Raw genomic sequence first — 72,089 nt, 5'->3', positions numbered from 1 at the left:
TTCTAGTTTGTAGTCATGGGAAGTAGTAACATAATATTCAGGCCCATCAGTAAACAGATATTCAAGCACATGGTATATGATGTGATTTCCAGAAACTTGATACCCTGAAGATGGACCAAAACACGTTGGTGGAGAAAGACAGGAACACCGTCTGGATCTAATTCTCCGTCCACCATTCCACCGTGGCACAGGGGTGAGCTGGTCTTTCAAAGTCCAGATTGTAGATCAACTTACCTGCTTGTTATATGCAGATGTGCACCCTGATCAAATGTTTATCTTGTATTTTATGGAAATAAATCTTTTATGGAGAATCATACGGCTTCCCGTATCGGAAAATCTTGGTTTTTCAAGAGACAAAGAAACTTTTTGATGAACGCGAGTCAGAATTACTAGATGAGTCCTATTCTAAGGGGTACAGGATTCGACGGAAAATAAACCTTTATGTGAATGTCTCTGAGAAAAGCTAGGTGAGTTTCTACCACCTATACGGCCGGGCTATATAATGCGGATGGTCTAAAAAGTGGGGACTAATCATCAGATTTTCTTTTCACTTTCCACCATTGGAGAAAAAGAGATGACACATAAAGATACCGGATATCCAAAGAATATCCGGGAGTGGACAATGGAAATTTATACTGTCTGCACAGAGGAATAACAGATGTGCTTATGATAATAGGAGGACTTTGAGCTGGACACACAAAGAGCAGATATGTAAATGACAACAGGAGTACTGTGTGCTGGGCACATGAAGAGCAAATGTGTATACAACAACAGGAGTACTGTTTGCTGGATACAGGAATAGCGTATGTGCATATGACAACAGCAGTAGTTTGCTGGATAGAGGAAGAGCAGATATGTAAATGACAACAGGAGTACTGTGTGCTGGGCACAGGAAGAGAAGATGGGCCTATGACAACAGCAGTACGGTTTGGTGGATACAGGAAGAGCAGATGTGCATAGGACAACAGGAGTACTGTGTGCTGGACACATGAAGAGCAGATGTGCATACGACAACAGGAGTACGGTGTGCTGGACACAGGAAGAGCAGATGTGCATACGACAACAGGAGTACTGTGTGCTGGATGCAGGAATAGTAGATTTGCATACCAGAACAGGAGTATGGTGTGCTGGATACAGGAAGAGTAGATGTGCAATGAACAACAGGAGTACTGTCTTCTGGACACATGAATTGCAGACAACAGGAGTACTGTGTGCTGGGCACAGGAAGAGCAGATGTGCCTACAACAACAGGAGTACTGTCTTCTGGACACATGAATTGCAGACAACAGGAGTACTGTATGATGGGCACAGGAAGAGCAGATGTGCCTACAACCACAGGAGTACTGTGTGCTGGGCACAGGAACCACTGTATTTGAGCCAGACCTGGCCTATATACTGCAGTCAAGATCTCATTATCACCCTTCAAATTAGAGCAGGTAAGATCAGATATTTTTTAGTCTTCTGATTAATGGTTCAAAGAATGTTATGCTGAATGGTCGGCCCCCACACATTTCCACCTCACCAAATCTGGCCCTCATTGCAAAAAGTTTGGACACCCCTGTTTTAGGGGTTTCGAATCCCATATCCCTTTGGAGAACTATTGCTGGAGATCCCTTTAGAAGTTTGCGACACCAGTATCCCACTTGAGGTTAACAAACTGGATGACTCTGATGCCACTTCTCGATTCTGAACACTAGATGTTTTGCCAGGAGATGGCAGAGCTGAGAAGACGGAAGATCTACTGCTTCCACGGTATCTTTGCGAGCTGGGAGTGCCTTTCGGTGACAGGTATCTGAGCAGGAAGGACCCCAGGCGGTAATTTGTGAAGTCCGCCAATCAATCTGAGGGTTGTGGAGTCAGAGCCAGGGCAAGCCTAGAACCAGTGTATGTGTGGCTCTAGGTATCACAAGAAATGTCAAAAGTTCATGATGCAGAACCCCCACTTTAACTTGAAGAGGCAGGGTTCTGAGGAAAACTGTTGCAGCAGAAATCCTGCTGCCATCCACAGCAGTATGATAAACAGCAGTAGGAAGAGTCTCATGGGTAACGCCCACTGGAATCTAGAGGTGCAGAGAATGTCTGGAAATGCTGGCCAACTTGTAGGGATACTGGTAGAATACAATCAGACGAAGATGAAGAGGTTTTAATCACTCCCAGCTGAACCTCTTCTTGATGGGATAGGAGGTGGAGTTTTTCCTTATGCTTAGGGCAGGCAGATATCATTTGGGAAGGAGCTGCACAGAGCAAAGGCATAACTATTTTGCCGCAAAATCAACGCTCTTCTCGAGTCAGACGGAAGCAATTACCCTCCATGGGTTCTTCCTCTGTCTGAGGCACCGGAGAAGAGGTGTAAGACGTAGAAGATGGCATCTCAACATGATCATTTTTACCACGCTCAACTGCCCTTTCTCGGAAATGTAAGTCCACTTTTTTTACACAAAGAAATAAGTTAATCTAATTTAGATGGAAAATCACGAGTAGCAAGTTCATCTTTAAGTCGGTCGGACAGACTGTGCCAGAATGCTGTATACACGGCCCATCATTCCAGGAAAGTTCAGAAGCTAGGACCTGGAACTGAACTAAATACTCAATAAAAAGGAATGAGATCCTTGCCGGTGGATGCACAGGTAATATGCACAGGCTCGTCAAAAAAGTGACGGAATGTCGACACAAAGTTCTTGTAAGAGGACAAGATGTCATCAGATCTCTCCCACAGCGGTGATACCCACTCTAGGGCTGAGCCAGACAAAAGAGATAATGTTTGCAACTTTTGTTCTCTCAGTGGGAAAGTTGCTGGGCTGTAATTCGAAATTCATTTCACACTGATTAAGGAAACGAGACTTAACAAACTAAACAGCGCTAGGGTTAAAGTTCAATTAAACAATAAAAGACATTAATTATTACTTTAAAATCAAGATAAAAAAGGAATTGCACTATAAACATGTTGTCACAATAAGGCCTTAGTAATTCCACTATGGAATATATAGAAAATCAATAAAACAAAATAGCAATAAAAAACCTAATGGTTCCCCAAAGGCATGAAAAGTTAATAGCACTTTTTGTATAGTGGCAGTGTAACAGTATTATTTGTTAGTATAAGGAAGCATAGGATTAGCTGGATATATCCATATTAGTTGATATTTGCAATAAAGTCCTGTAATGGCAGATAAATAAAATGCAAACTGCTAGTTTGTAGAGATGTTAATGGAGTTGTTAGTTCCAATAAACACATGCATTTGAACTGATTATTTCATTATTATGTCTGGCCAGACAATATATAATCAGTACCTTATAGGTTGACACGGAATAATAAATCGCAGATCTCCCAGTTGCTGGTGCTTATTAACCTTGAAAAGGCAACTTTATCTGGAGATAGGATTTGGTAAATACTGGAGCCGTGTCCAATGTATAAATTGGTAGTTTGGTGGTAAGTGGAGTCCAAAGGGTGTTTTGTACTGACGCGTTTCCCCGCCTGCTTTGCGCTATCAAAGAGAGAGCTGGGGGAAGGTGGGGAAACGCAAATACCAACTAATATGGATATATCCAGCTAATCCTATGCTTGCTTATACTAACAAATAATACTGTTTGTTAATATATATAAAAAGCGCTATTAACATTTCATGCCTTTGGGGAACCATTAGGTTTTTTATTGCTATTTTGTTTTATTGTCTTTCAATATATTCCATAGTGGAATTACCAAGGCCTTATTGTGACAATATGCTTATAGTGTAATTCCTTTTTTATCTTGTTTCTAAAGTATTAATAAATGTCTTTTATTTTTTAATTGCACTTTAACCCTTGTGCAGTTTTGGTTAGTCAGCTCTGGTAGCGTGCTAGCCGCTGCCAGCTTACAGCTGTTCTGCTGTCTGGATGGTGTTTTGGTCTACCTACAGTGCTGACACGCCTAAAGTGGGTTACGTGGAGAGCCCTTTAAAAAAGGATCCTTCATGCTATAACTGCTTGGACTCAGAAGCTTCTCAAAATGTTTGATACCATGCAAGTGCATACTCCTTTTCCATGCTGTTTGTATGACCAATGCAGTGATGGGATTGTGTTGGAAATTTACCCAATGTCTGAATCTGTGGACCTTACAACATCAGTAACTGACTATGCTCAGGATCTGCTGTTTCCTATGTACTGTACAGATAGAAGAAAAGCAAATCAGTTTAGTATAACGCACTCCTCATTCCTAGTGTCAACAAAGTGACTAAAAATTGTGCTGTACCTTTAATAAGTGAAAATACTTTTTATATTTTATTTTTATCCATGTCACTCACAGGCCATCATTTGTTACAGCAATAATATATAATTTTTATTAATTATGCTTGACCCGATAATCTGTTTCCCTGTATCAGGAATTACAGTGGCGAAAATATTAAAAACAGAAAGATGTGAGATATAGAGAAAAATAAAGTTATGAAAGATTAAAATTTGCTAACCGTAGTTGTTCAGTTTAATTTAATTTATAGATCCCGCTTATCATGCAGGTAAGTGAAGGGTTAAAATGAGGAATCCATGAAGCATACAAGAAGTGCCACGTAGACTGGTTTTGCCTGTGTTACTTTGCAAGGTCATGCATTGTGAGCCTAGTGTGCCTTATCTCACAATACTGTGTTTCTACTGCATCCCCCCCTTTGGTTTCGGTATGCAGTGTGCTCGTGCACAGGTAAAACTGCCGGCATTTGGCAGTTTTGTGCAAAATACCTCAGCATCAATAGCGCTATTAAAAACATATGAAGCACAGTTTTATAACTAATACATTGGTGCACACCACAGATTGCGAGCGCTATTAAGCGTGAAAGTGGAATATAAATAGCACCAGCTATTATAAGACTGAGAGCACAATTTGATGTAAAATTGCACCCAAGCCTAATCATGGTCCGTGACACCAAGCATTAATATAAGTGTTGATCCCGAAATTAAAGATATGTACATAGTGTGTCTGACAAACTACTAAGCATACTATCCTGTATACACACCGTGACATTATTGTGCCAACCTGCACCACTGCATATGTGAATTGACACCCCATACGTTGTACCTATAGGCAGTTTACTGGGCCACACGGCAGGTTACTACCTTTATATCATCCATACAATTTAAGGGCATCGTGTTTAAATACAATTGCAACACTGTGTGACTAGCGTACTCTCTGATCATAATTGATACAGAAGCTAGGATCTGCTCACAGTGTGTTTGGACGCACAGTACAGACAGCAAGACAACTATAGGATACTCATGTGGCATTACTACAATGTATCTAGCAAGTAGCAACATATACTGAATTGTTGCAAACATGACATGTTAAGTGTGAATATCAGCAAACACAAACTCCCCAAAATATCATGGACAATACAATATTGCACCTATCGTGATAAATATAACCTCAATCTGTGGGCAGTAAATGAGCTTATGGTTTCACTCCTGACCCTTGTCGGGTATCATAGAGAAAAAAGCGATACGAATGTAAGGATGTCTGTACTTAGGTAATTGGAAACCTAAAGCAATGATTACAGTACATATATTATTACATTCCCCTGTTCAGGGGCAAACGCAGGATTTTCAGAAGGTGGTTTCCAGGGAGACGGAGCAAAGCACGGAGATGAACACTTATGCCCCTTTCAGACCGCACTTTGGAAACGGTATATTGCCGTTTTTTTACCGTTTTAAAACGGTAATCTGTGCGGTCTGAAAGGTGCAGATCCAATTATCCGGTTTGAAAATACCGTTTTTTCAAACCGGTTAAAATGCAGGGTCCTACCCGTTTCAGACCCGGTATTTTGGGATCAAAATCGGGTCTGAAACGGTATTTAGGACCCAGCCAATGAGCTGGGTCCTAAATTCAGCGCAGTGAATATTTAATGAGCGCTCATTAAATATTCATAGCACTGGAGCCGCCCGCCGCCGACCCCCCGCGCACATTAACATTACCCGATCTCCCGGGGTAACATCCCCCGATCTCCCAGTGCAGTCTTCAGCCCCCCCTCCCCTCCGTGCAGCCGGTACCTGAGTTCGGTTGCAGATCCCGGCAGTAGTAAGGACCGATGCGTTTATAAAAAAAGTGACTTTCGGAAAATGTCTGCCCCATAGGAAAATCCATTTAAAAAAACTAAAGCGCATCGGTCCTTACTACTGCCGGGATCTGCAACCGAACTCAGGTACCGGCTGCACGAAGGGGAGGGGGGGAAGGGAGGCGGCGCTGAAGGCTGCACTGGCTTTGACCCTGTATTTGGAAAGTTTCCAAAAACGGGTCTGCCAGTGTCAAAAAAATCGGCACTTAAACGGTAATATACCGTTTAAGAGGTGCGGTGTGAAAGGGGTTTTAAATGGCAGACCCGTTTTTGGAAACGTTTTCAAATACAGGGTCAAAGCCAGTTATGCGGTCTGAAAGCAGCATTAGGTGACCCAGTATATGCCGAGTCAGTTAAAGTATTATAGATAGACCAAATGTATATAAATAATAAAAAAATATATTTTTACTCTGGGCGTACTCTAATACCGTCACACAGGATAATGGGGTTAGATACACAGTATCACACACTGCCGGATGTACACTAATACCATCACACAGGGTAACGGGGTTACGTACACAGGGTCACACGCTGCCGGATGTACACTAGCACCGTCACACAGGGTAACGGTGTTACGTACACAGCGTCACACGCTGCCAGATGTACACTAATACCGTCACACAGAGTAACGGTGTTACGTACACAGCGTCACACGCTGCCTGATGTACGCTAATACCGTCACACAGGGTTACGGGGATAGGTACACAGCGTCACACGCTGCCGGATGTACACTAATACCATCACACAGAGTAACGGGGTTACGTACACAGGGTCACACGCTGCCGGATGTACACTAATACCGTCACACAGGGTAATGGGGTTACGTACACAGCGTCACACGCTGCCAGATGTACACTAATACCGTCACACAGAGTAACGGTGTTACGTACACAGCGTCACACGCTGCCTGATGTACGCTAATACCGTCACACAGGGTTACGGGGACAGGTACACAGCGTCACACGCTGCCGGATGTACACTAATACCGTCACACAGGGTAATGGGGTCATGTACACAGCACCACACATTGCCGGATGTACAATAATACCGTCACACAGGGTAATGGGGTTACGTACACAGCACCACACACTGCCGGATGTACGCTAATACCACCACACAGGGTAATGGGGTTACGTACACAGCGTCACACACTGACGGATGTACACTAATACCGTCACACAGGGTAATGGGGTTACGTACACAGCGTCACACGCTACCGTATATACACTAGTACCGCCACACAGGGTAATGGGGTTACGAACACAGCGTCACACACTGCCAGTTGTACACTAATACCGTCACACAGGGTAACAGGGTTACGTATACAGCGTCACACACTGCCGGATGTACACTAATACCGTCACACAGGGTAATGGGGTTACGTACATAGCGTCACACACTGCCGGATGAACACTAGTGTTCATTCTAGCACCCGCTATCTTTGAAAACCCATGCAGTTCCTCTTCCCTGCCTAGGGTGTCGCTGTCTGCTGTAGTGCTTCTAGCACAGTGTGGTCTATATATCAGCACTGATATGCAAGCCAGACATGTGCTAGAAACACAGCAGCAGACAGCGACACCCCAGGCAAGGAACATGAACTGCATGGGTTTTCAAAGATAGCGGGTGCTAGAATGAACACTATGTACACTAATACCGTCACACAGGGTAATGGGGTTACGTACACAGCGTCACACACTGCCGGATGTACACTAATACCGTCACACAAAATAATGGGGTTACGTACACAATGTCACACGGTGCCGGATGTACACTAATACCGTCACACAGGGTAATGGGGTTACGTACACAGCGTCACACGCTGCCGGATGTACACTTATACCGTCACACAGGGTAATGGGGTTACGTACAGTGTGTCACACGCTGCCGGATGTACGCTAATACCGTCACACAGGGTAATGGGGTTACGTACACAGCGTCACACGCTGCCGGATGTACGCTAATACCGTCACACAGGGTAATGGGGTTACGTACACAGCGTCACACACTGCCGGATGTACACTAATACCGTCACACAGGGTAATGGGGTTACGTACACAGCGTCACACTGCAGGATGAACAGTAGTACTGTCACACTGGGTAATGGGGTTACGTACACAGTGTCACACGCTGCCGGGTGTACGCTAATACCGTCACACAGGGTAATGGGGTTACGTACACAGCGTCACACGCTGCCAGATGTACACTAATACCGTCACACAGAGTAACGGTGTTACGTACACAGCGTCACACGCTGCCTGATGTACGCTAATACCGTCACACAGGGTTACGGGGATAGGTACACAGCGTCACACGCTGCCGGATGTACACTAATACCGTCACACAGGGTAATGGGGTCATGTACACAGCACCACACATTGCCGGATGTACAATAATACCGTCACACAGGGTAATGGGGTTACGTACACAGCACCACACACTGCCGGATGTAAGCTAATACCACCACACGGGGTAATGGGGTTACGTACACAGCGTCACACGCTGCCGGATGTACGCTAATACCGTCACACAGGGTAATGGGGTTACGTACACAGCGTCACACGCTGCCGGATGTACGCTAATACCGTCATACAGGATAATGGGGTTACGTACACAGCGTCACACACTGCCGGATGTACACTAATACCGTCACACAGGGTAATGGGGTTACGTACACAGCGTCACACTGCAGGATGTACAGTAGTACTGTCACACAGGGTAATGGGGTTACGTACAGAGTGTCACACGCTGCCGGATGTTCGCTAATACCGTCACACAGGGTAATGGGGTTACGTACACAGCGTCACAAGCTGCCGGATGTACAATAATACCGTCACACAGGGTAATGGGGTTACGTACACAGCGTCACAAGCTGCCGGATGTACACTAATACCGTCACACAGGGTAACAGGGTTACGTATACAGCGTCACACACTGCCGGATGTACACTAATACCGTCACACAGGGTAATGGGGTTACGTACATAGCGTCACACACTGCCGGATGTACACTAATACCGTCACACAGGGTAATGGGGTTACGTACACAGCGTCACACACTGCCGGATGTACACTAATACCGTCACACAAAATAATGGGGTTACGTACACAATGTCACACACTGCCGGATGTACACTAATACCGTCACACAGGGTAATGGGGTTACGTACACAGCGTCACACACTGCCGGATGTACACTAATACCGTCACACAGGGTAATGGGGTTACGTACACAGCGTCACACACTGCCGGATGTACACTAATACCGTCACACAGGGTAATGGGGTTACGTACACAGCGTCACACTGCAGGATGTACAGTAGTACTGTCACACTGGGTAATGGGGTTACGTACACAGTGTCACACGCTGCCGGGTGTACGCTAATACCATCACACAGGGTAATGGGGTAACGTACACAGCGTCACAAGCTGCCGGATGTACGCTAATACCGTCACACAGGGTAATGGGGTTACGTACACAGCGTCACACGCTGCCGGATGTACGCTAATACCGTCACACAGGATAATGGGGTTACGTACACAGCATCACACGCTGCCGGATGTACGCTAATACCGTCACACAGGGTAATGGGGTTACGTACACAGCGTCACACGCTGCCGGATGTACGCTAATACCGTCACACAGGGTAATGGGGTTACGTACACAGCGTCACACGCTGCCGGATGTACGCTAATACCGTCACACAGGGTAATGGGGTTACGTACACAGCGTCACACAGGGTAATGGTGTTACATACACAGCGTCACACACTGCCGGATGTACACTAATACCGTCACACAGAGTAATGGGGGTACGTACACAGCGTCACACACTGCCGATGTACACTAATACCGTGATAAAGGCAAATTGCTGGTTATTCTATGTAGCTTTATATACGCCATTTTGTATGGATTATATATGTAATGTATTGTGTTTCTCATCTGAAGAGAAGCGATATTTTGTTATTCTATGTAGTTTCATATACACCATTTTGTATGCATTATGATGTAATGTATTGTGTTATCTCATATCTAGTTTAATTAGTTTAAAGGAATGTTATTTTGAAGAAAAACTCGTAAATCCTTTATAATAGGCCCAGCTATTATTTATGTGTTTCTGGCTGTACGACCAGGAGATGTGGGGGAACGAGATAACAGTAGTGATATGAACAACCTGGGGTGTGTCAATTAGTTGTGATTTGTGTATAGTTATGGAATGCAATTATATGTGTGTGAAACCCATTATGTAATAGACAAGAAAATGGATATAAGTGAGCCTAAGGCTAATTAAAAGCCAGAACATCACTTTGACACTCCAGAGTGTGTGTGTGTCGATTTGATTTCTCCTGCTAGCAGAAAAGGAACACAGGTTTATGATCAATCCCGGAGACTAAGGAGAGGCAGTTGTTAGAACCCCATCGAAGAAGGTTCAGGATGGGGGGACACCTCTAACATTACATGGTGCTGAAACCCCGGGAAAGCCAAGAAATTGGACAGAGGAATGACCAGTATCTGACCAGAGATCCCAACAAACGTCAAACCGCGGTAAGTAGCAAATTGATAAGCGATTTTCGCCAATTGTTACTTGACGTGTCTTGATATCTCTGCCAGAATACTTATTTCTCTCTCTGATTCAAGCGCTTCTCATATTGTCCTGCCTCCTTGTCTCAGGGAAAATATTATAAGGGAAAATGTTGAATATTGTCTGATTGTAACGTTTGTTATAGTGATAATTGTAACCATACAGTAGATTGCATTTGTGTTTTATGTTTACAAAGATAGAGGCAAATTCAAAATGATAAATGTGTGATGTAATAGATCTTGATAGTTTTTTTGAGATCACAAAGTTCAGATAGTTGTAATTGATGTGATGGTAGTTTGAAGTGGTTTGTGACAGGCAGGGGAGAAGAAAATTGTATATTTATAACCAGAACAGAAAAAGATGTAACTGGTTTTAAGAAAGTAAATGGTCACCAATACCCCATATACGGCATAAGAGCATGTGTCATTAAGAGAAGGAAGGTATAATAAAAAGAGACGAACCAGGCAGATTCTTTTGTCCATATTCTACTCATTATAAAAATATAGCCGATCAGTTAGTGGAAGACTGTGAAGCGGAAGGTATAAAATGATTATAGGTGTTATATAATCAGCAGGAAAGAAGTAAACTGTAGTGACAGCAACCCATTTTTCAATAATTGATACAGTACTGAAAAGTGGTACTTGGATTATTATTTGTTTATTTTAGATAAATTTTTAAAATTAAATACAAATAAAATCGTATTAATAAGTTGAGAAAAGGCAAAATGGGAACTTCTAACACAAAGGGCGGACGCACCCCTGTGGAAATAATGAGAGAAGAAGTAGGTCCACATGCAGTGAAGGATATAAGGAAGATTTTCAAACGTGGAAAGTTTCCTCCTGAAGGACAATTTGATTCAAAGAAATGGAAAAACTTCCGACAATGTAATATTGATTGGCTGAGACGGAAAGGAAAAACAGACATAGCACATATATGGGTATTGGCCAGTGAGAAATGGGAAGAAGAAAATAAGAAAAAGCAGAATGAAGAAGATTCACACATGACAGTGTGTCTAGCAACCACAACTCCCCATATACAGAATAATCCTCCCCCACCACAGAACCACAATCCACCTCCATACGAACCAGTAATTGAGGAGATGGGATCCCCAGAGACTTTAGTGGCAGAAGGATCCCCACTAAGATACCCAGTTATTATGACTTGCCCCGACTGTGCTAGTATAATGAACAGTGAAGGAAATATTTGCCCATCATGTGGTCCTCCTGCCCCTCGCATGTTGACTAGATTGCAGCCACATAATACCCCAGGCTTGAAGGAGACACTTAAATACCCGAAGGGTAGTAGAAAACAAAATACTGAGAAAGCCTCAGAGAACTCAGGAGCTAGGAGGGTCTTTTATACTGAAACTGAAGAAGGAACTGTACAATTATACCCAGTTCGCACGTATGCTTATGTGAACCCAAGAGCAGGACAAGACGATCAACCACCCTTTCTAACAAGAGAACAACACACACCCTTTTCTGTCATGGAAGCCACAGCAATCATAAAAGATTGTCCTGACCCATACAAAAGCCCTTTTCAATTTAGTGTGTATATGGAAACAATAATGTCTGACCTACACACAGCAGCCTGGGCGGATGTGGCCCAAATATGTAAAAGTAAGCTCTTAATGCCAGATCTACGCGACATAGAAAATACAGAAGCAGCTGCAGCAACAGATTACCATGGTCAAATTGTGGAAGTAGCAGCAGAAGTTAGAGAAACTGAAGACAGTGGGACCCAGTTCATCCAAAGACTCAAGAGATGGTGTTACAATAGTAACCAAAGATGCATCGCCAGCACACCAGCCTACAGACCAACTAATGGACGCTCTGGAAGCCCAAGAAAAAGGAAAAGGAGAGGAAAGGAGCAAGTCCAAAACAAGTAGTCATTGTGACCGAAGTACCAAAGGTATGTAGCACAGAGGGAAAGAAGAAATATTGTGAGTTCATCCTCTGGAAAGTGCTTCTGGTAACAGAAATCCGTTCACATGAAACGTCACTGTAAGCAATACAAGTCCTACATGGAGAAGAGAAGAAATGGCCCCAAAAATACAAGACCAGCAAGCTCAGACTGAAGTTTGGGCGCCCCAGTCAAGAACATTTATGCACTCCCCTCGCAAAAGCAAAGCAATGGAAGGTTTTGTGAACAACACTCTACCAGGGGGAGAAGAGATCTTTTGTTTACTCGATACTGGGGCGAGCAAAACAGTGATCAGAAAAGAGGATATTCCACCTTCCCTCATTACAAACAGACCAGTAACAGCTCAAGAAGAAGTTTACCTGAACAAGACAAAGAAGATGAATATTCAGGTGCAAGGTCACCCATAAGAAGTACCAGCAGAATTCCTAGTTTCACCTACATGCCCAGTGAACCTGTTGGGAGCAGATCTAATGCAAAAACTACAAGCAAGCATACTGTATCGCGGGGACAAGATTGTAATTCAAACTGCATTGAAACCCCAAGAATACAAGCAGATACAAGCAGCTGTCCAGATATTCCTCTTGCAAGAATCAGCAGAGAAGACAGCATTTGAATCTTTGTCACATCTTGGAGTTCCAGAGAAGGAATGGGCAAAAGGGAAGAACGATGTAGCGAAGATGAATGTACAGCTGATCATCAAGCTGAATACCGTACCAGTAGCAATATGTCAGTATCCTCTAAGCAAGGCACAAAATCAAGCTCTGGGTACGCAAGTGAAGAAGATGGAAGAATTTACAGAGGCCGTCTACGATACTGAAGAAAGGGGGACCTCTATACCCCCATGAAACCAATTGTTACAGTATGTGGATGATCTACTCAAAGCCACAACAACCAAGAAAAAGTGCAAGGAAGAAACAGTAGCACTACTCATATTCCTATCGGAAGAAGATTGCAGAGTAACTCAGCACAAGTTACAATATGCACAAGAAAAAGTCATATTCCTTGGACACTGCATCTCACAGATTACCAGGCATCTTACCACAGAGCGAGTGAAAGCAATCCTAGACGCCCCATTCCCAGACACCTTAAGAAAGAAAAGGGCATTTCTAGGTTTAACCTCGTATGTAAGAGACTGGATACTGGGATCTTCAGCCCTCATGCAACCCCTCTATGATGCAACCAAGAAAACAGCAACCCAATCTGATGAGGAAAGACAAGCCCAGGTGGAAGCAGTTGAACAGATCAAACAAGCCAGCTGCAATACTAAAGGAAAAATGTGCTGATGTTGTTCTAGATCACACCCTCATCATTCAAGTTCTACATGCGGTGACAGAAATACTGCAACAAGCTTCTACACGGCATTTGAGTTCTGCCAGACTCACCAAGTATGAAGTAGCCTTGCTATCTGCAAGCAATGTGACTATCAAGCGATGCACAGTATTGCCACTCTACTACCTATTGATTATGGACCTGACGGTCCAATAGAAGGGAGAGTAGAAGAAGATACACATACCTCAAAATTAGAAGAGGAGGAAGATACCTCGAGACCTATAATACATGACTGTGTATCATGATGAAACAAGAAGTGCAACCTGATTGGAAAATTGAAGAAAAACCAATTAAAATTTTTTTTTTATTTGACACCGATGGATCCAGTTATTATGTGGATGAATACCGATATGAAGAATGTGCATTGGTATCCACAAATGATGTCATGGAAGCAGAACCACTCCCAGCCGGTACCTCAGCCCAAGCAGCAGAACTAACAGCTCTGACAAGAGCCTTGGAAATGGCTGAAGGACAGTCAGTGAATATCTACACGGACTCACGTTATGCCTGGGGTGTGGCACACGACTATGCATCTATATGGAAAAGAAGAAATTTCCTTACTGCAACAGGAAAACCCATCAAGAATGGAGAATTGATCCAGAGAGTGACCAGAGCCTTACGATTACCAAAGCAAATGGCAGTCATAAAGACAAAGGCACACACCAAGGAAGACACAGAAGAAGTAAAAGGGAATGCTTTTGCAGATGAACAAGCAAAGAAAGCAGCTGTAAAGGAGAAGAAAACAGCTGGAATATATGTCCAAGAGACAAAGGCAGAAATTGATATGAAGATACTCATCAGACTACAAGAACAAGCAAAGACAGAACACAAAGTATGGGAGAAGATGGGAGCCCAGCAATCCTGTGTGGGTCTTTGGAAAAAGGAAGGAAAATGGTGCCTGCCAAGAACACTATATGCACCTATGATTCAAGTAGCCCATGGACCAGACCATAAAGGCAAAGAACAGATGACTAAGACAGTCTAAGAATATTGGCTGGCTCCAGGCTTCTTTGTGGCAACTAAGAACTACACCGACCAATGCTGGATATGAGCAGAAAACAACCCAGGAAGACGAACCAGGACAAGCATGGGACACAGGCCAAAAGCATATTTTCCCTTTCCAAAGACTCCAAATAGACTACATTCACATGCCTAAATGTGGCACGTATGAGTACGCCCTAACTTGCACAAATATCTTCAGCAGTTGGCCTGAGGCTTGGCCAATATCTAAAGCAAATGCCCTGACCACAGCCAAAAAGATAATAGCTGAAGTAGTTTGCAGATATGGGGTACCAGAAGTAATAGAATCAGACAGAGGTAGTCATTTCACAGGAGAAATAATGCAGAACATTATGCAGGATTTGGGTATTTCACAAGCCTTCCACACTCCCTACAGGCCACAGGCCAGTGCCAGAATAGAGAGACTTAATGGCACTTTGAAACTAAAAGTCCAAAAAGCCATGCAAGAGACTGGCAAAACATGGGTAGAATGCTTACCCCTGGCCTTATTTGCAGTAAGAACAACTCCAGGAAAAGAGACAGGATATTCTCCTTACGAGATCCTATTTGGAGTTAAACCAAAAACAGGATGTTATTTTCCCCAAGAATTACAGTTTAAACATGGGAACATGACAGCATATGTGAAGTCTTTAAATGAATATTTAACTGATTTGCATTCTAAAGTTTTGTCTTTAAGTAATCAAAGCTCAGAACCAGAACCTCATGCACTAAAGATTGGAGATTGGGTCTATGTTAAGAGACACGTGAGATCTACACTGGAACCAAGATATGATGGTCCATTCCAAGTGTTGCTGACCACCCCAACCTCAGTGAAGGTGTTCGGAAGAGACACGTGGATACACTCCTCCCACTGCAAGAGGACTCTTATCTCAGTTGAACGCGAACCAGATCATTTACCCACGCAAAGTTAAGTTGTCAAAATGATAACGCACCTCAGGCCAGACCATCTGCCCTGGTGGAAGTTAATGTGTATCTCAACTGTGTTAGCGTACCATAGCCAGAGTAATCCCAGAAAAACTAGGGGTAAAAGACGCCATGGAAGCAAAGTTCCCGAACAGATTAAATAGGAGAGAATTCAGGGAAAGAGGCAGTCATCATAAATCTTACCATTCCCTGTTTAATACTGGTTTGGGTACAATGGTAGGGGTATCTATAGGGAATGTATTTACTATAGGGACTGCAGGGACCGCTTTCAATGACAGACAAGTTAATGACCTAGCCAAATTACTGGACAATATAACCAGGATATATGATGATACTTTTGACCTAGTACTGGAGGACATAAAAATGGTTAAACGAGAAGTTAGGGCTCACCGTATGGTACTAGACAACCTTACCGCCAATTAGGGGGGTCTGTGCCTGATAGTGGCAGAAGCTTGCTGTAATTACCTCAATCAGTCTGACTCCATAGAGGAAACCATTGAACAGCATCTAGATATGGTCGAAACTCTTAAAGAGGAATTTGCAGAACAGCACAAGGGTAATTGGTTATTCGCTGAGGATAGTTGGTTCAGTTGGTTAAACCCATCCAATTGGTATAAGGGTATAGGAGGATGGTTTATGGGAATACTTTCATGGTTAGCAAAAATTATATGCGTAATTCTGCTTTTCTATGTATTAATCAAGTTTTGTTTGTATTGTTTTGCATGTACTGCCAAGGAAATTAAAAATCACAATAAGAGAGCACAGAAAAAGAAAGCTGACAAAAACAATGATCATCACAACATTCGTTTGATCCGTTGTCAGTATGATGATGCTGAAGCCATGGATAAAGCTGTGAAAGCAATCTACCTAGAAAGAGAACAAGAACCTGTTTAGTGATCCATGTGATAGCGACCTGAACTCTCTGTCTGTGCGGGACGGCATATTGCTTTCCATGTGCTCAGGGTGGGCGCATGGGACTAGAACGTACTTAATCAGGGCATCGCCTGGTCTGATTGGCAGAGAGACTCAGGGCAAATAACGTATATTGTCCCTATATAGAATCAAAAGAAGGGACTGATAAAGGCAAATTGCTGGTTATTCTATGTAGCTTTATATACGCCATTTTGTATGGATTATATATGTAATGTATTGTGTTTCTCATCTGAAGAGAAGCGATATTTTGTTATTCTATGTAGTTTCATATACACCATTTTGTATGCATTATGATGTAATGTATTGTGTTATCTCATATCTAGTTTAATTAGTTTAAAGGAATGTTATTTTGAAGAAAAACTCGTAAATCCTTTATAATAGGCCCAGCTATTATTTATGTGTTTCTGGCTGTACGACCAGGAGATGTGGGGGAACGAGATAACAGTAGTGATATGAACAACCTGGGGTGTGTCAATTAGTTGTGATTTGTGTATAGTTATGGAATGCAATTATATGTGTGTGAAACCCATTATGTAATAGACAAGAAAATGGATATAAGTGAGCCTAAGGCTAATTAAAAGCCAGAACATCACTTTGACACTCCAGAGTGTGTGTGTGTCGATTTGATTTCTCCTGCTAGCAGAAAAGGAACACAGGTTTATGATCAATCCCGGAGACTAAGGAGAGGCAGTTGTTAGAACCCCATCGAAGAAGGTTCAGGATGGGGGGACACCTCTAACAACCGTCACACAGGGTAATGGGGTTACATACACAGCGTCACACACTGCCGATGTACACTAATACCGTCACACAGGGTAATGGGGTTACGTACACAGCGTCACACGCTGCCGGATGTACACTAATACCGGCACACAGGGTAATGGGGTTACGTACACAGCGTCACACAGGGTAATGGGGTGACATCGGGTTTCCACCAGCGCAGGGGAATATTATATAATGGCACACACATTTATATATAGTATACACAAACACAATGGTGACACATAACATGGGGTACACCACAGCAGGGGTGGTATGTAACATGGGGTACACCAGAGCAGGGGTGGCACATAACATGGGGTACACCAGAGCAGGGGTGGCATGTAACATGGGGTACACCAGAGCAGGGGTGGCATGTAACATGGGGTACACCAGTACAGAGGTAGTATACACTAGGATAGTGTAGGGACAGTATATATAACACACACTGGTGCTAGGAAAGGGAGTAGACTATTACACAGCAGGAGCCGCACATTCCTCCCACGCACACACAGCTGATGACCAGAGACCCCGCACACGCAGATTCCCGCGCTCAGCACTCCGGTCTCCTCCTGTGACCGCGCTGCGCACGTCCGGCCAGACAGGAGCCGCGCACGGGGAGGAGACTGGGCGGGGAGACAAGAGCCGGGGATAGTGGGGGCGGGTACACACAGCAGGAGGGAGGAGACTGTGGGCGGGGAGACAAGAGCCGAGGAGGATGGTGGGCGGGAATCCACTGGAAGAGGGAGAAGATTGTGAGCACGAGGGAGCATCAGGAAATCAGTGAGAAAGAGGAGGAGACCGGGCGGGAGGACGTGGTAGAGGGAGGAGAGTAGTGGGCGCACTGACACGCCCCCTGCCCTGACTGCCGAGCGCGCCCCCTGCTCCTTACTGTCGTCTGTCGAGCACGGGCAAATAAGGATTCGGGAGAGCGGGAATCTCTGAGGTACGTGAGGTGAGTGCTATTGTGTGTGCGGGGCCCCTGGTCCTCATCTGGGGAGAGCGTAGTGTGTGCTGGGAGGGGGGAATGTGCGGCTACTGCTGCGGTGTAATGTACCCCCTGCTCTGTGCCACCAGTGTGTGTATACTGTCCTGCTATATCCTCATATACACTACCCCTGTGCTGTGTGTACCCCCTGCTCTGTGCCACCAGTGTGTGTATACTGTCCTGCTATATCCTCATATACACTACCCCTGTGCTGTGTGTACCCCCTGCTCTGTGCCACCAGTGTATGTATACTGTCCTGCTATATCCTCATATACACTACCCCTGTGCTGTGTGTACCCCCTGCTCTGTGCCACCAGTGTGTGTGTGTATACTGTCCTGCTATATCCTCATATACACTACCCCTGTGCTGTGTGTACCCCCTGCTCTGTGCCACCAGTGTGTGTATACTGTCCTGCTATATCCTCATATACACTACCCCTGTGCTGTGTGTACCCCCCTGCTCTGTGCCACCAGTGTGTGTATACTGTCCTGCTATATCCTCATACACTACCCCTGTGCTGTGTGTACCCCCCCGGCTCTGTGCCACCAGTGTGTGTATACTGTCCTGTTATATCCTCATATACACTACCTCTGTGCTGTGTGTACCCCCCTGCTCTGTGCCACCAGTGTGTGTATACTGTCCTGCTATATCCTCATATACACTACCCCTGTGCTGTGTGTACCCCCTGCTCTGTGCCACCAGTGTGTGTATACTGTCCTGCTATATCCTCATATACACTACCCCTGTGCTGTGTGTACCCCCCTGCTCTGTGCCACCAGTGTTTGTACACTGGGTACTGTCCTGCTATATCCTCATATACACTACCTCTGTGCTGTGTGTACCCCCCCCTGCTCTGTGCCACCAGTGTATGTATACTGTCCTGCTATATCCTCATATACGCTACCCCTGTGCTGTGTGTACCCCCCTGCTCAGTGCCACCAGTTTGTGTATACTGTTCTGTTATATCCTCATACACAATAATACCCCTGTGCTGTGTGTATACTGGGTACTGTCCTGCTATATCCTCATATACACTACTACCCCTGTGCTGTGTGTACCCCCTGCTCTGTGCCACCAGTGTGTGTATACTGGGTAATGTCCCGCCATATCCTCATATATAGTACCCCTGTGCTGTGTGTACCCCCTGCTCTGTGCCACCAGTGTGTGTGTGTACTGTCCTGCTATATCCTCATATACACTACCCCTGTGCTGTGTGTACCCCCCGCTGCTCTGTGCCACCAGTGTGTGTATACTGTCCTGCTATATCCTCATATACACTACCCCTGTGCTGTGTGTACCCCCCCCCCCCCCTGCTCTGTGCCACCAGTGTGTGTATAATGTCCTGCTATATCCTCATATACACTACCCCTGTGCTGTGTGTACCCCCCCGGCTCTGTGCCACCAGTGTGTGTATACTGTCCTGTTATATCCTCATATACACTACCTCTGTGCTGTGTGTACCCCCCTGCTCTGTGCCACCAGTGTGTGTATACTGTCCTGCTATATCCTCATATACACTACCCCTGTGCTGTGTGTACCCCCTGCTCTGTGCCACCAGTGTGTGTATACTGTCCTGCTATATCCTCATATACACTACCCCTGTGCTGTGTGTACCCCCCTGCTCTGTGCCACCAGTGTTTGTACACTGGGTACTGTCCTGCTATATCCTCATATACACTACCTCTGTGCTGTGTGTACCCCCCCCTGCTCTGTGCCACCAGTGTATGTATACTGTCCTGCTATATCCTCATATACGCTACCCCTGTGCTGTGTGTACCCCCCTGCTCAGTGCCACCAGTTTGTGTATACTGTTCTGTTATATCCTCATACACAATAATACCCCTGTGCTGTGTGTATACTGGGTACTGTCCTGCTATATCCTCATATACACTACTACCCCTGTGCTGTGTGTACCCCCTGCTCTGTGCCACCAGTGTGTGTATACTGGGTAATGTCCCGCCATATCCTCATATATAGTACCCCTGTGCTGTGTGTACCCCCTGCTCTGTGCCACCAGTGTGTGTGTGTACTGTCCTGCTATATCCTCATATACACTACCCCTGTGCTGTGTGTACCCCCCGCTGCTCTGTGCCACCAGTGTGTGTATACTGTCCTGCTATATCCTCATATACACTACCCCTGTGCTGTGTGTACCCCCCCCCCCCCCTGCTCTGTGCCACCAGTGTGTGTATAATGTCCTGCTATATTCTCATATACACTACCCCTGTGCTGTGTGTATCCCCCCACTCTGTGCCACCAGTGTGTGTATACTGGGTACTGTCCTGCTATATCCTCATATACACTACCCCATGTGCTGTGTGTATCCCCCTGCTCTGTGCCACCAGTGTGTGTATACTGTCCTGCTATATTCTCATATACCCTACCCCTGTGCTGTGTGTATCCCCCCACTCTGTGCCACCAGTGTGTGTATACTGGGTACTGTCCTGCTATATCCTCATATACACTACCCCCTGTGCTGTGTGTACCCCCTGCTCTGTGCCACCAGTGTGTATACTGGGTACTGTCCTGCTATATCCTCATATACACTACTCCTGTGCTGTGTGTACCCCCTGCTCTGTGCCACCAGTGTGTGTATACTGGGTACTGTCCTGCTGATCATCCACTCATTAGTCATCTCACGGCTTGACTACTGTAATGCTCTTCTCACCGGCCTCGCTCAATCCCAACTAGCTCCTCTCCAATCTGTCCTCAATGCTGCAGCCAGGCTTATCTTCCTCTCCCGCCGCTCTAACTCTGCTACTCCCCTTCAACAAAATCTGCACTGGCTTCCATTCCCCTACAGAATCCTCTTCAAACACCTCACACTCACATACAGGGCCATCTCTAATTCCATTGCTCCATATATCTCTAACCTCATCTCCATTCATACACCCTCCCGCCCTCTACGGTCAGCTGACGACTGTCGTCTCTCCTCCACCCTGATCACTGCTTCCCATGCTAGAGTACAGGACTTTGCCCGTGCTGCACCCCTTCAGTGGAACGCACTCCCTCGCTCCATTAGACTCTCCCCGACCTTGCAAAGCTTCAAACGGGCACTGAAAACTCACCTATTCATCAAAGCGTACCCTTCCACTGCATAAACCAGCTGGTTCTCCGACCCCTTGCCTGTTTCCTGTTTACATCCTGCTATCTAACCACCACCCCCTCGCTTGCACCTCTTGTAATCTGTCTGTCTCCCCTTCCTACTAGATTGTAAACTCCTCCGAGTAGGGCCCTCTTCCCTCCTGTTGTCAAAGCCCACTTCTCTTCACATTTCACTCACAGCTCTCCTTTACTCCAACACTCAGTGACCATCTTCATACTCATCTCCATCATTGGCCTCAAGCCTCTAGTTGTATGTTGATTGGGTCCTCACTACTTACATTTAAGCTGTAATGTGTATTGATCTGTGGTGCTCTTTATTTGTACTGTATTTTTGTTATTTATTCAATGTTATGCCAAGTTTTGTCTCCCTGTATTGTTCCTTTGTACGGCGCTGCGAAACACTTGTGGCGCCTTATAAATAAAATTATAATAATAATAATAATAATAATATATCCTCATATTCTAGAGAGAGAGATATTTGGGAGACCCGCACCATAAATATACTTGGAATTTTCTTTTTTTGTCTGTGGATGGATGTAGTCCCACCTGACAGGAATCTTATACAAATATATTTCCTGACTGGTTAGGGTGCTGTCCCCTGATTTGGGATTATACAGTGTGAGTAAAGAGAAAAAAGAAAATCAGTTTAATTAGGACGAACTCCTCATCCACAAAATCTCACTAAGGCTTATTCATAAAAACAGGTGTATACTTTATTGATTTATTAGTAACATCTAACTAACAGTAATCGGCTGTTCAGATTAGATTCAGTGGGTGGCGCTGTGGGTATAAATGGCTGATGTAAAAATGTGATTTTAAAGGGTTTTATTCACAAATGGTGAGGTCAACAATACATTAAGTAAAAAAGTGCATGCATATTTAACACAGACAAATTGAAAGGAGGTTGCATGGAGATCAATATAGGCCAATGAATGAGGGGAATATAGGACCGATAAGGAGTTTTGTGTTGAGGGGAGCTGGTGTCCCTACCCCCCTCAGTGCACAAAAAACCTCTGCCACTCACAGTCTAAGTCAGTCCTGTGTGGTCCCTCGTCGTGGTTCGGTCCCTCGGAGACGCTTCCCCTAGCGGGGGTGCCGCGGGATCTTCCGGTGCAGACTGCTTGAGGGGGTGCAGTCACTCTGTCCGGGGGCCGGGGGTGCCGGTTTCAGTTCCAAATATGCAGCCTGTGCTGGCAGGGAGGAGACGCCGGCGGGGCTTCCACGCTGTCTTCGTTCGCTCCCGGTGCGCTGTGTGATGACGTCACCGGGAGCGTCCTCGGCAACGGATCTCCGATCACTCGGCTGCTTGCGGTGCTGCTGCTGATTTGCCAATGGGCGCATGTGTTGTGGGAGTGTCCAACGCGTTTCAGCCTATGTCAGGCCTTTGTCAAGGATGCCAGTGGATGTTATTGGAGCTGTTTATATCCCATTCTGTCCCGCCCTTTTTTCTCCTGATTGGTCGGGCTGGTACAATGTTGTTTCTTGAGTAGGTCACTGTTCTCAGTACATAACTTGATTTATAATATGTGTAAATGAACAGTTATGCATGTGATTATGGCTATACTAACTAATACGGATGTCTGTTGATGACATGGGAATACTAGTGGGATGGCAATTAAATAATACGAATGGAAATACAGATAAATTAAATTAAATGCAAATTAAATTAAAATAAAATGAACAATGATGGATGAAATGGTGTTGATAAATGCTGGCAGAAGATTATATCGGATTGCACAAATAGACCGATATACAACAACAGGTCCTCTCAAAAGGGTTGAAATTCGCTCCAACAAAAAAACCATTCAGCATTTACTGTGACCTGCAATCATTCACACGAAAACTCTGCCTCAAGATATATTTCATGTCAAACCCAATAAGCCGCAATCACATAGAATTCACAGATCCATACACACATACCTCTCTCAAGCCGAAATCCACATTCGATCCTTCACATCTCAAAAGCCATCAAATTAAATCATCCGAATCCTAGACCAGCTGGATAAGCACACAAAGAGAAACACCGGTAGTAATATGACAAATAAAGAGAGACCAACCAACACATAGTAATAAAACCAGCAGACAAGGGGGGGGGGGGATTGTAGTTTTAAACAAAACCAACTACATTAAGGAATCCATTAGAATTCCGGAAGATAAAGAGACATACCAGACATTACCAGGAGACCCCACAAACAATTACAAATGCGAACTCTACCAATTATTAACGAAAGGACTACAGCGAGGCATCCTAAACAAATCAGAATATTCCTTATTACAGAAACAACATCCAAAAATTCCTGTATTCTACCATCTACCAAATATTCATAAAGACTTACATAACCCACCTGGTAGACGCATCATCTCGGGCATTGATTCCCTTTCATCAAACCTCTCGCAATATACCGACGCATATCTACAAGACATAGTGAAAACATTACCATCCTATATCAGAGTTAGCACTCAAATAATCAATACACTACAGACAATAGAATGGGACAAAGACCTCTGGTTGGCTACCAGCGACGTGACTTTCCTATATACAGTGATCAAACATGAACAGGGACTTCACAGTACGAAGCATTTTCTAGAAAAAGCTCATAGTCTTCAACAGGATCAGATACAGTTCATCATAGACTCCATTGACTACATACTCCATCATAACTACACTTGGTTCAATAACACATTTTACTTGCAGACAACCGGGACCGCCATGGGATCGAAGGTGGCACCCAGTTATGCTAATTTGTTTATGGGTAAATGGGAAGAAGACTACATTTGGGGAGAGCATGACTGGGCGCCTCACTTGATCCTGTGGCGGCGTTACATAGATGACTGTATTTTCATATGGAAGGGCACAGAATCCTTACTGCTTCAATTTACAGAATACCTCAACAAAAACGACAGAAACTTACACTTCAGCACGAATTTCAGTCAACAAACAGTTCAATTCCTGGATCTTGAGATTTTCATAGACTCCAACAAAATATATACAAAAACCTACAGAAAAAAATGTCGATGTAAACAGCTACATTCTTTACAATAGTGGACATTACAAACCATGGTTACAAAATATCCCTTAGGGCCAATTCCGCATAATTAAACGCAACTGCTCACGACCGTCAGATTTTGAAATACATTCCATGGAACTTATAGAACAATTCAGACAGAAAAAATATGATGAGGATACCATTAACAAAGCTTACTCTGACGTGGCGAGATTGGACAGGACAGACACACTGATGGAAAAGACGACTGCCATTGTTCAATCAAATACCGAATCAGTCCCTTTCATCACACAATTCAATGAATTTTCACAGACAATAAAGAAAATACTCACAAAGCATTGGCACATACTAAAACAGGACAAAGACCTTAAAACCTATGTAGAGGATAAACCAAAACTCATTTTCAGAAAGGCACCAGATTTGAAGAATAAACTTGTTAAGAACCATTTAAAACCCCAAAACACCACACAAACCAGATTGACTGACAGTAAAGGGTTTTTCTCCTACCGCAGCAGGGGACACTGCAGTACTGACGTATGAGATAGAGTGGGTGCGTAGGAGGAGTCGGCACTTAAGTGAAAATTTCGTCTGTGGCTGGCTCCTCCCCCCTCTATCTCCCTCCAGACACCAGTCTTAAAAAAGTGCCGGAGGAGTCGGTATCCTCGGCAAGGTCTCCTCAGGAGACTAGGTTTTTATTTGTGTTTGTTTATTTTGTGCAAGTTTTTAGTGACACAGGCATCCCTGAACAGGGTGCCTGCTTCGTGGGAGGCTCTGGAGGGTCTGGTCGGTACTGCGTGCAGCTACCTTCCAGTACCCAGCCACCGGAGCATCGGCTCCGGGGACCCGCCGCAGCTGCTTGCGGCTAGCGTTACGGGTCCACGGCGGTGTTCCCCCTCATCCAGAGCAAGGTGCGTTGCACCATACAGGGGGCGGCCAGAGAGAGCGCGCTGGCCGGGCAGCATCGTCGTGGCGTCGGCGCGACGATGACGTCATCAGTCTCCGGCGGGCGCGGGAAGAGGTGGCTTGTGGGAGGTACTTCTTCCGCGCGGACGCCATTAGGAGAGGTGACTGCTGCTATTGACAAGTCTGCAGGCTGGTTTACTTTCCGGCAGTCTTCTTTTCAGCGCTGTCCTCTGCGTTCTACAGGGGTACTGTAAGTAGCGGAGGTTTCTTTTACACACACACGCATTGGGAGGGTTTGTGGCTCCTCTCTCCCTGTTGACACCCAGACTCTAGGCTTTCTCTTTGGGGAGACTGGTCTTTAAGGGGTGTTTTTTGGTGTGTGTGTGTGTGTGCCTGTGGGTGAGCCTGTGTGTCTTTATATATACTGGGTCACCTGTACAGTTATGGCTGGGAAAGGTACTTCTTCCAAGGCAGCTGTTAAGCTGTATGCTTGTAAGAGCTGCAAGGGACAATATACTCAGCACATGAAGGGTGTTTCACTCTGTGCTCCCTGCTATGATTTATCAAAGGCTGCAGCTGTCCCTCAGGCTTCTCAGTCGGCTGTGGATCCTATTCACAGTGTGTTAGCTAATCTTACTGCTGAATTGGTGGCCTCTAGGAAGGACAGGGAGTTGATGCAGTCTCAGCTTTCTAGCATGGCTGCAGCAGAGCCTGTTTGGGCCAGGACTCTTATTTCTTCTGTGGATTCTCTGTCTCAGTCGCTGGCTGGCACTTCACAGAGGATGCCGACTTCACAGTTAGCTGCCAAGAGGAAGGCAGGGGTGTCCTTGGCTATCCCTCATCAGGCAGATGATGATGATGGGCTAGAGGATTTAGAGGATGGCGAGTATGTTACGCCACAGGTTCAGGAATCTCCTCAGGAGTTTTTGGATGAAGAGGACGCTCAGGGAGTGGATGGCCTTATCAGGGCCGTTAGGTCTACTTTAAATCTAGAAGAGACTCGGGCCCCGCCTCAGATTTCTATATTTGGTCGGGTACAGAAGACGCCAGTGTATTTTCCAGACTCGGCTGAGCTGGATAACCCGCTGTTAGATATATGGAAAGTTCCGGATAAGAAATTTCAAATTTCTTCTCGCATTAAATCTCTCTATCCCTTCTCCCCTGAATCCAGGGAAAAATGGGAGGCTCCGCCTTCGCCAGATGTGTCTCTTTCCAGGCTTTCAAAGAAGTCGACTCTTCCAGTGCCGGGGGCGGTCGGCTTGAAGGAGGCGCCAGATCGGCGGTTAGATACTACCTTAAAAACTATTTTCTCCACAGCGGGGGTTTTGTTGAGACCAGCGCTGGCCTCTGCCTGGGTGGCTCGGGCCATGGAGGTATGGGCTTCTCAGCTGGTGTCCGGTTTGGAGCAGGACAGTCCTAAGGAGGATTTATTGTCCTTGGCTGAGTTTATCAGGGATGCTTCCACGTATATAGGGGAAGCGTCTGCAGACGTGGCGTCTCTTGGAGCTAAAGTTTCGGCTTCAGCGGTTGTGGCCAGGAGGGCCGTTTGGTTGCGGCCGTGGCAGGCTGAGGCTGAAATTAAAAAGGCAGTCGAGGCTCTGCCTTTTTCAGGTGATGTGTTGTTTGGTGCGGAACTGGACAGGCTACGGGGGGTAAGTCTGCATTTTTACCTTCCGCAGCTCCGCCTCCTAAGCGCCAGTTTGTGGCGCCTTCCTTTCGGGCCTTTCGTGGTCCATCAGGTTTCAGAGGTAAGACAAGAGGGGGCTTCTCTTCTTTCAGAGGCCGTAGAGGAAGAGGTGCCAGAGTGGCCCCGGCGGCACCCGCCACTGCCCGCAGGCCAGATCCCAAGGCCACTGACAAACCAGTGGCATGACGGTCTCGCAGCCCACGTGGGGGATTCCATTGTGGGCGCGCGTCTGTTGCAGTTTGCAGAAATCTGGAGGTCCCACTGCAGGGATGCATGGGTTCTGGACAGCATTTCCCAGGGATACAAGCTGCAATTCACGTCGACCCCCCCCCTCAAGGTTTTTTCGGATAGGTCTGCCAAGGAAAGAGGAGGAAAGTCAGGCTCTGCGGGGATCCATCCAGGGTCTTTTAGACGCAAGAGTAGTGGTTTTAGTCCCGCCCTCACAGCAGGGCAGAGGTTTCTATTCCAGCGTCTTTGTGGTGCCCAAGCCGGACGGCTCGGTGCGGCCTATCCTAAATTTAAAGGATTTAAACCTCCATGTCTGTTATCAGCGGTTCAAGATGGAGTCCATTCGGTCCGTGGTGGCGTCCCTAGAAAAGGGAGAATTCTTGATGTCGTTAGACATCAAGGATGCTTACCTGCACGTGCCAATTTGGGAACCCCATCAGTGTTTTCTGAGGTTTGCAATAGACGATTGCCATTACCAGTTTCAGGCTCTTCCTTTTGGCCTGTCTTCGGCTCCCAGAGTCTTTACAAAGATCATGGCGGGTATGATTGCAGCTCTCAGGCTCCAAGGAATAACAATTATTCCGTATTTGGACGATTTGCTAATCAAAGCGCCAAGTCGGGAGAAGCTGGTGGAGCACGCCATGGTAGCTTGCAAATTCTTGGTAGACCATGGTTGGATTCTAAATCTCAAAAAGTCTCATCTTACACCGTCAAGGAAATTAAAGTTCCTGGGACTCATTTTGGATACAGAAAACGAGACTGTCTCGCTTCCTTTGGACAAGGTGCGGGCAATTCAAAAGATGGTGAGACTCGTTTTGTCTTTACGAAGGGTGTCAGCGCACACTTGCACGCGTTTACTGGGAATGATGGTAGCCTCTTTCGAGGCTCTACCATATGGTCGTTTTCACACAAGGACCTTTCAAGAAAATCTTCTGTCCCAGTGGTCGGGATCCCACTTGGAGATCCACAAAAGAATCTTTCTTTCAAGGGAAGCGCGTCTGTCTCTGAACTGGTGGCTGTCAACTTCTCATCTTTTGAAGGGCCGAAGTTTCAGACCATGCATTTGGACTATTCTGACGACGGATGCCAGCCTGAGAGGTTGGGGAGCTGTGACCCAAGGTTATACCTTTCAGGGCCGTTGGTCTGTCCAGGAGGCCAAGTTATCGATCAACATTTTGGAGCTCAGGGCCATCAGGTTGGCACTTCTCCAGGCCCAGGACCTGCTCAAGGGTCTGCCAATAATGATCCAGTCCGACAATGCGACTGCGGTTGCTTATATAAACCGTCAGGGCGGGACGAAGAGCAGGGCAGCAATGAAGGAGGTTCGTCCAATTTTGCAATGGTCAGAAACTTATGCGTCAAATCTAAAAGCAGTCTTCCTGCCGGGAGTGGAGAACTGGCAGGCGGATTACCTAAGTCGCCAGGATTTCCATCCAGGAGAATGGACCCTAAATCCGGAGGTTTTCCATCTCATCACGCAGCGCTGGGGGACGCCTCAGATCGACATGATGGCGTCCAGACTGAATCACCTACTTCCTCTTTACTGTGCCAGATCGAGAGATCCGGGAGCCTGGGCAGTGGATGCATTCTCGATTCAGTGGAATTTCGACCTCATCTACATCTTTCCTCCGTTTCCCTTGTTAGCACAGGTACTCAAACGGATAAAAAGAGGGTCAGCTTCAGCGATATTAATAGCCCCAGATTGGCCGAGAAGGGCTTGGTATTCGGACTTGAAGCTTCTTCAGGCCGATGTTCCGTGGCGTCTTCCTCTCAGGGAGGATCTGTTGCAGCAAGGACCGTTCGACTACCCAGGCTTGACGCAGCTACGTTTGACGGCGTGGCTGTTGAAGCCGACCTGTTAAAAAGGCGGGGTGTTCCAGTGACAGTAATTCCCACCATGCTCAGGGCTAGGAAGGAGGTAACTTCCAAGCATTATCACCGGATTTGGAAATCTTATGTGGCATGGTGTCAGAGGAAGAAGGTGGAGAGAGCGGTTTTTCAGCTACCTCGTCTTTTGGAATTTCTTCAAACAGGGCTGGATAAGGGCCTTCGGTTAGGTTCTATTAAGGTCCAAATTTCCGGGGGGCGTGGCTTGGCCGGCAACGCGAGTGGACGCAGGGTGTTAGAGCTCCGGCAAAATCCTTCTTAAATATCCTCCCCTGTGCTCCTGGACACCCGTAAACATACCCCCAAAGCCTCCGGAACTGATGCTGAGACACCCACGCGGCTGGGATCCTGTTTGGGCAGTGGAGGGAGAGCTGAGTGAACGCACAGGCCTGCTGAAGATCGGGTGATCTGCTTTCCTGGTGCGGGCGCCATTTTGGATCCCCCAGCGGCTCCGGTGTTCCTGGAGCGTGCTCTCTTACTTTAGCCGCGCAGGTGCCTGGCCTGGTGATCGGGCGGAGGGCGGTGGCCGGCGACCCCCCGGTGGATTGACGGCGGTGAGCGGGAGTCGCTTCTGCGGAGGCGCGCTGCTTGGCCGGCCGGGAACGTGGGTGCGGCCCTGTTTGTCTGGTGCCTGGCCTTGGGTGCCTTTGCGGTGCGACATCTATATATGCTGGGATCCACGGGCGCTCACAGCTTACTGAACCAGCAAATCTGCACGAAGGTCCTTCTAATAAGGCAAGTGGTCTGATCCTTCTACCCCAGCTGCTAAAATGGTGAGCCCTCTATACTGCATACTGCGGGCCATAAATGACACTACTGACAGGTTGTGTTGGGAGCTGTCTGCACTGCATGACTACGCTGTGGGTAATCCACCAGCCCACAAGAATCCTCCTCTTGGGCTCCCTGATATTCCAACCCAGGATATCACCCCTGTTGCTCTCCTTGGTGAGAATGAGGCTTTATATGCTCAGGGGGAAAGCCCTATGACCACGGACTCTGTACCTCAGGGTTATTCTGATGCAGCTTTCAAGTATCAAGCGATGGATTACATGATGGGATCAGCTTGTGTGGATGTTTATCCGCCCCTTCATCGCTCTGTAATAATAATACACACAGACCCTGTGACCCTCCAAGACCTAGGGGAACATTGTCTGTCGGTTCTCTCTGGATTTGACCCTGCACCATACTTCACCCTTCTAAAACCTGATGATGCGCAGTCGAATCCGATCTTGCACCTGCTACCTCTGAGAGATCTTTTGAAGTCCTGGACTATGTTTTCTGAGTGTTTTGATCCTACCACGGTCTGCACGTGGTTACTTTTTCTCCTACTGTATGCTATCTTCAGATTATTCCTGGCTCTGAAGAACTGGCCCGATTAAACCCGCATGGCTATAACTAAAAACTGGCCAGACTAATGAATCCCAATAAACTGTAATGTGGACCCTGTTAGTATCCATTTATATTAGCTCTTCTGCTAACCATTCCTACGGTTTACTATTATATAAGCTCTCTTCTGATGTTCTATATTTTTGCTATCCGTCACTATTCTTTTTATATTAGATCCGATGCAAGAGATGCCAGTATGTTATATTTACATGATCCTGCTGAATACTTATTTAAAGTGTCATATAGGCTTTCTCTTTATAACCAGTCGCCATATCCTGATGTTGAACTAATTTATTGGGAGCCACTTATATTTGCAAAAGCTAGACTTGTACTAGTTATAATACTTGGCTCTTATGTCCCGGTTAAATATCCGTTTAATATCCGGTTACTAGGGGTGGGTGGGGAAGGGAGGGGAGGGGGGGGGGGTTAGTTAGCATAGTTATTACAGTTAGTTAGGGGGGGGGGGCGCGGTTAAGGGATCCAGGTACACCTAGGTTGGGGCTGGGTAGTACAGGGTGGGGGGTTATAAGGGAGGTTTGCTTTGGGTCGTTTGGGTGGGTTTATTTAGTTATATTCTCTGTTTCTCCGGATAGACCAGACATATGTTACTGAACTGTACACTCCACTCCGACACCATATCCTACCCTGGACTGGGATGATGGTGTCTTGGCGATCTTATACATAGGCAATGTTCGAACTCTGCCATTCTGCAATGTGACATTTTTTATTTGTTTGGTGCCCAAATGGCGCCTTTGGGCACTAGTAATTATTACATCCTGCATTGAAATGTCTTAAATTGCTATGTTCGTATACAATACCCTTGTTTTACTGATAGGTACCTGATACCGACTGTATACTGATTTGAATCATTGTCACTGCCCTTCCCCCACCTTGCTATATGCATATTCCAGGCCATTGCCTTATGACTCGAGGAACCTACTGTCTGTGTCTATAATGTCCTTTGTCTGTAACGGGAACTTGTTATACACTGTAAAATTTCAATAAAAATCATTGAATTTAAAAAGGTCCAAATTTCCGCCTTGTCTGTATTTTTCAACAGAAAATTGGCACTCATTTCGGAGGTGCAGACCTTTTTGAAGGGAGCTTTACGGTTGCAGTCTCCGTATGTTCCTCCGACTGAGCCTTGGGATTTGGGGCTCCTGTTGGAGTTTCTCAAATCTGAGTCTTTTGAACCTCTGGATTCAGTGGACTTGAAATGGTTAACATGGAAGACTCTGATGCTCTTGGCTTTGGCGTCAGCCAGAAGAGTGTCAGAGCTGGGGGCTCTGCTTTGCCGTCCTCCGTTTTTGGTTTTTCACAGAGACCGTGCAGAGCTAAGGACTAATTCTAAATTCCTTCCCAAGGTAGTCTCTTCCTTTCACGTGAACCAGCCGATCGTGGTTCCGGCCTTGTCTGGGTCGTCTGAAAGTTTGGATGTTGTAAGAGCTTTACACATCTATGTGGATAGGACTGCTTCTTTTCGGAAGACGGATTCTTTATTTGTTTTGTTTGGGGCAGAAAAGAAGGGTTGGCCAGCGTCGAAGCAGACTCTGGCCAGGTGGTTGTGCCTTACTATTAAGGAGGCGTATGCAAAAGCCTGCATTCAGGTTCCTCCAAATGTTTCTGCCCATTCTACCAGATCGGTCAGTACTTCCTGGGCGGCTGCCAGGGGAGTGTCACTGACTCAGGTTTGTAGAGCCGCCACGTGGGTAGGCTCCAACACCTTTGCTAGATTTTACAAGTTTGATAGGTTTGCCAGAGAAGATTCTTCATTTGGCAGAGCTGTCTTACAGGATCCTCAGCGCTCGCCCTCCCGGGTGTAGTGGCTTTGGTATCATCTCATACGTCAGTACTGCAGTGTCCCCTGCTGCGGTAGGAGAAATAAGGAATTTGGTACTTACCGATAATTCCCTTTCTCCGAGGCAGCAGGGGACACTGCACGCCCACCCAGCGCTTTGGTTATTTTTTAGCAGTACCGTTCCTGCCATGATTGTTTGGGGGTCCTGCTAGTTCTATATTTTGACAAATTGAATTATTTATCAGTATTGTTTGGTTTCATGTATGCATGTCTGTTGGTTGAAGGGTTTACCTAATATTCTTGGTTTACAGTCTGTGGTTCTACTTTGCCTGTCCCCTTCCTCTCTCGGTCACGTTTTTTAAGACTGGTGTCTGGAGGGAGATAGAGGGGGGAGGAGCCAGCCACAGACGAAATTTTCACTTAAGTGCCGACTCCTCCTACGCACCCACTCTATCTCATACGTCAGTACTGCAGTGTCCCCTGCTGCCTCGGAGAAAGGGAATTATCGGTAAGTACCAAATTCCTTATTTCTACTGTGGTTGTTGCACAGGGTGTAAGAATATGACGGGTATCACAACAAAAGCCTCAAACACTTGGACCTCCCTCACCATTCATAACACGTTCAAATACAGACAACAAATTTCTTGTGACACCAAGGGGGTCATATATCTACTACAATGTCCCTGCGGTCTTGAATACGTGGGTCGAACAATCAGACCTCTAAAAACCAGGGTCTACGAACACATCCGCTACATAAAAAGAGGGTTCGAGGCGCACAGTGTGTCAGCACATTTCAAACAAGTACACAACTCTAATCCAGCAGGCTTAATTTTTAGGGCCATAGAAGCTCCAGAACCGAACTGGAGAGGGTGGGACCATACTAATTTCCTCAATAAAAGAGAATCGTACTGGATCTTCACGTAAAAACCCTACATCCCAATGGACTCTATATTGAATTCCAGACTAGTGAATACATGAATACATAGATGCATCCTATACAGGGTACCTAAATACATCTATAGGTCAGCAGCAGCCCACATTACCACCCACCAACACTATTATTTTTCATTTCTCCTTCATCCACTAGGTGTCACTGGAGTTACACTGGGGAATAGAAGGCGACCACAGGGAGCCTGGGCACTTTAAAAAATTAATCAGTGTGACCAACTCCTCCCCTTCTACTTCCCCTCCCAGGCAGTCTTAGATCGTGCCCAAAAGGGAGCAGGTCACATTTGGCTCATCTCCTGGGCTTTTGATAATTAGGGCATAAAGCAGCAAGTTTTGCCTTTGAGGACAGGCAGATAGTTGCTGCTACTATCTGCCTGCGACGTGGGAGCCTGCCGGAGGGAGCCGGCTGCTGCTTATAGGGTTTGCGCCCGGCTCCCTGGCTGACAGACCACCGTCTCTGGAGCTGTAACGGGCGCCGCTCACACGAAGCGTGTACCCGATCCTCCCCCAGCCCCACCGCCGACGGCATGGCCACAGCACTGTGAGTATTACCCTGCCTTCCTGTTAGAGGAAGGTCAGGGACACAAACGGCGGTGCAGCAGAGGGTTTTTTAAACCTGGCGCCATTATGGGTGACGGAGCTGCCGGGCGGGGGGCGGAGTTACCGCGCGGTACTTCCCAGCAGGCCTTGGCATACCCCAGCATTCCTGCAAGTCACGGCGGCCATCTTGGACATTTGGCACCGTTGAACACGCTGCTGGAGGCTCCACTATTGCGCTGCAGATCTATCCTGAGACTGCAGTTGGGCGATCCCTGTCCCCTGGTGACCGTCCTGCTGAACGCTCTACCCGGTCTGTGAGTTACAGTGGGGATTAGAGCTAGGTGGAGACAGTTTGGGCTGTTTCTCAATTAGAGCTATAGCGCTCCTAGGTATATGCCATAGCACTGTACAAAGCTCTGTGACGGCTCTTACTTTTACTGTCTCTCCCTTCCAGTATATATTGCTGCCTATCCTATACCTACTATCTGTGATCAGTGTGGTAGTGTGTGGTGATTACTGGGTGTTCTGTTGACCATGGCAGGGGGAAGCACCAAGAGGGTTACTTGCAAGAAGTGTACTGTAAGATTTACACCTTCTAAGGAGGGAGACTCTGTATGTGATAAATGCACTGCTTTACCCCCAGCTCCAGAGTCCCCCGTGCATACCCCTGTTTGGGCATCACAATTAGCTGATGTAATGTCTCATTTAGCTTGCGAGCTCTCAGCAGCTCAAAAGGACAGAGAGACTTCCAGAACTCAACAGGCTTCCTTGGCTTCTGCTGTGCAGAGTTTAACTAAAGCCTTGACCCCAGCAGAGGGCGGCATTGCTTCAACTTCTAGGCAAAATCCCCCTCCCTTACTCAGGAAAAGGGTATTACAGCCCTCTGGGGATTCTGGGGAGTATGAGGATATGCCTGATCTGGAGGAGGGCGAATTTACCCTTCCAGATAATTATGATGATGATGATGATGTGGAACCTGAGGCTCAGGCGTTGCTTATGCAAGAGCCGGCCCCAGCCACTCAAGGCCTGGAGGACCTTATACACATGGTTAAGGTTGCCTGCAAGGTGTCAGATGACGCAGACATTCGTGCTCGTCCCTCTTTCTTTGGGAAGAGACAAAGGCAGTCACCCACCTTCCCTCCAGCGGAGGAGTTGGATGAACATATTTTGCAGGCTTGGAATCACCCTGACAAAAAATTCCAGGTATCTCAGAGGTTTCTGGCTGCTTATCCTCTTCCACCAGAGGGTAGAAAGAGAATTGAGATACCACCAGTAGTGGACTCATCAGTCTCACAACTGTCTAAAAAGACTGTTCTCCCGGTGTCGGGTGCAACCACTCTTAAGGATACTTCTGACCGTAAGTTGGAAGTTACCCTTTCTGCAGCTGGAATTAATCAGCGTCCGGCCCAGGTCGGATGCTGGGTAAATAAGGCCATGGGGGTATGGGCCTCTCAGATCCTAACAGAGGTTCGTGAGGGCTCTGACCCTGCCTCCATTGTTCAGCTTGCTGAACAGATCCAATAGGCATCCAATTATTTAATAGAAGCCTCTTCTGAAGTCTGCATGGTTGCAGCCAAGGTTTCGCCCTTATCCATCTCAGCTCGCAGAGCTCTCTGGTTACGCCAATGGCACGCTGACTCAGAGTCCAAGCGTGCGGTGGAGGCCCTGGCTTTCAATGGGGAGGTTCTTTTCGGACCAGAGCTCGACAAGTGGATCTCCCAAGCAATGGGAGGGAAGTCCCACTTCCTTCCCTCAGCGGCTCCTCCGACTACACGCAGGACCCCTCCTTTCGGTCCTTTCGGCCTACGACCAGATTCAGAGGTCGTTCCAGAGGCGGAGCTCCATCTAGAGGTTCAAGAGGACGAGGCAGAGGTGCCTCGGCAGCTGTCCAGGAGCCACCGGTCTCCCAGTCTCAAGAGACAAGGCGCAACTTCTGTTGTCAGCAATCAACAAGCTGCGGACAACAGGAGTTGTGATACCAGTACCCAAGGATAAGCGTACTCAGGGATACTACTCCAGTCTGTTCCTTGTACCAAAGCCGGACGGCTCGGTAAGGCCGATTCTAAATCTAAAGGATTTGAATCCGTTCCTACAAACGGTCAAATTCAAGATGGAGTCCCTGCAGTCGGTGATTCAGGGACTGGAACAGGGAGAGTTCCTGGTAACTTTGGATATCAGGGACGTGTACCTGCACATCCCTATCTGGCCTCCTCACCAGGCCTTCCTCCGGTTCTCTATACAGGACCAACACTGGCAGTTCCAGGCCCTGCCGTTCGGTCTCTCATCGGCCCCCAGGGTCTTCACCAAGGTGATGGCGGTGATGATGGAGGTCCTCAGGGCTCAGGGGGTTACCATCATCCCCTACTTGGACAGTCTTCTTCTGAAGAATCGTTCAAGGGAGGCTCTGTTGTCCAACATACGGCTCACCCAGGAGACTCATCAGTCAAGGGTGGATTCTGAACTTTGCAAAGTCTCAGCTACAGCCGTCTCAACGTCTTCTCTTTTTGGGGATGATTCTGGACACCCAGCAGATGAAGGTTTTTTAGGCTGAATACCCTGAAGGTGCAGGTTTCAGCCCTTTCAGTTTTTTTCTAGAAACGTATAGCCCTCATTCCGGAAGTCCACACTTTTTTCCAGGGGGTGCTGAGGCTTCAGCCCCCTATTCGTCCACCTACGGCTCCCTGGGACCTGGAGTTGGTTCTCAGAGCCGTTAGAAGAGGTGGATCTTCGATATCTCACTTGGAAGGTGGTTCTTCTCTTGGCTCTGGCCTCGGCCAGACGTGTTTCGGAATTGGGTGCGCTTTCTTGTCGCTCACCGTTCCTCCAGTTTCATCCGGACAGAGCGGAGCTCCGTACCAGTCTTTCCTTCCTTCCAAAGGTGGTCTCAGCGTTCCACGTGAACCAACCCATCGTGGTTCCAGCATTCACAGATGCTTCACCTGAGGATAGGTCTTTGGATGTGGTGAGGGCCCTGCGTATTTATGTCTCTCGCACGGCTTCTTTTCGCAAGACGGATGTCTTGTTTGTTACCTACGACCCGGTGCGTCGTGGATGACCAGCTTCGAAGCAAACGCTGGCCAGATGGATCCGTCTGACAATTCGTCAGGCATACCTTGCTGAGGCTCAGACGCCTCCTGCTAACATAGGGGCGCACTCCACCAGATCGGTGGGTCCTTCATGGGCGGCTGCCCGTGGGGTCTCCCTGCAACAGCTCTGTCGTGCTACGACATGGTCAGGTCGGCACACTTTTGTGCGATTTTATAGGTTTGATACCTTTGCGGCACCAGCTTCTCAGTTTGGTTGCTCTGTTTTAAGGTGATCTCAGCGCTCACCCACCCGGGTTGAAAGCTCTGGGACGTCCCCAGTGTAACTCCAGTGACACCTAGTGGATGAAGGAGAAACAGGGATTTTGTACTTACCGTAAATCCTTTTCTCCGAGTCCACAGGTGTCACTGGACGCCCACCTCAGCGCTGTTCTCCACCTGTTATGTTCAGTGTTAGGTTCCTAACGGGTAACCTCTGGAGTTTTCCCTTGTCAGGGTTATATAACCATGGTTATTACACACCTGTCTCGTCTGGTTTGACTCTGTGTGCGGTTGTTTTTCATTTATATCTTCTTTTTCTACTATAAGTATTGAACGATGTTATGTTGTGATGAACCTCCTCTCGGATGTGTGTTATATCTTTCTGCTCCCTTTCGGGCACGATCTTTATGACTGCCTGGGAGGGGAAGTAGAAGGGGAGGAGTTGGTCACACTGATTAATATAAAGTGCCCATGCTCCCTGTGGTCGCCTTCTATTCCCCAGTGTAACTCCAGTGACACCTGTGGACTCGGAGAAAAGGATTTACGGTAAGTACAAAATCCCTGTATTTTTCTCATGTACCTGCCTAATTTTGTGTATATCTAATCTTAATTGTTAACTTTCACAGACTCCCAATTATCTATTATAATTTTCAATTATTTGGTACTCTTTATGTATACTAATTTTATTTCATGATCATTAATATTTTTCCCCTCGTTATTTCTCTCACATTCTGACTATTTGTGCAATCCGATATAATCTTCTGCCAGCATTTATCAACACCATTTCATCCATCATTTTATTTTAATTTCATTTGCATTTAATTTATCTGTATTTCCATTCGTATTATTTAATTGCCATCCTACTAGTATTCCTAGTGTTCACTCTAGGAGTGACACCGGGCAGGGCGCTGGGGGGGGAACGGGCACGCCGACGTCATGAAAGGGGCGTGCCCGGGCCGCCGCCGTAATGAGAGGCGTGCTTGGGCCGCCAATGTCATCAAAGGGGGCGGGCCCGGCCCCTCCGAATCCACTGTGCTGCCGGGGAAGCGCCAGGCATCGCCATCAACGGCGATGCTGGGCTTCCCCGTGAGGCTGTTTTAGCGGGGCGCTGCGAGACGGGCAGGGCACATTTTGCCCTTTAAAAATCGGGCAGGGCGCAGCGCCCCGCTGAAACAGCCTAGCGGGAACACTATATTCCCATGTCATCAACAGACATCCGTATTAGTTAGTATAGCCATAATCACATGCATAACTGTTCATTTACACATACAGGTTGAGTATCCCTTATCCAAAATGCTCGGGACCAGGAGAATTTTGGATAACGGATTATTCCGTATTTCGGAATATTTTAATATTTCAATGATGTATTTTGAAGTATCTTGCATTTATGCTGTATAAACACATAATATACACACAAATATATTTTATTACCACATAAAATACACACAAATATATTTTAATTGTTCAAAAAAACAAGGTTTCAAAACGTGAAACAAAATGTGTGTACTATCTCAGCACTGAATTTGAATGCCAAGCAATCATTGTCTTGCACATATATAGTGCCAGTTACATATCATGTCCCCAGTGATGCTGTTACAAATATCCCCAGTGAGTTTTTAGCAAAAAAAAAAAATGTCTTCACTTTCTGGAATGTCCGTATTTCGGAATAATTCGGATAACGGATATTCGGATACGGGATACTCAACCTGTATTATAAATCAAGTTATGTACTGAGAACAGTGACCTACTCAAGAAACAACATTGTACCAGCCCGACCAATCAGGAGAAAAAAGGGCGGGACAGAATGGGATATAAACAGCTCCAATAACATCCACTGGCATCCTTGACAAAGGCCTGACATAGGCTGAAACGCGTTGGACACTCACACAACACATGCGCCCATTGGCAAATCAGCAGCAGCACCGCAAGCAGCCGAGTGATCGGAGATCCGTTGCCGAGGACGCTCCCGGTGACGTCATCACACGGCGCCCCAGGAGCGAACGAAGACAGCGTGAAAGCCCCGCCGGCGTCTCCTCCCTGCCAGCACAGGCTGCATATTTGGAACTGAAACCGGCACCCCCGGCCCCCGGACAGAGTGACTGCACCCCCTCAAGCAGTCTGCACCAGAAGATCCCGCGGCACCCCCGCTAGGGGAAGCGGCTCCGAGGGACCGAACCACGACGAGGGACCACACAGGACTGACTTAGACTGTGAGTGGCAAAGATTTTTTTGTGCACTGAGCTCCCCTCAACACAAAACTCCTTATCGGTCCTATATTCCCCTCATTCATTGGCCTATATTGATCTCCATGCAACCTCCTTTCAATTTGTCTGTGTTAAATATGCATGCACCTTTTTTTACTTGATGTATTGTTGATATCACCATTTGTGAATAAAACCCTTTAAAATCACATTTTGACATCAGCCATTTATACCCACAGCGCCACCCACTGAATCTAATCTGAACAGCCGATTACTAATAATCACTCATTCTCCCTATCTTTTAACCCTTACCAAGTGAGCGCAAGGTCAAACCCCATTGTTATACGTAACTCTGAGACTGGACAACTCAGTCCCTGCAGCCCCTTGGAAGACATGGGGGGTTATTCTAGTCCATTCTTTCTGACAAAATCCTTCTTAGATGGACAAAGCCATGTGCACTGCGGGTGGGGCAGATGTAACTTATGCAGAGAGAATTAGATTTGGGTGTGGTTTTTCTTCAAAGTGAGATCTATATTGAAGTGTAAAATCATGCAGTCAGTATTTTCCCTGCACAGAAACAAAATAACTCACCTAAATCTAATTCTCTCTGCACATGTTACATCTGCCCCCCTGCAGTGCACATGGTTTTGTCCATCTAAGAAGGATTTTGTCAGAAAGAAGGAACTAGAATAAACCCCATTGTGTCTTAGCGCCAATAACTACCCATCTGAAATTATCTAACTAACAGGTCATCATTTTGTATTCACAGTATTTCAATTTTATTTATTGTATGTGACCTCATAGAATGATTCCCTAATTTGGGATTTCAAGTAGCGAAAATATTAAAACGATATAGAAAGAGAAGATTTTTTTTTTTTTTTAAAGATTAAAATTAATCTCTGTGAATTGTAGCTTGATATTTCTTTTAAATATATATACTGCTTTTATGTTGCACTTTTATTGAAGTTGTAGCCTGTTTATTATATAGTGGTAGATTGTAATGAAGTCACTGTCTGCTGAGTTGGGTGCTGATTTTATCTCTGTCAATTCTGTGGTGTCTTTGTTCGGTTGCCGAATCTTTTCCTTAATTGGAGACTTGTATCCTAATGCACAGATGTCCAATCCACCTTGTACAAATTGACAGTTTTTAGTGTGACATGGGTGATCCGCATGAGCGACAAGTATGTTGCCCACTTGGCCCGTTAATAAATCTAGGGCTTATAGGCTCCTGTATGCTCAGACACCGCAGCGCGTGATAGTACAGCAGGCATGTGCCAATGTATGCACCCACGTTATGTGTTCTTCTCTGTCTAATGCCAGGGATCTAGTTTCCTTGGCTGGCGTGTACTATTGCGCTTAGGCTCTTGCTTGGGAGTTCTGTTGTCGCTGCTACATATACTGTTAAGCCGCTAAACCCATTCAGAAAGGCATAAAGATCAGCAGTTATATGTGCATTCCATTATGCTGATGGGTTTATGTATGTCAGATTGTGAACACACTGGGGGTCCACAAATTGGGTCTTCTTGAGCAATGCTCTGCCCCATACACAGGTTGCTGGTGCTAGTGCGCTTTTTCTCATGCGTCGCTTGCACACTGGGCAAGTGCCCCGAGTGCTAAGTGCCCCATATACCTGCTTTATTTCACAGTATAAAGTTTACCACATTCCGTAGATGTGTGGGTAAGTATGACTGTACACACGCAGCAATTTACAGATTGGGTCCTCCGAGTAGTGTTATGTGCACTATGCACCTGCTTTATTTCACAGTATATAATTTACCACATTCTGTGGATATTCTGTTGGTCAGTACGACTGTACACACGTGGCAATTTACAGATTGGGTCCTCCGAGCAATGTTATGTGCACTATACACCTGCTTTATTTCACAGTATATAATTTACCACATTCCGTAGATGTGTTGGTAAGTATGACTGTACACACGCAGCAATTTACAGATTGGGTCCTCCGAGCAGTGTTATGTGCACTATACACCTGCTTTATTTCAGTGTCACACCATCAGCACATTTATGCTATATAAACCATTTTGTGACAACTGAGCTTCAAACATCAGCACATCATTTATGCCATAAATGTGCTGATTCTTTAAAGGTCAGGTGTGACAAGATGATTTTAAACCATCTGATCACACCTGAGCTTCAAACTATCAGCACATTTATGCTATAAAAACCATCTTGTGACAGCAGAGCTTCAAATATCACCACATTTATGCTATATAATATAAACCATCTTAATATCACACCTGAGTTTCAAACCATCAGCCAGGGATGGCCATCGGTGCAGACGCTATCGATGGTTTATTTCAATGACAATTCTGCTCCCAGCCATCGATGGTAGTAAACTATCTGATGGATAACCATCTATAGTTTTAGCTACCAATGGTCATTCCTTATATATGACTGAATGGGCCTTGGGCCGATCAAAACCCGGGGGCGGGACTTCCGAGTGGCAGAGCTATGCTCCGTGTCCCGGCACCTTGTTATATAAAAAAAAAAAGGACTATCGGTTCTCCCACATCGATGGCAAAAGTATTCAACATCAGCAATAAACATCAATGATTTCAAATCATCGATGGCCATCCCTACCATCAGCACATTTATGCTATAAACCCCATCTTATCACACCTGAGCTTTAACATCAGCACATTTTAGGCTATATAACCATCTCTTGCGACACCTGAACTTCAAACCATCACTCTGCAAAGTCATTTATGTAATGTATGGATCAGTGGACACCAAGTAGGTTGACAGTTGTTAGATTGACATGCAGGAAGGTCGACATGGGTCAAGGTGAATATGACATTACGGCCGACACAATCATTAGCACAACATATTAAAGTAGATCGACAGTAAAAGGTCAACATGGGGTTTTTCACATTTTTTTTAATACGAATGTCAGCAGTGTCGAAATGGACATGGAGGAGGGGAGGGTGGGGGTAGTACCGCATCCACGCCCTAGTGGATGGTAGGGCATGAAATACCACTTGTCAGCACATGTGTTGGCTCAAAAAACTGTGAAGAACACCATGTCGACCCAGTGCCTGCATATCATTTATAAAAATGACATTTTTCTCTACCGTCCAATGGGATACTGGGCTTCACTACTATGGGGATTGAGACCTCCGCAGGAGAGACAGGCACATAAAAGAACTTTCAGTGTGGGTGCACTGGCTCCTCCCCTCAATCTCCCTCCACTAGTCAGTTTTGAAAAATGTGCCTCAGGAGAGGCAGTGCTTCTGGATGCTCCAGAGTTTTTTCTACATTTATTTTCAAGTTTGTTATTTTGGGGCGCTGTAGTGACCACACAGCTGTCCTGCTTCGTGGGTGTCAGGGGAAGGGTCAGTCCCCGACCTCTTCAGGTGCAGAGCTGACCCTGCTACAGGACAATCCAGTCCTGCGTGGGACTTGTCACCGCACAGCATTGCGCTGTAGCGAGCAAGTCCCCTAGCCGCCGCACACCCCTGACAGGTCTGAAGACATCGGTGGTGAGTACAGGCTGGGGGTCCCACAAGGGGTCCCCGCAGCCATTGCTGGTGCGGCTAGACGACGGCTAGTAATGGCGGCTCTCCAGCAGGGACCGCGTGAACACCGCGTCTGAAAACTGGCATAGGGGTGCTGCCGCTGGACCACCAGGGACACCCCTCAGGGTATAATGTATGATATATATTTTACACCTTTGATAATGTCAGTATAAATATATGTAAGCGCCAGCTCCGTGTAAGGGGGCGGGGCTTCACTCAGAGCGGGACCAAGCTCTGCTGGGCGCGCGCTGTCACTTCCTGCTTCTTCACACGCTGCCAGACTCCATTACAGGGCTCCTCACTGGCGTGGTGGATCCGGGTACTTGCAGCACGGCAGAGACAGCAGGTTTTTATAGCGATCTAGCGCTGCTGCGCTATCTAGCTTACTCAGACACTGTGTTGTTTATATTACTGTGTTTAGCGTTACCAGCTCACCCAGATCTGTGAGTTCAGGTTAAGGGTGCACTTGGCTCCCCAATTGCTCTGTTTTTTCCCCACTGATTAGTTACAGACACAGTAAAGCAAGCACGTGTGTGACTGCGTGGGGGTTGTGTTTGTTACTACAGACATTGTAGTATTATCTCATCATGGTGAAAAAGTTCACTTGCATGGTGTGTAGCACCAAGTTTGTGCCCAAGTCCCAGTCCCAGGTTACTTGTGAGGCTTGTATGTCACCACAGCCCAGTAGTGCTGACACCCAGATCAGTGGGGTTCCCCCACAGCTTGCGGGGCAGTCGCAGGCAGACGAGCAGGAGCCTGCGTGGGCCTCCAACATAAAAACCTTGTTGGATTCTGTGGCTTCACAGCTTTCCACTAACACTCAGCAAACGCAGAGGGTTCAGAGGGAATTGTCCATGTTAGCTGCCAGGGTGGATATTCTTCATACCCAAAATGTACCTCCTCCTCCCGCACAGCCTCAAAAGAGGCAGGCTACTGCTATGGATCCTGACACAGATGAGGACGATGAGGACATATTGGAGGAGGGTGAGGAGCAGGGTCTGCAGGAACCAGCTCCTGAGGCGGCAGTGCATGGTCCCGAGCCCCTTATCAGGGCCATTAGGGATGTTTTAGATCTCCCAGTAGAGGCATCCACAGAAGGAGATCCTTTCTTCATGACTCAGAAGAAACAGCCAGTGTACTTCCCTGAGCAGGCAGAGTTAGAAACTGCTTTCAGGGCTGCATGGCAAAACCCTGATAAGAGGTTTACTCTTTCAAAAAGGTTCACAAATGCATATCCCTTTGAACCTTTGGGCAGAAAGAAATGGGAGGAGCCACCGGTAGTGGACTCCTCTGTTTCCCGCCTCTCTAAAAAGGTGTTGTTACCAGTCCCAGGGGTATCCACCCTTAAGGACGGGGCGGACAGAAGGCTGGAAGCTACCCTCAAGTCCATATATACGGCCAGTGGGGCATCCCAGCGTCCAGTTTTAGCCAGCTGCTGGATGGCCAAGGCAATTCATACCTGGTCAACCCAGATTCAGGAAGGGTTGTTGGGTGACATGACTGTGGCCCAGATAGGGGACAGCCTGCGTCACATTCAGGATACCGCAAAAATCCTGTGCGAGGCACAAAAAGAATTGGCGCAATAAACGCGCGCAATTCAGCCATGGCGGTTTCAGCCAGACGGGCCTTGTGGCTGCGTCAGTGGTCTGCAGATGTAGACTCAAAGAAGAGTGTGGAGGGTATTCCCTTTACAGGAGAATGGCTGTTCGGCAGTGAATTAGACGGTTGGATTTCCAAAGCCACGGCAGGAAAATCTACCTTCCTTCCATCAGCCCCCACGGTTGCAAAGCGTACCTTCACAGGTGCTTCCCAGCAGTCCTTTCGTGGGAACAGGTTTCGCCCCAAGGCTAGGGGCGCCTCCAATGCCAGCAGGGGCACGAGAGGCAAGTTTAGGAAGCCTAACACCTCCAACACCCAGGACCGTCCAAATGCCGCGACTTCCTCTAAGCCTGCAGCATGACGGGGTTTTCCCGCCACGAGACTCTCTCGCGGTGGGAGCGCGATTGTTGCATTTCAGCCATGTGTGGGACGCCTCGGGTCTGGATCCCTGGGCCAGGGGTCTCATTTCACTAGGTTACAAGCTGGAATTCGACAAGCCCCCTCCCAGAAGATACTTCAGGTCGGCACTTCCAGCATCCCAGGAAGATCAGGTGCTCCTTCAGGGGGCCATTACCAGGCTGCTTCAGTCTCAGGTAATTGTACCGGTGCCAGACACGGAGCAGGGCCAGGGCTATTATTCCAACTTATTCCTGGTACCGAAGCCAGACGGCTCAGTAAGACCCATCCTGAACCTAAAGTCACTGAACCCCTTCCTGCGCGTGTTCAAGTTCAGGATGGAGTCCTTGCGCTCTGTGATCGCCAGCCTAGAAAGAGGGGAGTTCCTGGCCTCTATAGACGTCAAAGACGCCTATCTACACATCCCTATCTGGCCCCCACACCAAATCTATCTCAGGTTTGCCTTGGGGAACGACCATTACCAATTCCGGGCGTTACCTTTCGGCCTGTCGACAGCCCCGCGGGTTTTCACAAAGGTAATGGCGGAAATGATGTCCCTACTCAGGCTCCGGAGGGTGAATGTAGTGCCATACCTGGACGACCTGCTAATAAAAGCAGGGTCGGCGGAGGCTTTAAGCAGTGCTCTCAATCTGTCCATACAGGTTCTAAGAGACCACGGGTGGATCCTGAACATGCCCAAATCATCGCTGGTTCCAACCCAGAGGATGGTTTTCTTGGGCATGATCCTGGATACGTCGGAACAAAAAGTCTTTCTGCCGATGGAAAAAGTCACTGCAATACAACAGCTGGTCAGGGAGGTCCTACAGTCACCTCTGGTACAGATCCATCTTTGCCTCCGGCTTCTAGGCAAGATGGTGGCTTCATTCGAAGCAATACAATTTGGCCGCTTCCATTCCAGGACTTTTCAACTGGACATTCTGACAAAATGGTCCGGCTCCCCCCTGCAGATGCGCAGAAGGATTGGCCTGGCAACAAGAACCAGGATCTCGCTACAGTGGTGGCTAGATTCATCCAATTTGTTGGCAGGCAGACGGTTCCAGATCCAGGACTGGATTCTGGTAACCACGGACGCCAGCCTGAGGGGCTGGGGAGCTGTGACACAGGGAGTCCGCCTACAGGGTCGATGGTCTCCACTGGAGTCAGGCCTTCATATCAACAAGCTGGAGTTGAGGGCGGTCTACTATGCCCTGTTACAGGCAGCTCCATTGTTACAGGGAAAGGCGATCCAGGTCCAGTCGGACAATGCCACCACTGTGGCCTATACATAAATCGGCAGGGTGGTACCAAGAGCATGCCTTGCATGAGAGAAGCGTCAAAAATTCTGTCCTGGGCGGAACAGAATGTCCAGGCCCTGTCTGCCATTTTTATCCCGGGGGTCGACAATTGGGAGGCGGACTTCCTGAGTCGTCACGATCTTCACCCGGGAGAGTGGGGCCTTCACACTCAAGTGTTCAATGCCATAGTGGATCTGTGGGGGCTCCCTCAGATCGACCTGATGGCTTCACGATTGAACCACAAGGTAGCAATGTACTGTGCACGGACCAGAGACCCAGGGGCGATAGCGGTGGACGCTCTCACCTGGACCTGGGATTTCCAATTGGTGTACCTCTTCCCACCTCTCCCATTGTTGGCTCGGGTGCTAAAGCGGCTCCGGCATCAGGGGACGGAGGCCATACTGGTGGCACCAGACTGGCCAAGAAGGGCCTGGTACGGGGACATTCAGGCCATGCTAGTGGAAGACCCGTGGCGTCTGCCCCTAAGAGAAGACCTGCTCCTCCAGGGCCCGTTCGTCTTCCAGGACTTACAGCGGCTACGTTTAACGGCCTGGAGGTTGAGCGGCAGATCTTAGTCCACAAGGGTCTACATCCCTCTGTCGTCACTACAATGATAAAAGCCAGGAAGCCGGGGACGGCGTCTCATTATCATGTAATATGGCGCAGGTATATTGCCTGGTGTGAGAAGAATGACTTGCCTCCGGCCAGTTTTCGATTAAACAGTCTGCTACGTTTCCTTCAGGCTGGCCTGGATAAGGGACTCAGATTGGGTTCCTTAAAGGTCCAAATCTCCGCACTATCTGTGTTTTTTCAGAAAAAGATTGCGGCCTTGCCGGAAGTCCAAACCTTCTTACAGGGGGTGCTGAGGATTCAGCCCCCCTTTGTGCCTCCCACTGCACCATGGGATTTGGAAGTAGTTCTTACTTTCTTAAAATCAGCCCGGTTTGTTCCACTGGAGGAGTCTGAGCTGCGACACCTCACTTGGAAGACTGTTGTTCTACTGGCTCTAGCTTCGGCCAGGAGGGTGTCCGAGCTCGGGGCTTTATCTTGTCGGAGCCCTTACCTTGTGTTCCACAACGATAGGGCGGAACTCAGGACTAGACCACAATTCCTTCCAAAGGTGGTGTCAGGGTTCCACCTAAACCAACCTATTGTGGTCCCTTCTAGCGCGACACACCCAGATATACCAGATACCTTGGATGTGGTTCTCACCCTTAAGGGGTATGTCAAGCGCACAGCTAGGATCCGTAAGACCGACAGCCTGTTTGTGCTTTATGATGCGCAGAAGAAGGGTTTACCTGCTTCAACGCGTACCATTGCCAGGTGGATAAGATGTACTATCCAGCAGGCTTATGCATCAGCTGGTTTGTCGCTTCCTTTTTCAGTAAAGGCTCATTCAACCAGGTCTGTAGGTACCTCTTGGGCGGCTGCTCGAGGGGTGTCGGCAATGCAGCTATGCAGGGCCGCAACTTGGTCAGGGCAACACACGTTTGTGAAGTTCTACAAGTTTGACACCCTGGCCAGGGAGGATTCCCAGTTCGGGAATGCGGTTCTACAGCAGAATCCGCACGTTCCCACCCGTTCTGGTAGCTTTGGGACCTCCCCATAGTAGTGAAGCCCAGTATCCCATTGGACGGTAGAGAAAATAGGATTTTGGGTACCTACCGGTAAATCCTTTTCTCGTAGTCCATATGGGATACTGGGAGCCCGCCTCAGTGCGGCTTTTTCTGCTGTCAGACCTACTTTATTGTTAGGCTTATTGCCTTGTTTTCTATAGTATGACTATAGATTTGTTCTAGTTACAGGTGTCCTCTTAAGTTGTTAGGATTCACCTCTTTTATATGTTTTTTGTTCGTTTGGGTGTGCTGGATGAATCTCACCACAATACATTATCACATACTCCTCACATGCTCTCCTTCGGCACAGTTTTTGCATTAACTGACTAGTGGAGGGAGATTGAGGGGAGGAGCCAGTGCACCCACACTGAAAGTTCTTTTATGTGCCTGTCTCTCCTGCGGAGGTCTCAATCCCCATAGTAGTGAAGCCCAGTATCCCATATGGACTACGAGAAAAGGATTTACCGGTAGGTACCCAAAATCCTATTTTTAAATCATAGTAAATAATTTAATTAAACACTCAATAAATCACTCCAAAACCATGAAACAGGCATTGTGATAGTGCAGGACCCCCCCACCAATAACAGGCATTGTAATAGTGCAGGACCCCCACCCCACCAATAACCCCACCCCACCAATAACAGGCATTGTGATAGTGCAGGACCCCCCCCACCCCACCAATAACAGGCATTGTGATAGTGCAGGACCCCCCACCCCACCAATAACAGGCATTGTGATAGCGCAGGACCCCCCCCCCACCCCACCAATAACAGGCATTGCGATAGCGCAGGACCCCCCCACCCCACCAATATCGCAATGCCTGTTATTGGTGGGTCCTGCACATTGTGATAGCGCAGGACCCCCCCACCCCACCAATCACAATGTGCAGGACCCACCAATAACAGGCATTGTAATAGCACAGGACCCCCCCACCAATAACAGGCATTGTGATAGTGCAGGACCCCCCCCACCCCACCAATAACAGGCATTGTGATAGTGCAGGACCCCCCACCCCACCAATAACAGGCATTGTGATAGCGCAGGACCCCCCCCCCCCACCCCACCAATAACAGGCATTGCGATAGCGCAGGACCCCCCCACCCCACCAATAACAGGCATTGTGATAGCGCAGGACCACCCCACCAATATCACAATGCCTGTTATTGGTGGGGGGGGGGTCCTGTGCTATTACAATGCCTGTTATTGGTGGGTCCTGCACATTGTGATTGGTGGGGTGGGGGGTGGGGTGGGGGGGTCCTGCGCTATCACAATGTGCAAGACCCACCAATAACAGGCATTGCGATAGCGCAGGACCCCCCCACCCCACCAATATCGCAATGCCTGTTATTGGTGGGTCCTGCACATTGTGATAGCGCAGGACCCCCCCACCCCACCAATCACAATGTGCAGGACCCACCAATAACAGGCATTGTAATAGCACAGGACCCCCCCACCAATAACAGGCATTGTGATAGTGCAGGACCCCCCCCACCCCACCAATAACAGGCATTGCGATAGCGCAGGACCCCCCCCCACCCCACCAATAACGGGCATTGCGATAGCGCAGGACCCCCCCACCCCACCAATAACAGGCATTGTGATAGCGCAGGACCCAACCCCCCCACCCCCCCCAAAAAAAAACGTAATATGCCCCCAAAAATTACCTACAGGGTGATTAAATCCTTAAGTGCCCCAGGTCCATAGAGTAAAGTCATGATTGCGCACACACTGCCTAGCAAGGGTAAAGCTGCCCACCAATAGGGTCCTCCCTTATATAATTTTATACTAGCAAGAGGGCTGGGTTTGCCAAGGCGGGAAAGGCAAACCCAGCCCTCCTACCTCACCAGATTATTTTACCCCCACCTGCATTTACGCAGAGGGGGGACTATGCAGATTTACACTGTGTTTGACAAGTGCATTTCATGTGACTCGCGTGTCTGGGCAGACCAAGGAGGTGGGTGGACAGGCAGGGGGGAGGCGGCATGCTGCTTGTAATAGCCCTGACACGCCACTCACCTCTTGCTACGTGGGCGGCATGTCAGCTTGGCAGGAGGGAGGAGGCATGCTGATTGTAAGAGCTGACTGCCGCTCACGTAGCAAGAGGTGAGCGGCGTGTCAGCGTGACAGGGGGGAGACAGTACACGCAGCTCAAGCTGCGTGTATCATTATGCAGGGCGGGCGGAGCTGCCAGGGAGAGACAGTACACGCAGCTTAAACTGCGTGTATCATTATGCTGGGCGCAGGGCGGGCAGAGCGGCCAGGGAGAGACATTAAGATGCGGCACATATTATTATGCAGGGCGGGACAATAAGGGCAGGGTGGAATTGAGCATGTTTTAAAGGGGCAGGGCGCAGCGCCCTGCAAAAGAAGCCCAACGGGAACACTATTTTATTGTATATGCTTCTTGGGATTTCGTGTAACACAAGGTTTTGTTGTTGTTGGTGGGTCTGTGTTATTCAAATTATTTTTTAATACGGTGTGTTATAATGTTTTTGGTACTTGTTTCCTAGCACGGCCACAATCGCGGGCATCGGGTGTAATTTTTAGTGGTCTGCGACCGACGCGATGCCCCCGATTTCCCATTGAAATGCATTGAAAAAAGTCAAAATCGCGTCGGTCGCGTTGCAGGCGGCTAAAAAAGGCTTAAATGGTCCAGACGCGATGCCCCCGATTTCCCATAGAAAACAATGTTAAATGCCTCAATTTACCCGCGATGCCCCCGATTTTTACTAACGATGCCCACGATCATGATCGGTGTGGCCGTGCTAGGAAACAAGTACCATGTTTTTTAATAAAGTATGTTGATGTCGTTTTATTCAAATTTTGTAAAGTTCCCATGATAGGTGGTACTGTTCATCCTTCTGATTATCTCTTGGACAGGCACATATGTTTAATTTGTTGAGATTATGTCAACCAATATTTGTCTATTGTAGACCATGTTGGAAATTTTGTCTATTTTAGACATGGTTGGCAGTGGACAGGCTTGCTTCTGTGCTTGAATTTTAATCCATCTGGAGTATTTTCTGAAGAGGGTATATGTGTGGTTGTACCCTGAAGAAGGGGGAATTTTTTGGGGGTGGCAGTGGGGCTGGAATAACTCAGAGGAATATCTGTTCACATGTTCCGCTCATTTTTGGGTGAGATGCATATTTCACAAATAAGCAGAATAGTGTATTTCTTCATTGAGTCCATGTGGTCTCAGACTCTTCATTAAGAAGATATATCTTGATTCTTTCTTCAGTAGTTCAAGTGTTATATCTCCTCCTCTGATTCCCATTGTTATTTTCTCTAGGGCAATTGCTTTTAAACCTTTGGGATTGCTTTGGTGGTGTTTCCTAAAGTGTCTGGCCACACTGGTGATCTTTTTCATTTTATCCAGATCTTTTTGTGCATTTTTTGATGTTGCCTACGTGTTCCAAAATTATTTTCTTCCACGGTCTCTTCGTCATTCCAATGTATTTCTGCTCGCATGGACATATCGGGCAGTAAATCGCTCCCAATGACTTGCAGTTGATGAAAGGCTCGGAGGATCCAATCTGTAAATTGCCACGTGTGTATAGTCGTACTTACCAACACGAAAAGAAAGGGGTGTTGAGCTGCGCTTGGTATAACTTTATAAAAAGTGAGGTAATGAAACCTGTAAAGTTGGGTGAAAAAAATGAGGGATTGGTTGATCTAGTACAAAAAGATTTAACCCCTTCCTGACAGAGCCAGTTTTTGCGTTCCTGACAGAGCCCTTTTTTTCAAATCTGACATGTCTCACTTAAGTGGGGATAACTTTTTTTTGCTTTTACTTATCCCAGTGATTTTGAGATTGTTTTTTCGTGACACATTGTACTTCAAGTTAGTGGTAAATTTTCGTCGATGCAGTCTGTGTTTTTTTGTGAAAAATACCAAAATGTCGTAAAAAAATGGAAAATTTAGCAATTTGCAAAATGTTAAATTTTCTGCTTGTGAGACAAATAATCATACCACTCAAAATAGTTAATAACTAACAAAGACCATATGTCTACTTTATGTTGACATCATTATTTAAACTTCCTTTTAATTTTTTGGGACACTAGGAGGCTTACAATATGAATAGCAAATTCTCAAATTTTCAAGAAAATTTCAAACACTGATTTTTTTAGGGACCAGTTCAGTTCTGATGTGACTTTGAGGGACTTGTATGTGAGACACCCCCATAAATGATGCCATTTCAAAAACTGCACCCCTCACAGTATTCAAAACAGCATTTTGGAAGTTTGTTAACCCTTTAGGTGTTTCACAGGAATTAAAACAAAGTGTAAGTGAAATTTGAAAATTTCTTTTTTTTTGCAGATTTGCAATTTTAATACATTTTTCTAAGGAACACAGTACATTTTACTAGAGAAATGTGACTGAAAATTGATTCCCCCAATTCTTTTGTTTTCATAAATATCCTATATGTGGCCCTAGTGTGCACGGTGACCAAACCACAGGCTTCATAATAGAAGGAGCACCTACTTGATTTTGGAGCCTCCTTTTGATGAGATTATTTTTTAGGCACCATGTAGGTTTCTAGGCACCATAAGATGCTAAAAGTTAGGAACCCCCCCACAAGTGACCCCATTTTGCAAACTACACCCCTCAGGGAATTCATCTAGGGGTATAGTGTACATTTCAAACCCCCAGGGGTTTCACCAATTTTGATACAAGTGGGCAGTGAAAATGAAAAATTACATTTTTTTACACAAAAATGCAGTTCTGGCTCAAAATTTTTCATTTTCAGAAGGTATGAAGGAGACAAAGCACCCCAAAATCTGTGCCCCAATTTCTCCCGAGTACGGCAATGCCTCACATGTGACCAAAAAATACCAGTTGGGTGCATGGCAGGACTCAGAACGGAAGGAGTGATTTTTGGATTTTGCGGCTCAGATTCTGGTGGAATTTTGGTGGGTGCTATGTCGCATTAGCAAGACCCCCCAAGCACCAATACAGTGGAACCCCCCCACAAGTGACCCCATTTTGCAAACTACACCCCTCAGGGAATTCATCTAGGGGTATAGTGTACATTTCAAACCCCCAGGGGTTTCACCAATTTTGATACAAGTGGGCAGTGAAAATGAAAAATTACATTTTTTTACACAAAAATGCAGTTCTGGCTCAAAATTTTTCATTTTCAGAAGGTATGAAGGAGAAAAAGCACCCCAAAATCTGTGCCCCAATTTCTCCCGAGTACGGCAATGCCTCACATGTGACCAAAAAATACCAGTTGGGTGCATGGCAGGACTCAGAACGGAAGGAGTGATTTTTGGATTTTGCGGCTCAGATTCTGGTGGAATGAATGGTGGGTGCTATGTTGCACCAATACAGTGGAACCCCCCCACAAGTCACCCCATTTTGCAAAGTACACCCCTCAGGGAATTCATCTAGGGGTATAGTGTACATTTCAAACCCCCAGGGGTTTCACCAATTTTGATACAAGTGGGCAGTGAAAATAAAAAATTACATTTTTTACACAAAAATGCAGTTCTGGCTCAAAATTTTTCATTTTCAGAAGGTATGAAGGAGAAAAAGCACCCCAAAATCTGTGCCCCAATTTCTCCCGAGTACGGCAATGCCTCACATGTGACCAAAAAATACCAGTTGGGTGCATGGCAGGACTCAGAAGGGAAGGAGTGATTTTTGGATTTTGCAGCACAGATTCTGGTGGAATGAATGGTGGGTGCTATGTTGCACCAATACAGTGGAACCCCCCCACAAGTGACCCCATTTTGCAAACTACACCCCTCAGGGAATTCATCTAGGGGTATAGTGTACATTTCAAACCCCCAGGGGTTTCACCAATTTTGATACAAGTGGGCAGTGAAAATGAAAAATTACATTTTTTTACACAAAAATGCAGTTCTGGCTCAAAATTTTTCATTTTCAGAAGGTATGAAGGAGAAAAAGCACCCCAAAATCTGTGCCCCAATTTCTCCCGAGTACGGCAATGCCTCAGGTGTGACCAAAAAGTTGCAGGACTCAGAAGGGAAGGAGTGATATTTGGATTTTGCAGCACAAATTCTGGTGGAATGATGGTGGGTGCTATGTCGCATTAGCAAGACCCCCAAAGCACCAATACAGTGGAACCCCCCCACAAGTGACCCCATTTTGCAAAGTACACCCCTCAGGGAATTCATCTAGGGGTATAGTGTACATTTCAAACCCCCAGGGGTTTCACCAATTTTGGTACAAGTGGGCAGTGAAAATGAAAAATTACATTTTTTTTACACAAAAATGCAGTTCTGGCTCAAAATTTTTCATTTTCAGAAGGTATGAAGGAGAAAAAGCACCCCAAAATATGTGCCCCAATTTCTCCCGAGTACGGCAATGCCTCACATGTGACCAAAAAATACCAGTTGGGTGCATGGCAGGACTCAGAAGGGAAGGAGTGATTTTTGGATTTTGCAGCACAGATTCTGGTGGAATGAATGGTGGGTGCTATGTTGCACCAATACAGTGGAACCCCCCCACAAGTCACCCCATTTTGCAAAGTACACCCCTCAGGGAATTCATCTAGGGGTATAGTGTACATTTCAAACCCCCAGGGGTTTCACCAATTTTGATACAAGTGGGCAGTGAAAATGAAAAATTACATTTTTTTACACAAAAATGCAGTTCTGGCTCAAAATTTTTCATTTGCAGAAGGTATGAAGGAGAAAAAGCACCCCAAAATCTGTGCCCCAATTTCTCCCGAGTACGGCAATGCCTCACATGTGACCAAAAAATACCAGTTGGGTGCATGGCAGGACTCAGAAGGGAAGGAGTGATTTTTGGATTTTGCGGCTCAGATTATGGTGGAATGAATGGTGGGTGGTATGTGGCATTAGCAAGACCCCCGAAGCACGGTGAAATTATGAACCTAATAATCCATAGATGTGTGGTATATTTTAAAACACTCCTTTATACATAGGCCGGGTTTGTCGGGGCAAGTGTCACACTGGAAAATAGTTTGCTTTCTTATTCCCTTTTTATAGCAAACTTTGCACCTTTTTTGTGTCCTGCCCTTTTTTCCAGTGGAGGGGATTTCATCAGGAAAATGCTGCCCTGGTACAATACGGGGGCCAGTACTAGAAGTACTGGGGCCCTCAGCCTGCTGGTTCCCAAATATTAGGCCCTTTATGACTTCCTCTTGAAAGTGCATAAATGTCCCCCTCTGGCCGGTAGAACGGAATAGCACGTAAGCGTTATACAGTGCCATCTGGATGATATACACGGCCAGCTTCTTGTACCAGATTTTTGTTTTCCGCAGGGCACTGTACGGCTTCAGTACCTGATCTGAAAGATCCACTCCGCCCATGTACCTATTGTAATCCAGGATACAATTAGGTTTGGAGGTGTGGGTACTGGTACCTCGTACAGGGACGGAGGTGGTACTGTCTCCGTGAATTGTTGTCAGTATAAGGACATCCCTCTTGTCCTTATATTTGACCAACAACATATTTTCGGTGCATATTCCCCTGCTTTCACCCCTTCTCATTACTTAGGCAATGTGCGTTTTTGGGAGGCCTCTTTGGTTCTTGCGCACAGTACCGCAAGCTGCTGTACCTCTTGAACCAAGGGCCTTAAACAGGGGGATGCTGGTGTAAAAGTTATCCACATAGAGGTGATAACCTTTATCCAGGAAGGGGTGCACTAAATCTCAGACAATTTTTCCACTAAAACCTACGAGGGAGGGGGGGCATTCTGGCGGCTCAATTCTTGAATCCTTCCCTTCATATACCCTAAACCTGTGGGTGTACCCTGAGGTGCTTTCACACAACTTATACATTTTTATGCCATACCTTGCCCTCTTACTGGGAAGGTACTGGCGGAATTTAACCCTTCCTTTAAAATGTATAAGGGACTCGTCTATGCAAATGAATTTATCTGGGATGTACATGTCTTCAAATTTGGCACTGAAATGATCAATGACCGGCCTGACTTTGAATAGCCGGTCAAAGGTGGGATCATCTCTGGGTGGGCACTGTGCATTATCGTTGTAATGCAAAAATTTAAGGATCGTCTCAAATCGAGCCCGGGGCATGGCCATACGGTAAAATGGGGTGCTGTACAGAACATCTGTACTCCAATATTGCCTAATTTCTGGCTTTTTTACTATGCCCATATGAAACACCAGACCCCAAAACGTCATCATCTCTACTGCATCTACAGGGGTCCACCTAGCAAATGATGACGTGGGGTTTTGAGCAATAAACTGCTGGGCATATAAATTAGTTTGATCCACCATTAAATTTATAAAATCATCAGAGAAAAATAATTTGAAAAAGTCAATTTCTCTGAGACCTGTGGAATCAAATTGGATTCCTGGCATGGCCAAAAACTCAGGAACCTGGGGCTCAAAATTGTCTGGTGGTGGGGTCCATACGAGATCAATTATTGGGGGGGGGGGTCTCAGCTGCTCTACGGGGGCGTCTTTGAGGGGGTCCCTCATCACCAGAGGAGGAAGAGGAGCTTAAGGCGAATCCTTCAAATTCCCCGCTTGCATCACTGGCTGTGTCAGAGTCAGAAGCAAGCAGGGCATATGCCTCCGCTGAATACATTCTTCTGGATGACTGGGATGACATTTGGGATGACATTTGGGATGCCATTTTTATTTTTGCGTTACTGGTAGTGAAATGTTTCAACACGTGTATAGTGTAGGGGGGGTACAAACTTTATTTCAACCCGGGGGGTATGTAGTGTGTAGTGTGTATGTAGTGTGCAGAAAAAAAAAATACTTTATACAAAAAAAAAAAATGGAGGGGTTAAAAAAAAAAAAAAAAAATTGAAGGGGTTAAAAAAAAAAAATTGAAGGGGTTAAAAAAAAAAAAAAAAGGTCCTGCGCCAAAAATTGAGCACAGATGTTGGTCAGTAACGTCCGTCACTGAACAGCGCTGAAAGGCAACAGGAATTTGATCAAAAAAAAAAAAAAAAAAGATCAACCCTGTGCCGAAAAAGATGATCAGTGATGTACGTCACTGATCCGCGCACAGCGGCCACAGGACACCCACAAAATCACAGTGTGTGTAAAAAAAAAAAATTAAAAAAAGACCCCACAGCACACACAAAAAAAAAAGGTGATCAGTGATGCGACACTGATTACCAGTGAGGGGCAGCAGGTGCAACTGACAGTGCAACTGGCAGGTATATATAAAAAAAAAAAAAAACCTCTGCACCCCTAAAAAGTTGCTGATCACCTCAGATATAGTGATCAGCACAAAAGGCGGGGGCAGCAGACACAAAATTTAGCACTCTCTATCACTCTCTGTCGCTATCTCTCTCTATCTCTCTATCTCTCACTATCTAACACTATATGACACTGCAGCAGCAGCAGTGACAGGTATATATATATATATATATATAAAAATACCCTGCGCCCCCAAAAAGTTGCTGATCAGTTAATTTATACTGATCAGCACAAAAGGGGGGGCAGCAGTCAGTTATATAAAAAATATATAGCACAATCTGTCACTATCTCTATCTCTCTCTCTCTATCTCTCTCTATCTCTCTCTATCTATCTATAACTATCACACTGCAGCAGCACAAAATATAGCACTCTCTGTCACTAGGCCTCTCTATCTCTCTCTCTCTATATCTCTCTATCTCTCTCTCTATAACTATATCACACTGCAGCAGCACAAAATACAGCACTCTCTGACACTATCTCTCTCTATCTCTCTCTATCTAACTAACGCTATTACACTGCAGCAGCACAAGTTCACAGGAAGTCACAAGTAACAGGATCCAGGAAGCATCCAGCACACTACAAGCACAGATGAAGCAGCCAAGATATTTGCAAGGATCAGGTAAGTATTTTGCAAGGTTCTGGTCAGTATATCGCGGCAGATTGGCACGGTGACCGCACTGCACGCAATTCCAGACCGGAATGGCGTCTGCAGTGCAGTCACCGTTAGTTTAAACCCCCCTCCATGGCTGTGATTGGTCCGTCGGTCCGACGGACCAATCACGGCCTTTGGGGGCGGGCGGGATGAGGTGGGGTGACACCAGTGTCACCCTTACACCCCGCGGTGATTGGTGCTGTACTTTACAGCACCAATCACCTCCGATCGCGTGTCACCGGCGAACGTTATTCGCCGGTGACACAGAAAACGCTGTAATTGGCTGTTCACACTGAACAGCCAATCACAGCGATCGCCGACGGGGGGGCGGCATCGCAGCCCCCCCTGGGCATGCACGGACATGTCTGCTGTCAGGGACAGCAGACATGTTGAAACTGTCACCGCGTCTATAGACGCGGTGACAGTTAAATGCCATGACGTACATTTACGCCATGTGTCGGGAAGTACTTCCCGACCATGACGTAAATGTACGTCAATTGTCGGGAAGGGGTTAATGTCTAAAATACATATAGCCAGAATACATTGATAATTCTCTAAAATCACATAAAATTCATATCTCACCAACCAAACTGGGAAAAATGTATGGCCCGGAGAGTCCCAAGAGTCCTGTATAGGGCTGAGATGTAAATCGTCCTGTATGGAGCTGCAATGATATGCCCAATTGGAGCAGTAGGGAGGGAGGACCAGATGTAAGAATAAGGAGCGGCTTAAGTTGACACGGATTGCCGACTCCCTCCGCTGGATGGACTGGAGCGGGATGGGTCCTCTACCTCTACCTTACTGTAGGAATTTGTAATCCAAATGGAACCAGTGGAGGTGGTATTACCGGACTGGGATCTGTGCGTGGCCCAAGGGGACCCCCAGGTCCTGGTGAGGCGTGATGGTTGTCTCCAATGTAGCAGATGGTGGGGAGGACTTAAAGATGTTGATAAGGAGCGGCCCAGGATGGCACAAATAACCGACTCCCTCCGCTGGATGGAATAGAGCGGGATACAGTCCTCGACCTCAACCTTGCTGCTAGGACTTGGTGGTCCAATTGGACAAAGGGTGGTAAGTGTGTACACAAATAAGCACTTCCGGGTTCTTTAGGGGTACCAGTTTGGTATTCTGGAAGGAGATAGAAGCCTGAGTCCTGACCGGTTTCGCTGCTCCAGGCAGCTTTGTCAGAGTACTTACCAACACATCTACAGAATGTGGTACACTTTATACTGTGAAATAAAGCAGGTATATGGGGCACTTAGCACTGCTCGGAGGATCCAATCTGTAAATTGCCACGTGTGTACAGTCGTACTTACCAACACATCTACAGAATGTGGTACACTTTATACTGTGAAATAAAGCAGGTATATGGGGCACTTAGCACTGCTCGGAGGATTCAATCTGTAAATTACCACGTGCACACAATTGCACGTACTAACTGAATCAACTTACCTGGTTTAACAAAGTACATTAAAATTATTGCCCAGTGTGTAAGCGACGCATGAGAATAAGCACACTAGCACCAGCAACCTGTGTATGGGGCAGTGAGCATTGCTCAAGAAAACCCAATTTGTGGATCCCCAGTGTGTTCACAATCTGACATACATAAACCCATCAGCATAATGGAATGCACATATAACTGCTGATCTTCATGCCTTTCTGAATGGGTTTAGCGGCTTAACAGTATATGTAGCAGTGACAACAGAACTCCCAAGCAAGAGCCTAAGCGCAATAGTACATGCCAGCCAAGGAAACTAGATCCCTGGCATTAGACAGAGAAGAACACATAACGTGGGTGCATACATTGGCACATGCCTGCTGTACTATCACGCGCTGCGGTGTCTGAGCATACAGGAGCCTATAAGCCCTAGATTTATTAACGGGCCAAGTGGGCAACATACTTGTCGCTCATGCGGATCACCCATGTCACACTAAAAACTGTCAATTTGTACAAGGTGCATTGGACATCTGTGCATTAGGATACAAGTCTCCAATTAAGGAAAAGATTCGGCAACCGAACAAAGACACCACAGAATTGACAGAGATGAAATCCGCACCCAACACAGCAGACAGTGACTTCATTACAATCTACCACTATATAATAAACACAGGCTACAACTTCAATAAAAGTGCAACTGCATCATAAAAGCAGTATATATATATTTAAAAGAAATATCAAGCTACAATTCACAGAGATTAATTTTAATCTTTAAAAAAATGTTTTCTTCTCTTTCTATATCTTGTTTTAATATTTTCGCTACTTGAAATCCCAAATTAGGGAATCATTCTAAAATTGAAATACTGTGAAAACAAAAAGAGGACCTGTTAGTTAGATGTTATTAATAAATCAATAAAGTATACACCTGTTTTTATGAATAAGTCTCAGTGAGATGAGGAGTGCGTCCTATTTAAACTGATTTTCTTTTTTCTCTTTACTCACACTATATCCTCATATACACTACCCCTGTGCTGTGTGTACCCCCTGCTCTGTGCCACCAGTGTGTGTGTGTACTGTCCTGCTATATCCTCATATACACTACCCCTGTGCTGTGTGTACCCCCTGCTCTGTGCCACCAGTGTGTGTGTACTGTCCTGCTATATCCTCATATACACTACCCCTGTGCTGTGTGTACTCCCTGCTCTGTGCCACCAGTGTGTGTATACTGTCCTGCTATATCCTCATATACACTACCCCTGTGCTGTGTGTACTCCCTGCTCTGTGCCACCAGTGTGTGTATACTGTCCTGCTATATCCTCATATACACTACTCCTGTGCTGTGTGTACCCCCCTGCTCTGTGCCACCAGTGTGTGTATACTGAGTACTGTCCTGCTATATCCTCATATACACTACCCCTGTGCTGTGTGTACCCCCTGCTCTGTGCCACCAGTGTGTGTGTACTGTCCTGCTATATCCTCATATACACTACCCCTGTGCTGTGTGTACCCCCCTGCTCTGTGCCACCAGTGTGTGTATACTGAGTACTGTCCTGCTATATCCTCATATACACTACCCCTGTGCTGTGTGTACCCCCTGCTCTGTGCCACCAGTGTGTGTGTACTGTCCTGCTATATCCTCATATACACTACCCCTGTGCTGTGTGTACTCCCTGCTCTGTGCCACCAGTGTGTGTATACTGTCCTGCTATATCCTCATATACACTACCCCTGTGCTGTGTGTACCCCCCTGCTCTGTGCCACCAGTGTGTGTATACTGAGTACTGTCCTGCTATATCCTCATATACACTACCCCTGTGCTGTGTGTACCCCCTGCTCTGTGCCACCAGTGTGTGTGTACTGTCCTGCTATATCCTCATATACACTACCCCTGTGCTGTGTGTACCCCCCTGCTCTGTGCCACCAGTGTGTGTATACTGAGTACTGTCCTGCTATATCCTCATATACACTACCCCTGTGCTGTGTGTACCCCCTGCTCTGTGCCACCAGTGTGTGTGTACTGTCCTGCTATATCCTCATATACACTACCCCTGTGCTGTGTGTACCCCCTGCTCTGTGCCACCAGTGTGTGTACTGTCCTGCTATATCCTCATATACACTACCCCTGTGCTGTGTGTACCCCCTGCTCTGTGCCACCAGTATGTGTACTGTCCTGCTATATCCTTATATACACTACCCCTGTGCAGTGTGTACCCCCTGCTCTGTGCCACCAGTGTGTGTGTACTGTCCTGCTATATCCTCATATACACTACCCCTGTGCTGTGTGTACCCCCCTGCTCTGTGCCACCAGTGTGTGTGTATACTGGGTAACGTCCTGCTATATCCTCATATACCCTACCCCTGTGCTGTGTGTACCCCCTGCTCTATGCCACCAGTGTGTGTATACTGTCCTGTTATATCCTCATATACTCTACCCCTGTGCTGTCTACCCCCCTGCTCTGTGCCACCAGTGTGTGTATACTGTCCTGCTATATCCTCATATACACTACCCCTGTGCTGTGTGTACCCCCCTGCTCTGTGCCACCAGTGTGTGTGTGTATACTGGGAAACGTCCTGCTATATCCTCATATACACTACCCCTGTGATGTGTACCCCCTGCTCTGTGCCACCAGTGTGTGTATACTGAGTACTGTCCTGCTATATCCTCATATACACTACCCCTGTGCTGTGTACCCCCTGCTCTATGCCACCAGTGTGTGTATACTGGGTACTGTTCCGCTATATCCTCATATATACTACCCCTGTGCTGTGTGTACCCCCCTGCTCTGTGGCACCAGTGTGTGAATACTGGTTACTGTCCTGCTGGATCCTCATATACACTACCCCTGTGCTGTGTGTGCCCCACCCCCCCTGCTCTGTGCCACCAGTGTGTGTATACTGGGTACTGTCCCGCTATATCCTCATATACACTACCCCTGTGCTGTGTGTACTCCCTGCTCTGTGCCACTAGTGTGTGTATACTGTCCTGCTATATCCTCATATACACTACTCCTGTTCTGTGTGTACCCCCTGCTCTGTGCCACAAGTGTGTGTATACTGTCCTGCTATATCCTCATATACACTACCCCTGTGCTGTGTGTACCCCCCTGCTCTGTGCCACCAGTGTGTGTATACTAGGTACTGTCCTGCTATATCCTCATATACACTAACCCTGTGCTGTGTGTACACCCCCCCCTGCTCTGTGCCACCTGTGTATGTATACTGGGTACTGTCCCACTATATCCTCATATACACTACCCCTGTGCTGTGTGTACTCCCTGCTCTGTGCCACTAGTGTGTGTATACTGTCCTGCTATATCCTCATATACACTACCCCTGTGCTGTGTGTACTCCCTGCTCTGTGCCACCAGTGTGTGTATACTGTCCTGCTATATCCTCACACAGTTTCACACAGTCCGGACGGGCCGGGAGCCGTGCCGCACACATTAGTTGTGAATGGACACTATTGTGTCCATTCACACAGGGCGGTCACGGCCCGGCCGCACGGTTGCAGCCGGTTCCCGCCACTGGAAGGGACAGCTGCCGGGCTGTGACCATCCCCTCCATGATAAACTACTGTGTGCTGCACGGCTTCCTGGCCGTATGGGTTTTCTCCACCCGGCAGGAGCCGGAGCATGTGAAATAGCCTTTAGGCCCTTCCAAACCAACCAAGGGTCATTTGTCAAGAAGTTGGTCATGAGCTTGTCGCGTATCTGGTTTTTTTTTTTTGCCACAGGATTTCTGTTTTCAGGATATTCCTGGCCTGTCTGTAGCTGAGTTTGTCCCCGCTTCTTTATGCCTCTTCCTTGGCGAGGCTTAGCTTAGCTGTAAACCAGGGCTTATTGTTAGCGTAGATGCAGACAAGTTTTGATGGTACCCACAGTTCCTCACAGAATTTGACATACACCGTAACAGTCTCGGCTAAATCGTTGAGATCCTTTGTGGCCAACTCAAAAACCGTTCCAGTCAGTGCATTCAAAGTATGCTTGCAGGTTTTGTTCAGCTTCGCTAGTCCACCTCCTTGTCATCTTGACAGATCTCACTATTTGCTTGTAGGTAAGAAGCAGGTGGACCAGGCAAGAGCCTCCTGGGTGACAGTGTGTTAGGTTAGTGTATATAACGGGGTATCTAGGTGACCGTTCCATCATAGTATATTACATATTACGCTGATATTGGCACTGGTTTATATACATCCCTGATACACTCTGACTGATGCAATCACTCACATACAGATGGAGCGGGTCTCGCTCTTGCAGGGGATGGCAGAAGATTTGCCATCCGCCGTAAGGGGATGCGCACGCACAAGATGTGTGCATCGCCTTACAACGGGGCTCCCCCCGGGTCCCCGCTGCCTCGCCGAGGTTCGCCCGGGGTCCCTGTCGCCTTACCGCCTCCCACCCTAACCCTGTCCGTCTCCCTGAAGAGGAGACAGACAGGGTTCCTGTCCCCCCGCCAACGGGAAAGTGAGACGCACACGCGTCTCAGTCAGATGGGGCGCCTCTCCGCCAGATTCTGGTGCTAGCGCAGCGCCAGCAAAAATGAGGTGCTCCATCTGTACTCTGCCAAACAAGTGCATACTTCATAATACAAATTTTGTTATTTTTTATATCTGATTCTCAAGCACCAAACCTCCCCAGATATCTAACATAATCACACTGAGTTGAGTATCTAAGATGATCACTTTGTCCCCATTCCTATGGTGTGTCCGGAGAGCATGGTGACATCCTGCTGCATCAGCTGACCACAGAGGGGACAGGATCACTAGCATGTGTTACACATGTATGGTCAGTATTGTTTGTTCTGCACATCAGGAGGATAAATATTATACAACAATTATAGACACATTAATAAACCGTGTATACTGTAGGAGGGTAGAGGTCTTTGTGCTGCACGTGTGACTGCAAATAGTCCCAGCAATTTGGGAACACAGAGCTATGTCCACATACATCTACTCCCCATTCACCACAAGTCGGGTTACACATAACATGTGAATGCAGTATGACTCGGTAGCACCAAGTGTCAAACTGTGTGCCTCGGGATGTTGGTCCAGGACCAATTCAAATTATTCATGGTCAATGTAACAGGCAAAACCAGTGCTTGTGGCCACCAATCATAAAATCTGAGGACAAACCGAAGCAAAGCCTGTCCCTCACCACATTTCTGATCACAACATTTCTGATACTGTAGGGAGCCGTGATTCGAAACCAGTTTGGGAACCACTGATATAGACATTCCACATATTTACATTTTTTACATATTTTAATTAGCAGCAGCTGCTTGTGCATCCTTTTTGCTTTGCAAATAAGATTAATTTTAATTGTAAAGATGCTCAATGCTACAGTCCCACTATGGCATGTTGGGATTAGAAGGGCGGTTTAACGCACAAGGAGGCTGGGTGTATGTGGACACATCTCCACACAAATATAAAATCAGTTATCTGTGACTGTGATATTAGCTATTGTGTATAAATATACATCTTATACAATAAAAGTAGCGTTATCCTGGTAACCATTATGCTTTTACATATTAACTTTCTTACAGGACATATAAGGAGCAGGCTTTAAAATAAGACAACGTGGAAAGGGAAATTGTTCTCCGATCAAGCCAACTAAATACATCATCTCCTTACACCTCAGGAGGAGGAACAAAGGCAATTTTATTTTCTTGATAGAAGAATCCTAGCAACTAATTTGTTTCTCACCTCATACATGATGAGCCTCACAGGAGAGAAACCACATGTGTGCTCTGAGTGTGACAAAGGCTTTACATATAGATCACGGCTTCTCTTACATCAGAGGAGTCACACAGGAGAGAAACCATATAAATGTTCTGAATGCAGCAAATGTTTTTCCCAGAAGTCACAGCTTGTCCGACATCAGAGGAGTCACACAGGAGAGAAGCCATATAAATGTTCTGAATGCAGCAAATGTTTTTCCCAGAAGTCACAGCTTGTCATACATCAGATGAGTCACACAGGAGAGAAGCTACATGTGTGCTCTGAGTGTGACAAAGGCTTTATATATAAATCACAGCTTCTCAGACATCAGAGGACTCACACAGGGGAGAAGCCATATAAATGTTCTGAATGCGGCAAATGTTTTTCCCAAGAGTCAAATCTTGTCAGTCATCAGAGGAGTCACACAGGAGAGAAACCATATAAATGTTCTGAATGCAGCAAATGTTTTTCCCGGAAGTCAGACCTTGTCCAACATCTGAGGAGTCACACAGGAGAGAAGCCATATAAATGTTCTGAATGCAGCAAATGTTTTTCCCTGAAGTCACCTCTTGTCCTACATCAGAGGATCCACACAGGAGAGAAGCCATATAAATGTTCTGAATGCAGCAAATGTTTTTCCATTAAATCAAGTCTTGTCCTACATCAGAGGCGTCACACAGGAGAGAAGCTACATGTGTGCTCTGAGTGTGACAAAGGCTTTATATATAAATCAGAGCTTCGCATACATCAGAGGAGTCACACAGGAGAGAAGCCATATAAATGTTCTGAATGCGGCAAATGTTTTTCCCAAGAGTCAAATCTTGTCAGTCATCAGAGGAGTCACACAGGAGAGAAACCATATAAATGTTCTGAATGCAGCAAATGTTTTTCCCTGAAGTCAGACCTTGTCCAACATCTGAGGAGTCACACAGGAGAGAAGCCATATAAATGTTCTGAATGCAGCAAATGTTTTTCCCAGAAGTCACCTCTTGTCCTACATCAGAGGATCCACACAGGAGAGAAGCCATATAAATGTTCTGAATGCAGCAAATGTTTTTCCATTAAATCAAGTCTTGTTCAACATCAGAGGCGTCACACAGGAGAGAAGCCACATGTGTGCTCTGAGTATGACAAAGAATGTGTACTTAAATGTTTTTTCATATAACAACATGGCGATTAAGCAAATTTTAGTAGTATTATTATTCCGTATGTTTTTATATAATTTTCATAAAAATACTGTTAATCTGCATCTAAATAATGGAGCCACGTATGTGATTAAAAATGGAGACCGGGCGCGAAAACGAGGCTTGGTTGCCGTACAAAAAGAGTAAAGTTTGTTGTAACTACCATAGCGAGGCTGGGCTCTCTCCAACAGTCAAGCTATGTGTTAAAATGAGGCTTGGTTAGAGACATACGGAATTGCCGCGCAACAATCTTGATTACAGTTAAATGCACGCCCATCTGGGCGGCGCGAGCACGTACAAATGGACGGAGCTGTACTGTGACAAATTATCTGATGAAGCCGCTGACGAGGAGAAGGCGGGGAAACGCGTCATCAAGCGTCACTTTCACTTCCGCATACAAACAATACCACGAGAGCCGGGGAGAAGTGCCGGAGCTGGGAGTCCTAGAGAGTAGCTGCAATATTGGGAAGACCAGCAGCTGGGGACCCGCTTCAGGCAAGCGAAACCCTCACCCTACTGTGGGCATTGAAGTGCTGCACTCGTTTGGAAGCCTAAGTATAAAAATTGTTTTTATTCTAAAAAACGCTGCTTCGCCTGATTGAGAGAGCACTTGCAGTTTGGAGTAATTCTAAGAGCTATTCCATAAGGAGGCTTTACTGTGTGACTGACTAACACGCTTGCTAAAACTTGCTAACACATCTGACATCAAAGTGCATCAATGTGTTTCATGGGATCTCTGGGACTGTTTAACTGCTGAGTGGACATCTAGGAGAAAAGGAAGCTACTAAACCTCAGACTCAATATATGCTCTGTCCTAACCAGGCGATCCTAGATTTATTATAATGAAATATTGATCTCAGATCACACGCTGCAGCCCTGTGAAAGAAGCTTTCTTTCTTTTTAAATTTATTATTCAATAATTTTTTTTATTTATTTTTATTTACTTTTTATGGCCAGAAATTATTGTGCACATTTTTTGATAGCTCTACCGGCCAGTGGCATTGTTAGAAGTGTATTATTGTGTATTTTTAATAAATTTGTACTTTTTGATTACTAATTAGTGTGGTCCATTAGCGCCGTTTACCTGCGGTGTGAGTATGACAAAGGCTTTACATGTAAATCACATCTTCTCATACATCAGAGGAGTCACACAGGAAAGAAACCATATAAATGTTCTGAATGCAGCAAATGTTTATACCAAAAGTCAGAGCTTCTCATACATCAGAGGATTCACACAGGAGAGAAACCATATAAATGTTCTGAATGCAGCAAATGTTTTTCCATTAAATCAAGTCTTGTCCTACATCAGAGGATTCACACAGGAGAGAAACCATATAAATGTTCTGAATGCAGCAAATGTTTTTACCAAAAGTCAGAGCTTCTCATACATCAGAGGATTCACACAGGAGAAAAACCATATAAATGTTCTGAATGCAGCAAATGTTTTTCCATTAAATCAAATCTTGTTCAACATCAGAGGCGTCACACAGGAGAGAAGCCATATAAATGTTCTGAATGCAGCAAATGTTTTTGCCAGAAGTCACTTCTTGTCCGACATCAGAGGAGTCACACAGGAGAGAAACTAAAATTGCTATGAATGCAGGTAGTGTAACTAGAAAGACAATACTGATCACTGGACTTGCTGTGATGGCCTGAATGCAATATGCATTCAAGGGATACAATTTTTTCTTCAAGTGTTTTCTAAAAATCAGTATGATAAATACAGGAGCAGTCTGACAAATGGAAATGACTGCATTTTCTCCCTGGAACGGTCTTTCTTAGGAACTACAGCTGCAGTAGAACTACAGACAGGGGCTGCTGGTACTGAGCTCTGTAATATACAGCTGTTCTGCTGGTGCTGGTACTGAGCTCTGTATTATACAGCTGTTCTGCTGGTGCCGGTACTGAGCTCTGTAATATACAGCTGTTCTGCTGGTGCCGGTACTGAGCTCTGTAATATACAGCTGTTCTGCTGGTGCCGGTACTGAGCTCTGTAATATACAGCTTTTCTGCTGGTGCCGGTACTGAGCTCTGCAATGTACAGTTCTTCCGCTGGTACTGAGCTGTGTAACATATAGCAATCCTTCTTATGCTGGGACTAGTAGAAGTAAAGTTGATTTATCCAGTTGAATTATTGGAGAGCCACTCGGTACTGGGTTTCCATTTCTGACTGGCAGATCTTACAGTTCTGGATTACAGGCATGTTACTCCCCTGCCTGTAATCCTGAACTAGAAGATCTGACAGTCAGAATGTGCAGCATAAACTTTGTGGGCCCCTTGACAAAATCTTGAAAGTTCCCCGACCCCAGCCTGTATCCTTGCAATGCACCTTAGGAGCAGGAGAGAGGCGGGAGTGAGAGAGGGTGAAGGGAGAGGAGCAAGTTAAAGGAAGAGGAGGGTTTTTATAGAAAAAGAATGAGAGTATCAGGGAGAAAAAGAAAGGAGCAAGCGAGACGGAGAAGGAGTGAGCATGAGAAATTGAGTACAACACTCAAGCTGAAGCCTAGATGGGGGGATGGATGGACAGGGCATTGGCGGATAGACTAACATTACACCATATGGGGGCATTGACGGACAAATGGTCAGACAGAGCACCATATGTGGGCATGGACAGACAGAATCATATAGGGGTATAGACAGAGGGACAGAGCACCATATGGGGGAATAGATGGATAGAAGGAGGCATAGACAAACGTACAAATAGAACACCATTCAGAGGTATGGATGGGAGGGGCCTAGACACAGGAATGTGTGGACAAGCAGACAGAACACCATAGACTAATGTTGGTGCATTGATAGACAGATGGACAGAGCACTATTTCAGGAGACAGACAGAGCACCATACAGAGGTATAGATTGACGGGAGGCAGCATACACAGACAAACGTATGGTGAGAACACCATAAGGGGGTATAGACGGACGAACAGGTGACTAGGAGGACAGAGCACCATATGGAGGAATAGATTGCCAGGAAGGGGCATACAGACATGGCTGGACCCTCTAACCATACAGAGTCAGAATCACTTTATTGCCAAGTATATCTATGTACAGCATACATATACTTCCCTGTATGTACACTGTCGGGCTCTGCCTCCTTCCCTGTATGTACACTGCCGGGCTCTGCCTCCTTCCCTGTATGTACACTGCCGGGCTCTGCCTCCTTCCCTGTATGTACACTGCCGGGCTCTGCCTCCTTCCCTGTATGTACGCTGTCGGGCTCTGCCTCCTTCCCTGTATGTACACTGCCGGGCTCTGCCTCCTTCCCTGTATGTACACTGCCGGGCTCTGCCTCCTTCCCTGTATGTACACTGCCGGGCTCTGCCTCCTTCCCTGTACATACGCTGCCGGGCTCTGCCTCCTTCCCTGTACGTACGCTGCCGGGCTCTGCCTCCTTCCCTGTACGTACGCTGCCGGGCTCTGCCTCCTTCCCTCCCTGTATGTACGCTGACGGGCTCTGCCTCCTTCCCTCCCTGTACATACGCTGCCGGGCTCTGCCTCCTTCCCTCCCTGTACGTACGCTGCCGGGCTCTGCCTCCCTCCCTCCCTGTACGTACGCTGCCGGGCTCTGCCTCCCTCCCTCCCTGTACGTACGCTGCCGGGCTCTGCCTCCCTCCCTCCCTCCCTCCCTGTACGTACACTGCCGGGCTCTGCCTCCCTCCCTCCCTCCCTGTACGTACGCTGCCGGGCTCTGCCTCCCTCCCTCCCTGTACGTACGCTGCCGGGCTCTGCCTCCCTCCCTCCCTGTATGTACGCTGCCGGGCTTTCCCTCCCTCCCTGAACGAACGCTGCCGGACTCTCCCTCCCTGTACGTACGCTGCCGGGCTCTGCCTCCCTCCCTCCCTCCCTGTACGTACGCTGCCGGGCTCTGCCTCCCTCCCTCCCTCCCTCCCTCCCTGTATGTACGCTGCTGGGCTCTGCCTCCCTCCCTCCACGTACGCTGCCGGGCTTTCCCTCCCTCCCTGTACGTACGCTGCCGGGCTCTCCCTCCCTCCCTGTACGTATGCTGCCGGGCTCTGCCTCCCTCCCTGTACGTACGCTGCTGGGCTCTGCCTCCCTCCCTGTACGTACGCTGCCGGGCTCTGCCTCCCTCCCTCCCTGTACGTACGCTGCCAGGCTCTGCCTCCCTCCCTCCCTCCACGTACGCTGCCGGGCTTTCCCTCCCTCCCTGTACGTACGCTGCCGGGCTCTCCCTCCCTCCCTGTACGTACGCTGCCGGGCTCTGCCTCCCTCCCTCCCTCCCTGTACGTACGCTGCCGGGCTCTGCCTCCCTTCCTCCCTCCCTGTACGTACGCTGCCGGGCTCTGCCTCCCTTCCTCCCTCCCTGTACGTACGCTGCCGGGCTCTGCCTCCCTCCCTCCACGTACGCTGCCGGGCTCTGCCTCCCTCCCTCCACGTACGCTGCCGGGCCCTCCCTCCCTCCCTGTATGTACGCTGCCGGGCTCTGCCTCCCTTCCTCCCTCCCTGTACGTACGCTGCCGGGCTCTGCCTCCCTCCCTCCCTGTACGTACGCTGCCGGGCTCTGCCTCCCTCCCTGTACGTACGCTGCCGGGCTCTGCCTCCCTCCCTCCCTCCCTGTACGTACGCTGCCGGGCTCTGCCTCCCTCCCTCCCTGTACGTACGCTGCCGGGCTCTGCCTCCCTCCCTCCCTGTACGTACGCTGCCGGGCTCTGCCTCCCTCCCTCCCTGTACGTACGCTGCCGGGCTCTGCCTCCCTCCCTCCCTGTACCTACACTGCCGGGCCCTGCCTCCCTCCATATATATATATAAAATGTATCATCCAATACAGACAAGCAGCGGCACGATTTAAATGGTGCAAAAGTTTAATACCAACCTTTTGGGGTACGTGCTCCCTGTTTCAAGGTTAACAGTGCAACAGTTCCAACAAACAATGCGTGCTATAAATACCCAAATGTACATGACAAGTGATTATTCACAGACTACGTTGCGTGGTCTGGCTGCCTGGCGTCTCCCCGAACTTCCGGTGTACACGGAAGCTGGGTGGGGGGGGCGGGTGTTGCTAGGGCTGACGTATGTGCTGCTATGCTGCAGCGTCTCTCCGGCTGGTTGCCTGGATAACATTACCTGGGTAACGGCTTTCTTTATGATCCAGGATGCGCCGGGCTCGCCTTCCCACGGACGGGATGTCTGTCTACAAAAAAACAATAAAAACTGAAATAAACATACAGGTGAAGAACATATACTATGCTTAATAAGACTGTTATTAAAACAGATGTATATGAGTGCGCCAGACCAGCTGGAGCCTCAGTGCGGGGTATATTTATCCCTGCACATGTGAAAGAGTGCTACACAGACTCCTGCAGCCTCTACAGGTCTCCATATGCTGACTGCCTAACATAAATACTATTGGATGTTCTATATACGGATGTTACTGTAAATTACTAATTAGCTGGTTATGGTAATCCCTCTGCCATTATTTACTTGTACCCAAAGACACTCATGCCTATCGTTGAATCCCTGTGGTTTACAGGTGTCCAAAGTAAAAATCCATTTGGCCTCTCTTTTGAGCAGGGCCCCTGTATATACATAAATAATATGTAGGTATAATATATAGTGCAACCTCTCTTCCTTTTCCCTTTGATTACTAACATTGGTTAGGTTGCTGACACTAGACTGCTAATAGAGGATATCTGGTTGCTATGGGTTACAGTACATCCTTGCTTCTCACGTCATGTTATTAACGAGGTCTGATGGAGATCACATTGTGTAATAGGCGAATACTAACATCCTTCATAATAAATAGCACAGTAACAGTATACACGTTACTATGACACAGTATATAGTGATATAACCTGCATGTAGACTGAAGGACGGTGATCTAACAATATCTGTAATAACCATGTATATTACTAGTAGCTGTCCCCAGAACAGGGGAATAAAAGCTGATCTGGATAAATGGGATTCTGTTACCGATTGTATAACTATAGACTTTGTTTCTCTATAATACTGT

General features: G+C 46.9%; 1 protein-coding gene across 3 annotated transcripts; it reads left to right on the top strand.

The window, feature by feature from the left end:
• Positions 1–18,367: 18,367 nt before the first annotated feature.
• LOC146075943 (uncharacterized) lies at positions 18,368–67,949 on the top strand. 3 transcript variants are annotated; one of them, XM_083185646.1, is made up of 2 exons: positions 18,368–18,492; positions 64,763–67,949. In XM_083185646.1, the coding sequence occupies exon 2, from the start codon at positions 64,930–64,932 to the stop codon at positions 66,100–66,102; it is 1,173 nt and encodes a 390-aa protein (XP_083041772.1). In that variant the 5' UTR covers positions 18,368–18,492; positions 64,763–64,929; the 3' UTR covers positions 66,103–67,949. The 3 variants fall into 3 exon arrangements, with proteins under 3 accessions (XP_083041772.1, XP_083041773.1, XP_083041771.1); XM_083185647.1 differs by having other exon boundaries at positions 18,369–18,483; XM_083185645.1 differs by lacking the exon at positions 18,368–18,492 and adding an exon at positions 39,298–39,528.
• The last annotated feature ends 4,140 nt before the right edge of the window (positions 67,950–72,089 follow it).

Source organism: Crinia signifera, chromosome 4 (assembly GCF_055691185.1).
Source record: "Crinia signifera chromosome 4, ASM5569118v1, whole genome shotgun sequence".
NCBI classification, from domain to species: domain Eukaryota; kingdom Metazoa; phylum Chordata; class Amphibia; order Anura; family Myobatrachidae; genus Crinia; species Crinia signifera.
Note: the sequence above shows the minus strand (reverse complement) of the source record. Positions and strands in the feature narration are given on the sequence as shown.

What these genes read in the sequence shown, in the direction of transcription:
- LOC146075943 (XM_083185646.1), top strand. Translation starts at nt 64,930, where the DNA reads ATGATGAGCCTCACAGGAGAGAAACCACATGTGTGCTCTGAGTGTGAC.